The sequence below is a fragment of the Heteronotia binoei genome, chromosome 9 (assembly GCF_032191835.1).
Source record: "Heteronotia binoei isolate CCM8104 ecotype False Entrance Well chromosome 9, APGP_CSIRO_Hbin_v1, whole genome shotgun sequence".
Lineage (NCBI taxonomy): Eukaryota > Metazoa > Chordata > Lepidosauria > Squamata > Gekkonidae > Heteronotia > Heteronotia binoei.
Window position 1 is genome coordinate 111,763,530 of NC_083231.1, and position 71,558 is coordinate 111,835,087.

The 71,558-nt window shown below is 47.3% G+C and overlaps 1 protein-coding gene across 1 annotated transcript; it reads left to right on the forward strand.

The window, feature by feature from the left end:
• The first annotated feature begins 34,476 nt into the window (after positions 1–34,476).
• Positions 34,477–45,220, forward strand: NPFFR2 (neuropeptide FF receptor 2). Its single transcript, XM_060247182.1, has 3 exons — positions 34,477–34,804; positions 36,258–36,357; positions 43,518–45,220. Exons 1-3 carry the CDS (start codon positions 34,477–34,479, stop codon positions 44,362–44,364), a joined length of 1,275 nt encoding a protein of 424 aa, XP_060103165.1. The 3' UTR covers positions 44,365–45,220.
• Positions 45,221–71,558: the final 26,338 nt, after the last annotated feature.

The window sequence follows — 71,558 nt, forward strand, 5'->3', positions numbered from 1 at the left end:
ATTTATATGCAGAGTACACCATGCGGAATGCTGGCCTGGATGAAGCAGAAGCCGGAATTAAGATTGCCGGGAAAAACACCAACAACCTCAGATATGCAGATGACACTAATGGCAGAAAGTGAGGAGGACCAATAGAACCTCTTGTTGAGGGTGAAAGAGGAGAAGTAGGCTTGAAGCTCAACATCAAAAAAACTAAGATCATGGCATCTGGCCCCATCACACCTTGTCAAATAGAAGGGGAAGACATGGAAGTAGTGACAGACTTCACATTTCTGGGATCCGAGGTCACTGCAAATGGTGACTATAGCCATGAAATTAAAAGACGTTTGCTCCTTGTGAGGACAGCTATGGCGAACCTGGGCAGTATAATAAAAAGGAGAGACATCAGCCTGCCAACAAAAGTCCGTATAGTCAAAGCGATGGTATTCCCAGTAGTAATGTATGGCTGTGAGAGCTGGAGCATAACGAAGGCCGAGCACAGAAGAATAGATGCTTTTGAGATGTGGTGCTGGAGAAGAGTTCAGCTACCTGGGGTGCATCATCTCCTCAGATGCCAAGATCGACAAGGAGATTGACAACAGGCTGGCAAAGGCAAACCGTGCATTTGGCCGACTGCACAAAAGAGTGTGGAGCAACAAGCATCTGCAAAAAGGCACAAAGATCAATGTTTACAAAGCGGTTGTGATGACAACCCTCATCTACGGCTCCGAATCGTGGGTTTTATACCGTCATCACCTGCGACTCCTTGAGCGCTTTCATCAGCGCTGCCTTTGCACCATCCTCAACATCCACTCGAGTTACTTTGTGACCAACACTGAAGTCCTCAAGCGGGCGGAGGTTACCAGCATCGAGGCACTGCTGCTGAAGACGCAGCTGCGCTGGGCAGGGCATATTTCTAGGATGGAAAACCACCGCCTTCCCAAGATTGCCCTGTATGGCGAACTCTCCACCGGCCATCGAAATAGAGGGGCACCAAAGAAGAGGTACAAGGACTCCTTGAAGAAATCCCTTAGCACCTGTCACATCAACCATCACCAGTGGTCTGACCTAGCCTCAGATCGCAAAGCATGGAGGCACACCATCCACCAGGCTGTCTCTTCCTTTGAGAACGCACGCATAGCTGGTCTTGAGGACAAAAGGAGATTGAGGAAGAATCGCACTGCTACAGGACCAACCCTAAATCAGACTTTTCCCTGCAGCCGCTGTGGCCGGACCTGCCTTTCCCACATTGGTCTTGTCAGCCACCAGCGAGCCTGCAGCAAACGTGGACTATTGCACCCTTCTTAAATCTTCGTTCGCGAAGCCAAGCCGAGAGAGAGAGAGCTGGAGAAGACTCTTGAGAGTCCCTTGGACTGCAAGAAGATCAAATCAGTCAGCCCTAAGGGAAATCAACCCAGACTGTTCACTGGAAGGTCAGATGCTGAAGCTGAAGCTCAAATACTTTGGCCACCAAATGAGAAGGGAGCGCTCCCTGGAGAAGAACCTGATGCTGGGAAAGACAGAAGGCAAGAGAAGAAGGGGATGGCAAAAGATGAGATGGTTGGACAGTGTTTACTGATGTAACAAACACGAATTTGAGCAGACTTCGGAGGATGGCGGAAGACAGGAGGGCCTGGCGTGACTTTGTCCATGGGGTCGCAAAGAGTCGGACTCAACTTGCAACTGAACAACAACAAAGTGGCTCAGTTAGTAAAAGGAAAGAAAAACTGAGGGGAAATCTTGCCTCTGAGGGAGGGAAAGTAGCCGGGGCCTTCATAAGAGGTTAAAGGACTCGACTTCTCAGAGCAGAATTTAGACGCTCTTTACTTACTGCCACCTTCGGAGCCACTTAATTCTGACCTCCTTCAGAGGAGGGCAGATTCAGTTCTGTTATCTGTCTCAGATGTATACATTTTACAGAGCGCTTGTGACTTATAACTGGGCAGCTCGTACGTTAGGGCACATTATAGCCAACGCATGAAGCCCAACCCCAGTCTTCTCTACCATAAAGCATTCTCGCAAGCCCCTTCTGACTTTGTACAGAGGCTGCAGAGAACTTGGCGGCTGAATCATCGTAACAAATTGGATTGTGCCAAAAAGGGATTGGCCGGGAGTCTCTGCAGTGATTAGGCCCACGCTGGGCTCCTCGAAACAGTCACTGAGCAGCAGCATCTCTCCATCATGGGTCTTTTAAAACCTGTAAACTCCTAGCGCCATCCGATAATAAAAAGCCAGATGCAGCATCATTTTAGAGCGTAGGATATTCGTCCAGGCACAGAGAGAATCCGTGTCCTGGGTATGAGGTTCCTCATGCCGCTCTGACAGGATGGAGGAATGTATCCCTTGTGCTTCCCAAAAGCTCCCCTGTCGAATTTTATTTCGCCTTGGGTTGACAAATGCACTGGTTTCCAGAACAGCATAGTTGAGTGAGAATGTAGTGCTTGAGCATCTGGAACATGGATTATTTTTCCCTTTAGATAAATGTGCTAGGAAGCAATGAAATGCCCTGAAACTACACAGAGATATCTTATTTTGCTTGCCACTGTTTAGCACACTGCCTGCTATTAAACAGTGGGAAGAAGAAGAAGAAGAAGAAGAGGAAGAGGAAGAGGAAGAGGAAGAGGAGGAGGAGGAGGAGGAGGAGGAGGAATCTTCAAGTACTTGAAGGGCTGCCATATAGAGGATGGGGTGGAATTGTTTTCTGTGACCCCAGAAGGTAGGACCAAAACCAATGGGTTGAAATTAAATCAGAAGAGTTTCCGGCTCAACATTAGGAAGAACTTCCTGACCGCTGGAGCGATTCCTCAGTGGAACAGGCTTCCTCGGGAGGTGGTGGGCTCTCCTTCCTTGGAGGTTTTTAAACACAGGCTAGATGGCCATCTGACAGCAATGAAGATCCTGTGAATTTAGGGGGAGGGATTTGTGAATTTCCTGCATTGTGCAGGGGGTTGGACTAGATGACACTGAAGGTCTCTCCCAGCTCTATAATTTGAAGAAGAAGAAGTAGAGGAGGAGGAGGAGGAGGAGAAGAACAACAACAACAATTACTGAACAAGTTACACTATTAAAGATTTCAGGTTTTCACAGCTGGTAACATCATTAGGGTTTGTAGAATCTTTTGGGATCAAGTGCCGTGTTCTACTGGAGAAAGTTTTCCTTCCAGACGTTTCGTTCTCAGCTGCGGAGAACATCCTCAGTGGTGTTGCAGCCAGAGCAGGCGCTCTGACCTTCTTGGCTTCTGGAGGGGGTGTGGTGAGAGGGCAACTGGTTTGTGAATGTACCCATTGTTTGGTGGGTACAAACCCTCCAGCCTAGAAATAGCAGCTCTCCAGCAGCCCTGGCCTCACTCAATGCACAGCAGCCAAGAAGGTCAGAGCGCCTGCTCCGGCTGCAACGCCACTGAGGATGTTCTCCGCAGCTGAGAACGAAACGTCTGGAAGGAAAACTTTCTCCAGTAGAACACGGCACTTGATCCCGAAAGACTCTACAAACCCTAATGAAGTTACACTACTGTTTTGCAACAAGGAGGTTTTCCATTTGAGGACGTAGAACAAAGTACAGTAGCACCTGTAAGGCCAACAAAGCTTTATTCATAATGTAAGCTTTCATATGCATGCATACCTCATCAGATGAGGGAGTGGGGTACAGACTCCTCACCTGGATCTCTCTACATTTGAGGACGTGAGAGAATATATATGTATATACACAGAGAGAGTAGGCTTAGCAGAGGATCCCTCGATTTTGCAGGCTCGTCCTCACTGCTGGCCAGTTGGCCGTTGGGGGAGGAGGGAGGAAGCCGTGCCCCAACAACTGTGATGTGCCTTTAAATCTCGTCAGGACATTTTAGACGAAGCTTGCAAACTGTGTTTGGGAATGTGTGTGTGCCTTTAAATCTCAACAGGAGGAAAGTTGCAAAAAGGGGCAAGCAGGCATGGCTCTTCCCGGTAAGCATGGGAAGTGTGTGAGAGGAAGAGAGCACGGTCCCGCTGTTCATTTTGCATTTGATTCAGAAGCTGTGTGTATAGTAAAATGGATAGCAAAGAGTTAATTAACAGAACCTTACATTAAGTCAGACCATTGGTCCATCAAGTCCCTGTTGTCTAGTCCAGGGGTGCCCAAACTTGCTTAACATAACAGCCGCATAGAATAACCGTCAGATGTCTGAGAGCCACAAGACATGAATGTCAGATGTTTGAGAAAAGGAAGGAAGGAAGGAAGGAAGATGATAGATAGATAGATAGATAGATAGATAGATAGATACAGAGCTTTTTTACAGCAGGAATTCCTTTGCATATTAGGTCCCACACCCCTGATATAACCAATTCTCCAAGAGCTTACAGGACTCTTAGTGCGGAGCCTACTGTAAGCCTAATATGCAAAGGAGTTCCTGCAACAAAAAAAGCCCTGGATGGATGGATGGGTGGGTGGGTAGGTGGGTAGGTAGGTAGGTAGGTAGGTAGATAGGTAGATAGGTAGGTAGGTAGGTAGATAGATAGATAGATAGATAGATAGATAGATAGAGGAGGAGAGGTGGAAAGAAAGCAATTTTAAATGCATTCTCCAAGCCACCAGCTGGCTTGGCTTAGAGAAGTGCCTTCCCTAAGCTGGCCAATGAGGCAGTGGGGGCTTTGAGAGCCACACAATATGTGTGAACAAGCCACATGTGGCTCCCGAGCCACAGTTTGGCCACGCCTGGTCTAGTCTGACTGTCAGGTCAGTGTCATTTTCATCCCTTGCTGCCTGGTCCTTTTAACTGGAGGTGCCAAGAATTGAACCTGGGACTATCTGCATGCAAAGCAGAGGGTGGATTTGCCAGTGGCAGTTGCTAGGAAGCCACACCCTAAATCTTATATCGCCAGCTCTCGAAATCTTTTTGTACGTGGACATCTACTGAAGCAGTGTCCCTACCGCTAAGCCATGCTGATGTATCTCATTATTACCTCAACAAAACTGCTATGAACAAACTTGGGGCCTGTGAAGAAGCACAAGAGGCAGAAGGCAATTTGGAAATCCCGCCTCCCAACGTTTCCACCTAACCAATTCTTTAAACCAGGGGTCCCCAACCCCCGGCCCGCAGAGCGGTCCCAGTCCGTGGCCTGTTTCCAGGTGGGCTACGCAGCCGCCTGCCCAATCCCCCCCCCCGCGCAGCCTCGCCATCCCCCGTTTATACCACTTTAAGGCTGGGGAAGGTGCCATGAAGCACCGATCTCCCCCACACCCTGCTGATTAGCTGATCCAATCAGCGGGGAAACCCGTGGCAGCAGCGGCAAGCAACTGCTGAAACAGCCGCGCTGCTGTAGTTTTTCCGATTGGATCAGCTGGTGTGGGGGGAGGTCGGTCTGGAAGGTGCTTCACCTTCCCTGGCCTTAAAGTGGTAAAAACAAGAGGCGGTGAGGCTGTGTGGGGGTGGCCGGCAAGGCTGTGGGGGGCGGGGCAGAGGAGGGAGGAGGAAACAGGGGAGCAGGAGGCACCGCAGAGGGGCGGCTGCGGACTCTGGGGCCACGGTGGGCCAGCCAGCCCTGTGGTCGGTCCCTGGGATAAAAAAGGTTGGGGGCCTCTGCTTTAAACTCTCCAGAGCTTGAGCAGGCCAATTTCTGTCCCCTCCCCCTTTAACTTGACTGTTTTCAGCATTCCATCCATTGGGGCATATTTCATTGTCATCATTTTTTCTTAGAAAATTCGCCACCACCAAATTTACAAAGTTGTCTCTGCTGTAAGTTTCTCAGTTTGGAGAGCCAGTTTGGTATAGTGGTTAAGTGCGCGGACTCTTATCTGGGAGAACCGGGTTTGATTCCCTACTCCTGCACTTGCAGCTGCTGGAATGGCCTTGGGTCAGCTATAGCTCTCACAGAGGTTGTCCTTGAAAGGGCAGCTGCTGGGAGAGCTCTCTCAGCTTCACCTACCTCACAGGGTGTCTGTTGCAGGGGAGGAAGGTAATGGAGATTGTGAGCCGCTCTGAGACGCTGAGATTCAGAGTGGAGGGTGGAATAGAAATCCAATATCATCATCATCTTCTTCTTCTTCTTCATTGCTCATGAGATGAGCGTGACTAATGAGCCATTAGTACAGATGCAGCAGAGTTGATGAAGCTCACTTAGTAAGGGATTCCTCGTGTTCAGTTACCATCGATTTCACTGGGCCTTGTTTAGGAGAATGTCCCAGAGGTTCTCAGCTTTGGGTATGAATGAGAGCAGACATGAGTCTTTGGGATTTTGCAGTAGTATTGAGCAGCCAAGATTGAGACACCTCAGAGTAAATTCAATATACGGTGTTTCAGGGGTAAACACCTGCACGATGTTGTTCCATATGTCTGGTGACTTTGGGTGAAGCCCTCCGACATCCAGTAATAAAAGACAAATTCCAAACAAGAGAGTGAGGGACTGTATTCCCAGGATTCCTCACAGTTTCGTGTCCTCGTTTTCTCTCAAAAGTGTTACTTCTGGAGCCACAGTACATCTAATACAAACACAGATCAACGCATGTTAATTTCAGTCTCTGTTTCTTTTGAGAGAAAAGTCTGAGGAAGGACCGAGGATATGAAACCGTGAGGAATCCTGGGAATCCCTGGGATCCCTTACTCTCTAGTTTGGAGCATATATACACATGAATAGTGTGAAGGTATTATCGTTAACCGGTGATTATTTTCACTGGTTTTCTATTGACACCGGAACCTGTTCTGTGTTATTACACGATTGAGACACCATCTTATATTGGTGTCAGCCTATCTTGGGGGTCATCTAACAGCCCCAGAAACAGTGACAGCCTCTTTGTTTTCAGGCCTGGAGGAATTGGTGTCAGACATGTTGACACACACTGAATGCCTGGGCTAGAGTTGCCAGGCCTGGGGTGCCAATGCTGGAGCATTTGGGAATAGACCACAGATAGCACAAAAACCATAGAGTATGGAGACATTCCTAGAGGGTTTCAGGCAGAGCAACAAGAAGTGATGTCACTTTGTTTTACATTCAAACCACAATGGACAAGAAAATACCCATGAGATTGCAAGTGTGGTTTAGTTAGAGTTCCCCAACTTTTTTGAGCCTATGGACCACTTTAGAATGTTGAGAGGGCGTGGGGGTCCCCCCAAAATGGCTGTCATAGGAGGTGGCGCCAAACGCCAAATGGTTGCCTCAGGAGGCTGAGTCAAATCGAAATACTTCCCTCCTCACACCTCCTGAGAAGAATGAAGGAGGGAATGGGGGGAATGGGACCACAGGGGGAATGGGACCACAGAAGGACTAAGGAATGTCCAGATACATATCAGTCTTCCTCATCCTCCAGTGGAAAACCCGTTCTTGTGAATTAGGGCAGCCAATAGACTGAACTTCAGCAATATATTGATTTTGACAGAGAAAACTAAGAAAGCATCATGGCATGGTCTCTGTTAATTAGAACTCCACAATTAAGAAAGGTATATCTGCCCATCAATCTCCAATTTTGATATATTTATTCCCTCCACTATGTTTCCCCCTGGAAATAAACTCAAACAAGTGGTGACCATCCGACCTTTTTTGGAGAAAAAGCCCAGCAGGAACTCATTTGCATATTAGGCCAAACCCCTGACATCCCCATTGTTTTGTGCAGGGCTTTTTGTAGAAAAGAGAGCCCTGTGGCGCAGAGTGGTAGGCTGCAGTATTGTAGTCCAAACTCTGCTCATGATTTGAGTTCGATCTCGGAGGAAGCTGGCTTCAGGTAGCCGGCTCAAGGATGACTTAGCCTTCTGAGGTCGGTAAAAGGAGTACCCACCTTGCTGGGGGTAAAGTGTAGATGACTGGGGAAGGCAATGGCAAACCACCCCGTAAAAAAGTCTGCCATTAAAACGTCATGATGCGACATCACCCTGGAGTCGGAAACAACTGGTGCTTGCACAGGGGACTACCCTTACCTTTTTTTGTAGAAAAAGCCCAGCAAGGTCTCATTTGCAGATCAGGCCACACCCCCTGACACAAAGTCAGCTGGAACTGCGTTCTTGCTCAAAAAACCTCCTGTGGTGACCATATAAATGAAACTAGTTACTCCTGTTAAACATTTAAGTCACATCTGTTAAACATCTAACATATTTTTTGTAGCAGGAAGTATTTTACGTATTAAGCCACACACCCCTGATGTAGTCCATCCTCCTGGAGTTTATAGTAGGCCCTGTACTAAGAGCCCTGTAAGCTCTTGGAGGATTGGCTACATCAGGAGTGTGTGGTCTACTATGCAAAGGAGTTTCTGCTACAAAACAAAAGCCCTGAACATCTTCAGTATGCTGTATGCTAATTTGCTGCTCACTGTCTCCCTATATGTATGGGCTGGGAGCTTCAATTGCAGCGTATCTGAAGAAGTGTGCATGCACACAAAAGCTTATATCTTGAATAAAACTTTGTTGGTCTTAAGGGTGTTACCGGACTCAAAGTTTGTTCTGTTTCTTCAGAAAACTCTGCTCCCTAAACTAATCCTAAAAAGTCGTCGTTCCAGACAACATGACAAACGTTTAGCTCTCGTTGCCTTTCGGTTGTTTGAATCCGATTCTGAAATCGTTCGGCTGGAATGCTTTGAAGTTGGTCCTGAGAGAGATATTTCAAGAGAGGTATTCATGCAATCCTGTTGCCGTGAAAAATAGCTCTCTGACATTTTAAAGTGGGGCAGATTTCTATCTTGGCATAGACTTCTGTAGTCTGGAAGGTACTTCATCAGGCTTATATGGTGGGTTTGCCAAAATTTTAACAACGGGGGGTGGGGGAGGGGAGGAGAGATGTGAAATATGGCTGTGAAATATGGGCAATGCAGGGTAAAATGTAATCATGTACAATTTGAATGCAATCAGAAAGAAAGCTGTGGAGAGACCATTCACAATAGGGATAATCGGCAATCATATAATCTCCTTGGCATTACGAAACTGGATGACACCTTTAATGGCGGAAGAACCCTTGATCAACAGTATCTCTCATTCAGGATCATTTGCTGGTGAATGGTGAATTTTCGATGAATGAAAGTGTGTCCTAAGAAACTGAATTGGGTGCTTCAGTCCACTGTGCAAATGATTTGTAGCATTCAGTGAACCGTTGGGGAGGGGGGTACAGATGGGCCTAGATCTCGGTTCCAAAATTCTCTTTGCATTTTCAACGTGTTGTGTTTCCAGCAGTAAAGAGGCCCTGGCCTGCATGGGCCAGGCTAGCCTGATTTCAGAAGCTATATAGGATCAGCCCTGGTCAGTGTTTGGATGGGAGACCACCAAGGAAGACCAGGTTCACTATGCAGAGACAGGCAGTGGCCAACCACCTCCGTTCTGCACTTGCCTTCAAAACCCTACTTGAGTTGCCAGACGTTGGCTGCAAATTGAAGGTCACCAGCAATGTTCCCTCTAAGCTGTGGAGTCTTGTGAGCAAAAAATCTACTTTGTGAGCTGCTGGCATTAAAGCTGTGAGCGACTGCACAGATTCGTCCGCCCTGGGGCCATTTTTTCCTGAGCTAAGACAAAAATGTGTGAGCTGGAGGCTAGAAAATTGCGAACTAGCTCACACTAACTCAGCTTAGATGGAACGCTGGTCACCAGTTATCAACTCGGCTAGAGAATTTTAACTTTTGCTTTCAAAAAGCTGTGAGAACTCTGTGTGTGGGGGGAGAGAAGACGCCAGGTGTTGGTCTTTGAATATTAAACCCACCGGGTTTTAGGTGCCTATGGCCTGCATATAGGGCCGGCCTGCTTCTAGGGATGTGCAAAAAAATAAAAATCGGTATTGCACGGATTCTGAAGTATACGGGGGGGGGGGGGGATTTGGAATCCCCGTATACTGCTGAATACCGCATTCGGAATAGCCGCATATACGGTAGATGCGCGGCTATTTCCGAATATACGGCCCTATTATACCCTATGGGCCATTGAAATCAATGGCAAATAGGGTATATTTGAAGCCGCCTGGAGGGGAGGGGGTTTGAGGGAGAGCCCCCAAATTTGCAGGGGGCCTGCAGGGGACTCTCCCCTCCAACTCCGCCAAGTCCCAAAAAGATTGGGCCAGGGGATCCCATTCCAGGGGCACCCAAAGAGGGTGCCCCTATTCCATCATTATACCCTATGGGCCATTGAAATCAATGGCAACATAGGGCATAATTAGAGGCTACTGGGGGCCAGGGGGTTTGAGGGAGAGCCCCCAAAACAGCAGGGAACCCGCAGGGGACTCTCCCCTACAAAACCCCCAACTCCCAAAAAGATTGAGCCAGGAGGGCCCTGTCTTTGGGCTCCCCAAAAGGCCCATTGCCAACAATGATGGGGAAAGCCCAATTAGCCACTTCCTCCACTACAATTGCTGTGGGGAAAGTGGCTCTGGCCAGAGGGGGGTTTGATGGGGAGGCCCCAAAACTGCAGGGCAGCTTCAGGGGACTCCCCAGCATGGCCCAAAAAGACTTCACCCATCTGTGGGCACCCCAAAAGGAACACTGCTCCCAATGGTGAGAAAAAAACAATTAGAGCCACTTCCTCACTGTAATTGTCGTGGGAAAAGTGGCTCTGGGGAGCAGGTGGTTTTGAGGAGAGCCCCCCAAACTGCTGTGCAGCTTCAGGGCTCTGTCCCACACAAAACCCACAAGGCCAAAAAAAAATTGGACCAGGGGGTCCAATTCCTGGGGCACCCAAAGCCAAACCTAACTTCACACCAGAGAATCTCTATAGGACCCAAATGCACTACATCCCTCTATCTACTCTATGAACCCTGCAGGCCTGGAACCAATATAAACCCAGTTGCCAACGTCACTGCCACACAAAACACAATCTGCTCAAGGTATGCTCTGCAGACCTGGCTGCAGCAAACCCAGATGCCAGCTCTCCAGCCCCGCCCTAAACAACACGGGGAGAGATGGCCAACCACAACAAGCCTGCTGGTTCTGGGTCTCTCACCCAGGTGCCAGCTTCCCTGCCACAGAACACACAATCTACAGATGCCAGCTCTCCAGCCCTGCCCCAAACAACACGGGGAGAGCTGGCCAACCACAACAAGCCTGCTGGTTCTGGGTCTCTCACCCAGGTGCCAGCTTCCCTGCCACAGAACACACAATCTACTCTATAAAAACAAGAAAGTGACCCAGCCCACACACACCCTCGCCAACCCCCACACCAACCAGAGGTAATTAAAAAAAAAAAAAACAAAACCAGCAGAATCACAAAAGGCCAAGTGTCAAAAAAGTGGCCTTTTCACCAACAAGAAAGCTCAGGCCAAATAAGTCAACAACACCCCCACCCCCAGTCCCCCACCCCCAAACCAGGAAAAGGGACAACAGGAAAAAAGGCCAAGCAACTCAAGTGTTAAAAAAGTGGCCTTTCACCAATAAGAAAGCTCAGGCCAAATCAGTCAACAAGACCCCCTCTCTAAAACCAGAACCAGGAAAAGGGGGACAAAAGTGGCCTTTTAAACAATGAAAATTAGGCCAAACAGCACCCCCCACAAGAACCTGAAGAGAAAAGTAACAGCAGCAGCACAATACAGCAGCAACAAATCAAACACTGAATACTTTTTAAACAGTAAACAACTCAACTTTTAACAATACAGGAACTTTGCCACCCCCCCCCCCCAAAAAAAAAACCCTTCACCCTAACCCCAAGAAATCCAAGCCACCCAAATCAGGATAAGTAAAAGGACACTGCACTTTTAAAAGTCCTCTCACTAAATTAAGATATGGGCAAATTAGCAACCCCCACCCCACCCCAGCAGAACCTAACCCCAACCCCAAATAGGCTACCTACCCAGTACTCACCCACCCAAATCTGGATAAGTAAAGGGACGCTAGTCCTTTTACCAACAAAAACTAAAACAAGAACCCCAAAACTGTTTTACCTTGTCTTCTCTACTCCAGGGAAGTCTGGTAAGGCTGAGTGAGAGAGCAGCAGGCAGCAGCTGAAGCCAAGGGCCAGCCAGCAGCAGCACAATCTCTCACACCAACCAACATACACCAACACAGCAGCAATGGAGGAGTCCAGCCAGGAAGACTCCTTAAAAAGGTTTTCTGGCCCTACAGAGAGCAATTTCAAAAATAGCACTGCTCTCTGATTGGCCAGACAACAGTGCTTACTTGGATACCCAAGTAAGCAAAAGATCAAAATAACAACAATGTAGCTGATGGCTGGGCCGTCAGCTACACAGCAGCCCTGCAAAGCATGCATTTGCAATGCATTTTGCAAATGCATGCTTTGGATTGGCTGCTGGGGCTCCTCTTCCCCCTCCCCCCCTCCCTGATCCCAGGGAGGCTATGGGAGAGGTGGGAAGAGGCTACTAAAGGCGGGAAAGTAGGCAAGCAGCTCCTTTGAGGCTGCAGAAGCTACTTTCCTGCCTTTTGCATTGACAGCCATATACTTCTGAATAGCTATTCGGCAGTATACGGCGAGCCGTATTCGGCTGCCGCATAATTGGCCTCAATGGGAATCAGCTACAGCCGATTCCGTATACAGCCGAATCAGCGGTGATTCAGCTGTATATACGGTTTGGCTGAACCGAATGCACACCCCTACCTGCTACTAGGCAAACCAGGTGATTGCCTAGGGCGTTGGCCTTCTGGGAGCACCAAATTGGGTGCGCCCCATGTGATTCAGTGCAGAGAGGGGCACCAGAAGTTAGCCTTACCTAGGGTGCCAGACAGCCTATGTCTGGCTCTGCGCTGCGTAATTAACAATCTTTTGTAATCTATAAAAGTGTGACCTGTTCAGCATGGGTCAGTTTTAGCAAGACTTGTCTTTGCTGTTGGCATGCTCGTCGTTTAAATAAAACTTAATTTGATTGACATCAAAGAGGTGGATTTAATGACTGGTGCACAGAACTCGAGCAGAGTTGACAGGTCTGAGTTGGGAAATACCTGGAGATTTTTTTGCAGGGGGTGGGGAACCTGGGGAAAATGGGGCATGGGGCGGGGAGGGGAGTGACATTGGCAAGGTATCATGCTATAGAGCCCAGCTTCCAAAGCAGCCATTTCTCCAAACGGAACCGATCTTGGTCATCTGGAGGTCAATTATAATATCAGGCAGAGCTTTTTTTTGTCGTTACGGTATTGCCCGGGACCATGGAGGAGCTGCTAAACCACAACAAAGATAAAACTCTCTGTGTTAAAACACAATTCTGACTGTGTCATGAATATATAGTATCAAAATACAGAAAGAGTATCATCAATACAAAACATATCAGTCATGCAGAAAGTTAAAACCTCATTAGTTCTGCAATGCTACTACTGCCCTTATATGGCACAAAGCCGCTATATTATATTCCAGTGCTATATTTGAGATAAGGTCCAACGGAGAACCGGTCTGCTTATCGTTTCAGATCTCTAATTCTTCTTCTGAGGACCAATCTTGTATATTATGGGCGATTTTCTAGGTCCAGTAGTACCAGTTTGGTGTAGTGGTTAAGTGTGTGGACTCTTATCTGGGAGAACCGGGTTTGATTCCCCACTCCTCCACTTGCACCTGCTGGAATGGCCTTGGGTCAGCCATAGCTCTGGCAGAGGTTGTCCTTGAAAGGGCAGCTGCTGTGAGAGCCCTCTCAGCCCCACCCACTTCACAGGGTGTATGTTGTGGGGGAGGAAGGTAAAGGAGATTGTGAGTCGCTCTGAGACTCTTCGGAGTGGAGGGCGGGATATAAATCCAATATCTTCATCTTCTTCTTCAAAATTAAACAAATCATCATCCGTGTCAATCCAGAAATCCTAGCTTTCTCTAATTTTTACACATAAGAGCGGGAACGCCATAGTTAATACATTCCTTATCAGCAAAACAGGCGTGGTCTGCCTGACAGATATGTTTTGTATTGATGATACTCTTTTTGTATTTTGATACTATATATTGACTACAGTCAGAATTGTGTTTTAACCCAGAGAGTTTTATATTTGTTAGGGCTTTTTGTACAGCAGGAACTCCTTTGCATATTAGGCCACAGACCCCTGATATAACCAATCTTCCCAAGAGCTTACAGGGCCTGCTGTAAGCTTCAGGAGGATTGGCTACATCAGGGAGGCATGGCCTAATATGCAAAGGAGTCCCTGCTCCAAAAAAGGCCCTGATAGCAGGAGTTCTCCAGGTGACACCAGGAGATTGCCAACCCTAAATGAAGCAGTGGGTTTGCGTCGGCAGGAATTGTGAACTTCATTCTTCAAATTAATTTCCAACCCCTTGATCGCTTCCGCCTCCAGTCTCGCTTCATGACCGGCTCTGTGTTCTGGTCAGCTAACGGTGGAATTCCATGCATTCCCGTGGCGAGCACGTCTTGTAATGAAATTGAATCCCGCCCCCTCATTACCAGATTGTGAGTATTTCTTGCATGATTCCGTTTCCTTGCCAAGTACGGTTCTTATTTTCAACTTAATTAGCTCCATCCCAGCAAGCTGTTTAGACATGTGTAGCCAGGCAGAAGCAAAACAGTCGAATGGGGAGGGAGCGGTGGCGGAGGAGAGAGGAGACGACTCCAAAGGAAAATGTGTGACTGTAAAAGGTCTCAGGAAAAGAAGTTTTTTTTCTTTCTCCACAGACGGGGGGAAGGGGAAGAGCCTGTCCATTTGGTTCAGGGGCCTTAATCGGGGCGGCCTTAATCAGGGGTGAAATTCTAGCAGGAGCAACTTTGCATATTAGGCCACACTAGGGGTCCCAACCCTCCCGCTCTGGCGGGGGACCCCAGGATTTGCACCCTCTTCTCCCGCTCCCCCAAAAAATGGAAGCGGGGGGAGAAGGGGGAAACCCCAAGCCATTCCTCAGGAAACGGTGCGGGAGGGAGCCCCTCTCGCTCCTCCCGAGGAGACCCTACCGCCAGGCACAGGCTGTGCCTCGAGCGCAGCACGGCCCGGGCACCTGCTGGCTGGCTCCTCCCCCCCTCCGCGCCCTGCTGCGCTCCAAGGCCCCGCCGGTCACAAAGGGCAACCCCCCCCTTTCCTTCCCCCCAGGCCAGCCGGAGGGGCACTCAGGAGCCCGCTGGCCTCTCGATCAAGAAGGCCCCAAAAGGCAAGGAGGGAAGGGGACGGGAGGGAGGGAGCTGTCGGGGGTGGGGGGAAGGCGAAGGCGCCAGAGCTCGGGAGAAGCGCAACAGTCCCCGTCCTAGCGCGCTCCCAACCCCTTCCCTGGGCAGCCTCCCCCTCTCTCCTCCTGAGGAGACCCTACCGCCAGGCAGAGCCTGTTCCTTGGTGGCAGCACGGCTGGCTGGATCCTGACGCCCCCTCCCCAAGACTCCACCCCGAAGGTCTCCGATGGCCCGCCCTTGAATGTTGCCAAGCCCAGCCAGGCAGGTGATTGGCCCCGCTGCCCTTCGCCCGCTCCCTTCCCTTCCCTCCCTCCCCTGGAAACTAAACAATCTTTTCTGCCTCTTGAAAGACTCTTCTACATATTAAGAACGCCTGGATTTTCTTAGTGACCTTCCTTGGGGAGTCCAAAAGAAGGTTTTGTCCGTGGCTGCAAAGTTACCATGATAACACCAAATGCATAAAAAGAAAAACCATATTTAAAATGTAAGGTGATGAATATGGAAAGGGAGGGAAGGGAAGTGAGCAAAATGTTGCTAACTACAAGGCAAATCATAGAGAATTGATCCACGGGTATCTGGGGCTCGGGGGGGGCTGTTTTTTGAGGTAGAGGCACCAAATTTTCAGTATAGCATCTAGTGCCTCTCCCCAAAATAACCCCCAAGTTTTAAAAAGATTGGACCAGGGGGTCCAATTCTATGAGCCCCAAAAGAAGGTGCCCCTATCCTTCATTATTTCCTATGGAAGGGAGGAATTGAAAAAGTGTGCCGTCCCTTTAAATGCGAGGGCCAAAACTCCCTTTGGAGTTCAATTATGTTTGTCACAGCCTTGATCTTGGCTCCACCCCCAAAGTCTCCTGGCTCCACTCCCAAAGTCTCATGGCTCCACCCCCAAAGTCCCCAGATATTTCTTAAATTGGACTTGGCAACCCTAGGCCACACCCCTCCGATGTAGCGGATCCTTCAAGAGCTCACAAGGCTCTTTTTTGTAAGCTCTTGGAGGATGGGCTACATCAGGGGGCGTGGCCTAATATGCAAAGGCGCTCCTGCTAGAATTCCACCCCCACCCTTAATAACCAATCTGTCCCTGACTGACCTGGCATTGGCGAGAAGGCACCATTCATGAAAGCCTGCAAATTACACTGTTTATTTTGGAAGAGATCGAAATTGCTAATTCCTCTTCCATTTCAGACATTCAGGCTCTTCCAGTCAGTCCCTTTCTCCGATACTTTCTGGGCAGCAGCCGTTGCTAGCCTCCAGGTGGGTCCTGGAGATCTCCCTGAATTTCACCTGATCTCCAGATTACAAAGATCAGTTCCTCTGGAGAAAACGGCTGCTTTGGAGGGTGGACTTTATGGTATTATGCCTTGCTGAGGTCTTTCCCTTGCCTAAACCCTGCCCTCTCTCCCAAATCTCCAGGAATTTCCCAATCTGGAGTTGTCAACCATAGGCAGCAGCAGTCCGATCTGTTTTACATTTTTAACTCTCCCCGCGCTGAGGAGCTCAGAGTGGCGAACATAGAATTTTTCTGAATAAAACTTGGTTGGTCTTAAAGGTGAAACTTGACTCCTGCTTTGTTCAACTACTTCAGACCAACATGGCTGCCCTCTTGGATCTGTCTACATAGAACTCTTCTCTTATCATCCCTGCTGCTGTGCGTGCAGAAGGCCATGAGTTCAATCCCCAGCTTTTCCAGCTATGTGTCTGATGGGGACAGGACCTTTTCTGCGGTGGCACCTTTGTTATGATATTCTCATTGATAGCAACTTGATTCCCCTTCTGACACCCTTAAAACGACTGCATTTTTCCAAGCTGAGGTTTTTCTTGTGAGTGGTGTTTATAGAATTTGAGAGTGGTGTTCATAGAATTTGGTTGAATTGCTTTCTGTTCCCATGCCAAGATTCCTAGATGTTTTCCCAGTTGCTTGCAGCCTTGAACAGTTCAATACAGAAAGTTTTATGTTTTTGTACCCTATTGGAACGCCATAAGAATAATCTTTCCCAAGGTGGAGAATCCCTATTTAGTCTCCTACCTTCTCTTTCCTTTCCTAATAGGGCTGCCAAGGCCCCGGTCTGGGCGGGGATTTCCCCGCCCGGGAGGTTCCCAACCTGCCGGTTCACATTGCACCAGTGGGGGGAATCTCCCCCAACATCGCTGATGCAATGATGTCACCCGGAAGTGATGTCATCACACCAGCAACATCGCACGGTGTCTACTCTAGACATTTCTGAGAAAACGCTATGTTCCCAGACGGTCTAGCCATGTGGGTGGGAAAACTCTATGGTACAATAGGTACCATAAAGTTTTCCCCTCCCAAATGGCTGGAGCGTCTGGGAAAACCATAGAGTTTTCTCGGAAATGCCTAGAGTGGACGCCGCGCGACATTGCTGGCGCGATGATGTCACTTCCAGGTGACGTCATTGCGGTGTGCACGCATTGTGCATACGAAGATAGTCTCCTATCAGAAGCACAGAGGTAGTTGGCAACCCTATTTCCTAGAAACACACACACAGAGAGACTTTTAAGTGCATCTATTGACATTTAATAAGTCCCTGTGGTTTTTAATAATCTGCCGCTGTTGCATGTGATTTAATTTCTCTCTATCAGAATGGTCTCATTTGATCATTTGAACAGGTACTTTTGATAATATAACACTGGAAAACATGCTGACTTTCTCAATATAGCTGGTATGACAGCCATTATGTCTGTATCTTTGTTAATTGGGTTTCAGCATTTTGGTTGGGAACATGGAGCGTCAACAAATCTGTGATGAGCCTTTTGATACTTTAAAAATAGATTTGGAATTAATATCGTTCGGTGTGCTCCTTCTGTCTGGAGGGCTTGTGTTTTATATTAATTCCTTCTGTTAGGCACAAAAAATTGAGTTACTGTAAGGCTCGAATAAACTTCCGTCCAAACTTTTTTTTGGAGGAAAACCTTATTCTTGTTTCTTTTGCGTCTTTTCTCTCCCTGCTTTGAAAGAAGCAAAGGCTGCAGGGAAAGTGCCTCTTCTCACCACTGTTGGTGGGCTTGCAAAAGAATTTTATCAATTTTGGCAAAATATAATACAGGAGATTAACATATCGACAGGGTATGAAATCCCTATGGAATGTACTCTAATTCTCCTAAATTTATGGCCAAACTCCAGAATCCCTAAAATAAGACAGGAACTTTTCACGATACTATTAACTGCAGCAAAATTACTTATTACTTCAACTTGGAAATCCAGGGAAATCCCTACTATTGCACAATGGCGAGCTAAAATATGGACTTTCTTAGCAATGGATAAAGTAGCGGATGTGTTAAATAACATGGACTCTACCCTAGGTCTGTCAAATTTGTTGAATAAGTGGTATCCTATTCTAGAGCATGAATGGCAGATTTCTATCTTTAGACAATACTTACCTAGCCATTTATATCATTGTATATTTCTTTTTGTTTAATATCTAAAGCATTAAATGTATTTTTGTTATTGTCAAAGTATGAAACGATATAATTGTACAGTTAGAGCATATAGCTATAATTAACAAAATAAGATATTAGCTTTATGTATAACTGTTAAAAGTAATATGTGGGAGATCTTCCCCTCAATCAACCATTTATGTATTATCCTGATTATTTTGTCCATCCTGTAAATTGTTTTGGCAATTTGTTATTATATTTCAAACAATAAGGCTAGAAATTTTCAAAGAAAGAAAGAAGCAAACAGAAGACAAACACTTCTGTCAGATAAATGTGTCGCAAATCTCTCTCGGCTTGACTTTGCGAACGAAGATTTAAGAGGGGTGCAGTAGTCCACGTCTGCTGCAGGCTCGCTGGTGGCTGACAAGACCAATGCGGGACAGGCAGATCCGGCCACAGTGGCTGCAGGGAAAAGTCTGATTTGGGGTTGGTGCTGTAGCAGTGCGATTCTTCCTCAATCTCCTTTTGTCCTCAAGACCAGCTATGCGTGCGTTCTCAAAGGAAGAGACAGCCTGGTGGATGGTGTGCCTCCATGCTTTGCGCTCTGAGGCTAGGTCAGACCACTGGTGATGGTTGATGCGACAGGTGCCAAGGGATTTCTTCAAGGAGTCCTTGTACCTCTTCTTTGGTGCCCCTCTATTTCGATGGCCGGTGGAGAGTTCGCCATACAGGGCAATCTTGGGAAGGCGGTGGTTTTCCATCCTAGAAATATGCCCCGCCCAGCGCAGCTGCGTCTTCAACAGCAGTGCCTCGATGCTGGTAACCTCTGCCCGCTTGAGGACTTCAGTGTTGGTCACAAAGTCACTCCAGTGGATGTTGAGGATGGTGCGAAGGCAGCGCTGATGAAAGCGCTCAAGGAGTCGCAGGTGATGACGGTATAAAACCCACGATTCGGAGCCGTAGATGAGGGTTGTCATCACAACCACTTTGTAAACATTGATCTTTGTGCCTTTTTTCAGATGCTTGTTGCTCCACACTCTTTTGTGCAGTCGGCCAAATAGCAAATAGCGAGATACAAATCTCTTGCTTTTTCTATTTGTCCTCATTAATCTTTTCATTCCACCTCTTTTTCATCCCTGATAATCCTAATCTACAGGTTCCTTTTATATTGCTTACCTAACATTGAGATCAGAATACATGAAATGAGGGGAAAAAATTTAGCATGAGGAACTGGAAAGCAGTGTGAAATTCAGGGGTTCAGTTAGCACAAGGAGGAAACAAATTCGAAATGGGAATTTCCAAAGAAGTGGAGATAGATTTTTCAAAATAATCCTAATTATAAACAAAATTTTTATATCCACTTCCGTTCTGATATCTGAGGATCCATTGAAATATGATGTGGAAAAGGAAAGGTCCCCTGTGCAAGCACCAGTTGTTTCCGACTCTGGGGTGATGTTGCTTTCACGTTTTCACGGCAGACTTTTTACGGGGTGGTTTGCCATTGCCTTCCCCAGTCATCTACACTTTTCCTCCAGCAAGCTGGGTACTCATTTTTCCAACCTCGGAAGGATGGAAGGCAACCTTGGGCCGTCTACCTGAATCCAGCTTCCACCGGAATCGAACTCAGGTTGTGAGCAGAGAGTTCAGACCACAGTACTGCAGTACTGCTGCTTTACAATTCTGCGCCCTGGAGCTGCTTAATATGATGTGAGGGATCCACTATTAGAAGCTCTTAATGACTTCTATCCATCAAATCTTAATGCATATTCAACTTTTCTCCCTGGCTGGGAAATCAAAGTGACTTTTCACATTACCCTCCCCCTCCCTTTCACTTATTCCTCACAAATTGAAAGAACAACCGGTTTGGTTTAGATACCATTTGTTGTGAGGGTCGGTTAGGCTGAGAGATTGTGTCAAGCTCATGGTCTCTTGGTCAGCTTCCATGGTGAGTCCATGGTTAGAACCCAGGCATTGTGGGTCCAAGAATGACATTGTAACCCAGGGATGTTAATCACAGAGCTCAGGGGGGGGGGGGGGCAGATTTGCTTAACGTAAGAGCCTCATAGAATAAATGTGAGATGTTTGAGAGCTGCAAGACATGAACATCAGATGTTTTCAGAGAAGGAAGGAAGGGAGGGAGGGAAGGAAGGAAGGAAGGAAAATAGATGGGGGTGTAAAATACTGGGTTTGATGCACTGATATTCCAAACAGGAACATGCTTTATTGATAACACAGGAACAAGACAAGATGGGGCCACGACCTCAGTTATATGCATGCAAAAGAACCGCCCCCCCCCCCCCAGATCCCCATACGAAATCACAACAGTAGAGCTTCTCACCGAACGCACTTGTTTGCACCAAACCCATGCGCGCTCCCACCAAACACGAAACTCAGTACACCACCGGGAGGAAGGAGAGATGGAAAGAAAGCCACTTTAATTCTAAATGCATTCTCCAAGCTGCCGGCTTGGTGAAGTGCTTTAACGGGCCAACTGCCTTCTCCTAGCCAGCCGATGAGGTGGTGGGAGCTTCAAGAGCCACACAATATGTGCGAAAGAGCCACACGTGAATCCCGTGCCACCGTTTGGCCACCCTGATATAGCCTATGGGCCAAAAGTGGCCCGCCCAGGGTTCTTATCCATCCCACGAGCTATTGGTCATCACCCTTACTGCTAGATGTCAGAGGCTGGGCATGATGTCCCTGTTCACTGTCCCAGTGCTAAGGTGTAACGGGTGGTGGAAGAGGGAGGGTGGGCATTAGGGTGATACTTTGGGGAATTACTATGAGAATCTTATGTTTAAAGCAAGTTTGTCTTTTGAGTAAAAATAATAATATTGTTCATTGAGTTTGCCTGTGTCCTTCATGAAGTTGCTATATCTGGTGCCTGGCTTTACATTTTACGGCACGCATGGCCCCGCTCCTTTTCGAGAAACTGACATTTACGTCGCATCCAGTCCTTGTAACCAATGAGTTTGACAGTTAACATCGCAGCATCCCCATGTGACTGGCTTTGAAGATCAGCATGGCTTCTTTTCTTTTTTTTTTGTAGCGGGAGCTGCTTTGCATATTAAGGCACACCCTCCCCGATGTAGCCAATCCTCCTGGAGCTTATGGGAGCCCCTGCACTAAGAGCCCTGTAAGCTTTTGGAGGATTGGCTACATCAGGCGGGTGTGACCTCATCCCTGCTGCCCTGCTCCAATCACGAGCCCCCTGCTGGTTTGAATGATCCAATAACGTGCTTGCGTGGGAACCCTGAGTTGTGTATAGCTGGCCCTTTGGGCCCAGTTAGCCAGTCTTTAGAGGGCAGCACTATACTATGCTGTACCTAATAAGAGCTATAATCATGACCACCTTGCCTCTTCCTTGTGTTGAACCCACTATATTATACCTCCTTTGAAAATCCTGGTTATTTAAGGCATGTGTGGAAGAAAACAACTGACCCCACAATTGTGAAGAAGCAAATGGAGGGCAAAAGTGTGGCAGAACCTGGGCTTTTTTTGAGCAGGGACACTCAGGAACGCAGTTCCGGCTGGCTTGGCATCAGGGGCCTAGGACCTGCCTACCTTAGGGACCGTCTCTCCCCACATGTTCCCCAGAGAGTACTGAGATGGGGCTCTCAAAATCTGCTTGCTATCCCCGGTCCAAAGGAGGCCCGTCTGAAATCCACCAGGGACAGGGCCTTTTCTGCAATGGCTCCTTGCTGGTGGAACCAGCTGCCGGAAGAGGTGAGGGCCCTGCGGGATGTTGGCTAGTTTCGCAGGGCCGGTAAGACAGCCCTCTTCCGGCTGGCCTATAATTAACTGGCATTAGAAATTCGATAAAAGGTTCAGTGTAGTGTTTTGATAGATCGCTGTTTAAATGTTTTATTATTTTACTGTTTTAACTGTTGTAATTGATGTATTTTAAATTTAAAATTCTATGTTAGATTTTATATGTTGTGAGCCGCCCTGAGCCACTTCGGTGGGAAGGGCGGGATATAAATCGAAATAAACTTAAACTTAACTTAAGGGGGTGTGACCTAATATGCAAAGGAGTTCCTGTTGGGCTTTTTCTACAAAAAAAATGCCTGGGCAGAACTGTGCTCAAACTGATGCCAGGGCTTGTGGATCGACTGCCAAGAAAATCAGGAGTCAGTTGAATGTGCGGAGAAGCCCGTGGTGCCCTTCTTTGATGCAGACTGCCGTCGTCCATTTTTAATCTTCGTATCCGTTACAAGGCAAAGTATCTACTCTGTTGCAACCTGCATTTGAATGGCTTCATAAAGAAGCAGGCGGCTGTTAATCAACAAAACCTTTGCACTCAATCGGACAAAAGTGGCTGCAGAAGTGGCTCAGCCACAGTAGAAGGTGTTTGGATCTAGAACAGAGCTGCTGGTAAGGTGAGTGAGACTTGATTTGTTTTTCTAAAACTGCTGGGGAGCATTACCTAGGGTTGCTGTGGGAGGTAACTGTGTGAGTGCTTGGTGCCTGCTGGAGAGGGGTTTCTGATTGCTTTTGTGTGTCTTTTGTGTAGCTGTTGCTAAGTGAGGAGAGCTTGTTTGCCTGGGGGTAATTGCTGGCCTCACCCTCTGCTGTTGAGTCAGAGGTGGGTGGGGGCTTGAGCCTTTAATTTGCAAGGCTCATCCTTGCCAGAGGCAGAAGTGGCTCAGCTGCAGTAGAAGGTGTTTGGATCTAGAACAGAGCTGCTGGTAAGGTGAGTGAGACTTGATTTGCTTTTCTAAAACTGCTGGGGAGCATTACCTAGGGTTGCTATGGGAGGTTACTGTGTGAGTGCTTGGTGCCTGCTGGAGAGGGGTTTCTGATTGCTTTTGTGTAGCTGTTGCTGAGTGAGGAGAGCTTGTTTGCCTGGGGGTAATTGCTGGCCGCATCCTCTGCTGTTGCTCTGGCTGTTGAGTCAGAGGTGGGTGGGGGAATGAGCCTTTAATTTGCAAGGCTCATCCTTGCCAGAGGCATGAGCTGAAGGGCTCTTGGCCTGTGGCTCTTAGCCTGGGGGTTCTGTAGAAAGGTGGGTAGTTGCCCACAAGTAGTTTCAAGTGGCAATTGGTAGTAGGATTTAAAGAGAAGTGAAGATAAAGAAAATTTTGAAATGGATTGCAGCAGTATGGCTGGTGAGAGAGCAGAGGCAGTGACGTGTAAAGACTGTGGGATGTTTGTATTTCTACCTGAGACTAACACGAATTACACTTGCAGCAAGTGTAAGTTAGTGGCCCTGCTGGAGGAGAAGATACAGGGACTGGAGGCACGATTGTCCACACTGCAGTGTATAAAGGAAGGTCAGGATTTTCTTGACAAAACGCATGAGGCGCTCTTGAAAGGACAGGAGGAGGGAGAGGAAATGGTATCACAGCAATTAGAAGAGAATCCAACACAGGAGGAGGGTTCCTGGAAAAATGTAACCCAAAGGAGAAAGAAAATCAGAAGATGTTCTGAGCCCCTGCTGCTCAGCAATAGGTTTCAGGATCTCCCCACAGTAACTGATTCTGAACCATTGGAACAAGGGCTACTTCCCCAGCCTCCACGAAGCTTGAAGAAAGTTTCTCATGATCCTATGGATAAGAAGCCTGGAGCGTCTGCTCCCCAATATAGGAAGAGGAAGGTGGTGGTGATTGGAGACTCCTTGCTCAGAGGGGTGAAGCCCAAAGTGTGCGGACCGGACTTATCATCCCGAGAGGTCTGCTGTCTGCCGGGTGCACACATCCAGCACGTGACAGAAAGAATTGGAAGACTTATCAAGCCCACGGATAACTATTCTTTCTTGTTGATCCACGTGGGAACGAACGATACTGCCCGTCATAGCCCTGAATGTATTAGAAAAGACTATATGACTCTGGATCAGAAGGTGAAGGAGCTGGGCGCACAGGTTGTGCTCTCGTTAGTGCTTCCTGTTGAAGGCCATGGCTTAGGATGAGAAAGAAGAATACTTCAAATAAACGACTGGCTATGTCGATGGTGTCATCAGGAAAGATTCGGATTTTTGGACCATGGCTTACGCTTTCGAGATGGTGGTCTTTTATCGGGAGATGGTTTGCACCTTATGGTGGTAGGAAAAAGGGTGTTTGGTAACAGCCTTGCTAACCTAATAAGGAGGGCTTTAAACTAAATTGTATGGGGGAGCGAGACAATCATTCAAAGCCTCGTATGATGCCAGAAACTGGGGATAAGAACATTAAAGATTTGCAAAGAGTGGTGCATATGCTAGGTAATGTTATCTTGCAGGCTTGTACGGAAATGAAACCCTCGGGATGCATAAAATGTGGATTCCGACATCTCTACACTAATGCACAGAGTATGCGAAACAAACAGGAGGAACTGGAAGTCCTAATAAAGGAAGGAGACTATGACATAACAGGCCTTACTGAAACGTAGTGGGATGACACTCACAACTGGAATATTAGGATTCAGGGGTACAAATTATTTAAAAGGGACAGGCAAATGAGAAAGGGCGGAGGCAAAGCAGTATATGTGAAGGAGGAATATACTTGTGAGGAAATATGTGAATCAGAGCATGGCAGCTCAGTTGAGAGTCTCTGGGTAAAAATAAAAGGAGTAAGAAATAACAGTGATATTATTGTGGGGGTCTGCTATAGACCAGGCAGAGGACTTGGATGAGATGCTTCTACAGCATACTGCAAAGTTCTCCAAGAGAAGGGATACAGTGATCATGGGAGATTTCAATTACCCGGACATCTGTTGGAAGTCCAACTCTGCTAAAAATGAAAAATCAAATAGATTCCTGACTTGTCTTGCTGACAACTTCCTTTTCCAGAAAGTGAAGAAGGAAACAAGGGGATCTGCTATCTTGGATTTGATTCTCACCAACAAGGAAGGATTGATTGAAGAAGTGGAAATAGTGGGCACCCTGGGCAGTAGTGACCATGTGATTTTGGAATTGACAGTCTTAGGGAAGGGAAAAACTTTACGTAGTCAGACTTATAGGTTGAACTTCAGAAAGGCAAACTTTGATAAACTTAGAACTATGCTGGGTAAAATTGCTAGGAATCGGAAGGAGGGACTTATAACCCAGGATGAATTTAAACAAATCACCAGTGCTTGTAGAGAAAAAGTTTAAAAAAAGCTAAAGCTCAGTATGAGCTTAGGCTGGCCAAAGATGCTAAAAACAACAAAAAAGGATTCTTATGTTCAGAGTAAGAAAAAGGGCAAGGACATGGTAGGCCCACTGGGAGGGCAAGAAAGTGAAATTGTAACAGGTAATGAAGAGAGGGTGGAACTGCTCAATTCCTGCTTTTCCTCAGTCTTCTCTTCTGAGGAAAATGGTGCTCAACATGGCAAAAACAGAACATATAAGGAGGGTATGAAGTTCCAACCTAGGAGCATAGGGGTAGTACATAAACACCAAGTTTCTTTAAATGAAACCTAGGAGCATAGGGGTAGTACATAAACACCTAGTTTCTTTAAATGAAATTAAGTCCTCAGGGCCGATGAGTTGCATCCAAAAGTTCTAAAAGAGCTTGCAGATGTAATTTCTGAGCCTCTGGCTATTATTTTTGAGAATTCTTGGAGAACAGGAGAGGTGCTGGAAGATTGGAGGCGGGCGAATGTTGTCCCCATCCTCAAGAAGGGGAAGAAAGAGGATCCGGGTAACTTCCGACCCATCATCTTGACATCTATACCTGGAAAAGTTTTAGAACAAATCATCAGTCAGTCAGTCCTGGAACATTAAGAAAGAATGCATGTGATGACTAAGAGCCAGCTTGGTTTTCTCAAGAACAAGTCATGTCAGACTAACCTGATCTTTTCTTTTTTTGAGAAAATGACTACCCTGCTGGATCAGGGGAATGCTGTAGACATCGTTTATTTTGATTTTAGTAAGGCTTTTGATAAGATTCTACATACTATCCTTGTTGACAAGTTGGTAAAATGTGGTTTGGATCCTGTTATCATTAGGTGGATCTGTAACTGGCTGACAGATCGCACCCAAAGGGTGCTTGTGAATGGTTCCTCATCCTCTTGGAAAGGAGTGACAAGTGGAGTTCCTCAGGGATCGGTCCTGGGACCTGTTTTGTTCAACATCTTTATCAATGATTTGGATGAAGGAATAGAGGGAACGCTTATTAAATTTGCAGATGATACTAAATTGGGAGGGGTTGCAAATACAGTAGAAGACAGAAAGAGGATACAGGATGACCTTGACAGGCTGGAAAACTGGGCTAAAATCAATAAAATGAATTGTAACTGGGATAAATGTAAAGTTCTGCATTTAGGTAGGAAAAATCCAATGCATGGTTATAGGATGGGGGAGTCTTGTCTTAGCAATAGTATGTGCGAAAAGGATTTGGGGCTGTATCAACAGAAGTATAGTGTCCAGATCACGTGATGTGATGGTATTGCTTTACTCTGTTCTGGTAAGACCTCACCTGGAGTATTGTGTTCAGTTTTGGGCACCACATTTTAAGAAGGATATAGACAAGCTAGAATGAGTCCAGAGGAGGGCGACGAAGATGGTGAGGGGTCTGGAGACCAAAATCCTATGAGGAAAGGTTGAAGGAGCTGGGGATGTTTGGCCTGAAGAGGAGATGGCTGAGAGGTGATCTTCAAGTACTTGAAGGGCTGTCATATAGAGGATGGTGTGGAATTATTTTCTATGGCCCCGGAAGGTAGGACCAGAACCAATGGGTTGAAATTAAATCAAAAGAGTTTCTGGCTCAACATTAGGAAGAACTTCCTGACCGTTAGAGCGATTCCTCAGTGGAACAGGCTTCCTCAGGAGGTGGTGGGCTCTCCTTCCTTGGAGGTTTTTCAACAGAGGCTAGATGGCCATCTGACAGCGATGAAGATCTTGTGAATTTAGGGAGGAGGTGTTTGTGAGTTTCCTGCATTGTGCAGGGGGTTGGACTAGTTGATCCAGGAGGTCCCTTCCAACTCTATGATTCTATGAAAAGTCATTTCATGTGCTTGTATGTATCAAAATGTGATATGGCAGTACTTAATTGTAAGTGTAATTAAAAATTAATTACAATAACTTGAATCTCTTGGTTGTTAAATGTCAGCTGCTTCATGCAACATGGGAGCCAGTTTGGTGTAGTGGTTAAGTGCATGAACTCTTCTCAGGGAGAACTGGGTTTGATTCCCCACTCCTCCACTTGCAGCTACTGGAATGGTCTTGGGTCAGCCATAGCTCTCGCAGAGCTGTACTTGAAAGGGCAGCTGCTGTGTGAGCCTCTCAGCCCCACCTACCTCACAGGGTGTCTGTTGTGGGGAGGGGGAGGTTAAGGAGATTATAAATTCTGAGATTCAGAGAGGAGGACAGGGTATAAATCCAATACGTTCTTCTTCTTCTACAAGTGCAGCTTGGATTGCTTCAGCTTAGGAACAGGGGATCTGCATTTCATATGCCAGAGATTTCTGTGGTAAAATTATGCCAGTACATTAGAGGTTCCGATGTGGTGCCCGCTAACACCTTTCCTGGTGTCCACCAAGTTCTTTTAGAAAGTGGGCAGAGTCAAGTGGGTTTTTTGTCTGATCAGCCATTTATGACAGACCCCATCCCCTTCCAGTTTGGTGTAGTGGTTAAGTGTGCGGACTCTTATCTGGGAGAACCGGGTTGATTCCCCACTCCTCCACTTGCACCTGCTGGAATGGCCTTGGGTCAGCCATAGCTCTGGCAGAGGTTGTCCTTGAAAGGGCAGCTGCTGTGAGAGCCCTCTCAGCCCCACCCACCTCACAGGGTATCTGTTGTGGGGGAGGAAGGTAAAGGAGATTGTGAGCCGCTCTGTGAGACTCTTCGGAGTGGAGGGCGGGATATAAATCCAATATCTTCATCTACCTCACAGGGTGTCTGTTGTGGGGGAGGAAGGTAAAGGAGATTGTGAGCCGCTCTGAGACTCTTCGGAGTGGAGGGCGGGATATAAATCCAATATCTTCATCTACCTCACAGGGTGCCTGTTGTGGGGGAGGAAGGGAAAGGAGATTGTGAGCCGCTCTGAGACTCTTTGGAGTGGAGGGCGGGATATAAATCCAATATCTTCTTCTTCTTCCATCCCTTGGAGGGAAATTTTTCTTTTGTGTTCCTTCACTGACTGAGCATTCCTGATAGCATGTATACCTCTCTTTAAAGTAGATTTAGCAGCCCTACTCTGTCAGTAATATGTAATGGATATTTTCACAGCTCAGGACATGGGGGAAGAGTTAGGGCAGGGGTGTCAAACATGCAGCCCGGGGACCGAATCAGACCCCCCCAAGCGTTCCTATCAGGCCCCCGAGCAACTGACTGTCCTCTGCTTCCTTCTCCCTCTGTCTTGCTTCCTTCTGCATCACAGCTTCCTTTACAAGGCTTGCTCAGTCGCACAGGAGTGACAGAGCAAAACCTCTATTTTCTCCATTGGCTGAGGCTCCTCCCTTGGAGAAAAAGGGGGGAACGCAGAGCTTGCTTTTGCCAGGCTCTCTCAATCTCACAGCAGAGCTACTGAGCCAAGCCTCTCTTCCTTCTGTTGGCTGAGACTCCTCCCCCTCCTGGTCCTCTGGGGAAGGAAGGAAAGAACCAGAGCTTCCTTTGCTGAGTTTCCTGGATCCCATGGGAGAAATACAAAGAAAGCACCTTTAAGATCGAGTATTAATGTTTTAAGCATGTTTTAAGGGTTTTTAAAAAAATCTTTAATAGTGTTTGTGTCCTTTATGACGTTTACATTTCTATTACCTAATCTTAAATAGGTGCACACATGGCCCGGCCCAACATGGCCCGGCCTGACAAGGTCTCATTTATGTCAGATCCGGCCCTCATAACAAATGTGTTCAACACCCCCGAGCTGAGGTCTGCTTATTTATGACAGAAAATGCACCAAATTAGACCATTTTATTTGGTATGATGGAACACAACCAGATGGAACAATAAAATGCAGGATACTGATTTTATTAATTTTATTTTAAAAAAATGGATTGCGTATGTTTGCAGGAAATGTGGTTAAATGATGATCTTAGCATCGATGGATTTAATTCTTCCTCTCTTCCAGCTTATAGAGTTTTTTCGAAAGGTCATTGTAAAGCTGGTCTGGCTATATTGATAAAGCATAATTCCTTTAAGATAGAATTGTTTGAGAACTGTGCTTCTGTAGCTCAAGCTGTGTTATTATCTTCTTTTGTGTTAAGTCTTATCATGGTTAATGTTTTTCTCCCTCCTACCAATAATGACAATGACTTGGATATAACTTGGGCAAAACGTTCTAATTTTATTTTGGCAGTTTCTCAAAAGTATCCAATGGCCCAAGTTATTGGTGATCTAAAGAGAACCATTTTGGTGTAGAGAGCCAGTCTTGTGTAGTGGTTAAGTGTGCAGACTCTTATCTGAGAGAACCGGGTTTGATTCCCCACTCGTCCACTTGTACCTGCTGAATGGCCTTGGGTCGGCCATAGCTCTCTTAGGAGTTGTTCTTGAAAGGGCAGCTGCTGTTAGAGCTCTCTCAGCCCCACCTACCTCACAGGGTGTCTGTTGTGGGGAGCAGGGTGGGGGGGAAAGGTAAAGATTGTGACCGTTCTGAGACTCTGAGATTCAGAGTATAGGGTGGAATATACAGTATCTTCTTCTGCTTCTAAATGCTAGAATTGGGTCTGTTACTGAGGGTGGGTCATCTTCCATGGGACAGAAAATGGCACTTGAGATGCTTTTCAAATTAAAAAATAACAGAAAGTTTTATTTAATGTCAAGGAGAAAGGTCGGGTGAAGGCAGGGGCTGAGAACACTGAGGTGAAATAGATTTTGCCCAGTTTTTATGTACAGGCTAATGAGAGTGTCCAGGGCCGGCTCGTGGGAGTCGGCCAACTGGGCGGCTGTGTCCCCCACTGTGTCCGGCTACCTGCTGTCTCCTGGTTCTTGCCAAGGCTTTGCAAGCCTTGACAAGGACCGGGGGAGGGGGGAGAGCAGGGAGTGAGCGTGCTCAGAGCCAGTGGCTCTCAGCGTGCCCACTGTCTTCCAGTCCGGAGGGGGGCCCAGCTCTCTCCTGCTTCAAAGCGGGAGAGAGCAGAGAATAGGGGGGGGCCTGCCTGTGCAACCTGATGATGTCATCGTGACGTCGTTGGGCCACGTGCTCGTTAAAAGAAAAAGGTGGGGGGGGCGGGAAACAGATTTCGGCCTGGGGTCTGGGAACCTCAGCGCCAGGCCTGAGAGTGTCATAAGCTTTTTCACAGTTTCTTAAAAACTTTATATTGAGAGGCTTTTGTCCTAGAATTTTCCCAAATACTCCAGCACACATTCTTAGTATTTCTCTAATGGTTTGGGTTTCTAAGAAGGTCGGTACACCCTTGTCTGTACCCAAACCCCTTCTCTTGAAACACCTGTTTTTGACTGACTCTTTAGGCCTCTCCACACAGTTTTTAACTACACCAGACCAGGGATCTCTGTTCCCTTCACACTGTTCGACTGGGTAGGGAATCTTCCTCTCCCTAGAAGTTTTATCCCCTTTCCTTGGCTTGAATGGGGGTCTCAGTTTACTTCTCAAACCTCCTAGCCAACTTTCCCCCAGTTCTCCCATCTGTGTTGAACTGCTTTCAGCTAAGGCTGAAATTAGAGTCAGTCAAGACAGAATTCTGACTTTTGCACCGTTGCTGATATAATTGCCTGTGCAGTTTTTTTTTAAAGTCGCTTCATCAGCAGCTGTCACCATAGCACAACAATCTTACCTTTTGTCATGCAGTGTGTATGGAAGAAAACATTTTAAAAACAGTGTGTTAATTTCAAAAGGCATCTTGTTAAACCAAGCTTCTGCCTGAAGCATTGAAGAGTCATTATTAGAGTTATGCATGATCTTACTTGCTAACACTTTGTGGTTGGCTCCACCTCTTCTGACAGCCATTTTGTCATTGGCTCCACCTCCTGCAGCAACCATTTTGTGGTTGTGCCCACCCCCCTGTGTCAGAATTTCGATGGTGCCTACAGGCTTCAAAAAGTTGGGGGCTATGTAAGTATTTCATCAGAGTCAATACTGCATCAGCAAATAAGCCATTGCAAAAATACAATGATCTCATCAATATAAAACAAGATTTTTTTTTCCATTAAGGAAATTAAAGTAACATAGCGTTTAAAATATTTCAAGCTAAACCCATGGCAATACAAAATTGAGATTTATATGTAATTTATCAATTCTACGGCTGATGTCCCAGAACAGAGCAATTAAGCAGTTCCGCTTGTATCAATATGTTTCATTTTCATCTTCATTTTTATAATGGGGGCCACAATTCTTGCTATTCACAGAGAGACAATTTTTTCCTGCCTGCCAATAACAGTGCTTGTTTACCCTTCTTGAGGCATAAGAGATAATGGTTGTTAGAAATTAATCCCCACTTCCCATGATTCCCTGCTCCATAATCCCCTCTCCCCTACCCCTAAAAGCCAGTCTCTTTTTACTAACACCCTCAGTGCTTTTGTCTCACACGAACCCTTACTCCTCTTTCCTTCCAGTTCTAAGCTTCTATCTCCATTCATCCTCTGCTGAACTTCCTGCTTTTTGGTCCAGTTCTTCCCGTCCCTTTGCCTTCAGCTGCGTGGCCCGTTCACTACCTTATCTCCTTCACCCTATTCTAGTTCAGTTTTCCAGGCTTCAACCCTCTATTAATCAAGGACACCTACTGCCATGCCCTGTAACGGCAATGCTTTTGGGAAGAAGTAGCGGCTACAGTGAACTTAATACTTCAAACCAGGGGTGGAATTCTAGCAGGAGCGCCTTTGCATATGAGGCCACACACCCCTGATGTAGCCAATCCTCCAACAAAGATTTCAGGTTTTCACGGCTGGTAACATCATTAGGGTTTGTAGAATCTTTCGGGCTCAAGTGCCGTGTTCTACTGGAGAAAGTTTTCCTTCCAGACGTTTCGTTCTCAGCTGCGGAGAACATCCTCAGTGGCGTTGAAGCCGGAGCAGGCGCTCTGACCTTCTTGGCTGCTGTGCATTGAGTGAGGCCAGGGCTGCTGGAGAGCTGCTATTTCTAGGCTGGAGGGGGTGTGGTGAAAGGGCAATTGGTTTGTGGATGTGCCCATTGTTTGGTGGGGCTTCCTGGAAGAGTAGTGATAAGGAAACTGGCTGTTGAATGTGACCATTGTTCTGTGTTAATTGCTGGGAGGGTTGGAAGGGTTGGAATCCTCCAACAGCTTACAGGGCTCTTTTTTTGGTAAGCTCTTGGAGGATTGGCTACATCCGAGGGGTGTGGCCTCATATGCAAAGGAGCTCTTGCTAGAATTCCACCCCTGCTTCAAACTAACATGAGTTAAAGCCTTGAAGCAATGTTGCTGGACCTTTGGAAACTGAAACACGAAAGAAAGAAATAATTTCTATTTTAATGTCTGTGGCAAGATCTATGTTAACGAAAATGTGGAAAGACAGAAACAGGACCGGTTCTGCCGCTAAGCAAACTAGGCAATTGCCTAGGATGCCGGCCTTTTGGGGGTGCTGAATTGGGCACCCCCCCCCCCATGTGATTCAGTGATGTTATCAGTTGTAGGGAGGGGCACCAGAAGTTCGCCTTGCCTAGGGTGCCAGTCTAGGGCCAGCCCTGATCAGAAAGGTACCTTCAATCTATTGCTGGAAGGTGCAAATTTGGGATTATTTGATTTTACCAAAATTGCATATTCCGCTTGAAATGTTTCACCAAGAACTTATTAAAAAAAACAGTAGTGGCTCAATGGTTTCCTGTTATCACGTATTTGTCTCAAGAAGACATACTGCCAAGAAATGCCTTTTATGAATGCTTTACTTACTTCTAATGTTAATTTTATAATCTTTATATTCTGGCCTTGTTAATGCAGTGTATGGTCTTATTATGATAAGCAGGGCTTTTTCTGTGCAGGAACACACAGGAATGCAGTTCCGGCTGGCTTGGTGTCTGGGGGGTGTGGTCTAATATGCAAATGAAACCTTACTGGGCTTTTTCTACAAAAAAGCCCTGTGTGAAACAATGGTGATACCAGTGGGTGTGGCCTAATATGCAAATGAGTTCCTGGTGGGCTTTTTCTATCAAAAAAGCTACGATGATAAGTCTGTTCGCTTTATTGTTATGCCAGGCCTCGTAACAATATGCTGAAGCTCAAATACTTCGGCCACCAAACGAGAAGGGAGCACTCCCTGGAGAAGATCCTGATGCTAGGAAAGACAGAAGGCAAGAGAAGAAGGGGGACGGCAAAAGAGGAGACGGCTGGACAGCGTTACGGACGTAACAAACACAGATTTGAGCAGACTTCGGAGGATGGTGGAAGACAGGCGGGCCTGGCGTGACTTTGTCCATGGGGTCGCAGGGTCGGACTCGACTGTGCGACTGAACAACAACAGCGCCGCCTCATTTTGGGGCAGGAGCTCACAGGAGCAGAACTCCAGAACCTCTAAAGTTTATTGTGCTCTTTCTTTCTCCCCTCCTCCCATCCCGAAATACTTGCTTCTGGGCTCCGTTGTTCAATCTCCCTGTGAGAATTTTGCTGAACTCTAAGAACTGACAAACTTTCTAATATTTTCCCCCAACAAAAAAAGGAGGAAGTATCCAAAACATCTAAAGCAGACAGGTGGAAATCTTCATCATGCCTCTGTGACCACATAGGAGAAAGTCATTGGAAAAGTATGAGGGGAGGAAAGTTTTATTATGACAATTAGAGCTCACTAAGAATTTTAAGGTAGATGCTGAGCTGGTATAATTGAGCACATCTTCTGGTGATGTCAGGGGTGTGTGACATATGCAAATGAGTTGTGCTAATGAGCTCCGGCACCTCTTTTTCTATGAAATGACCCCTGTTGCTATGTCACGTTATTTTGTTTTATAAAACAATTTAAAAAAAAAAGAAAAAAGGACACCCACCTACTGGCATCCTTTAGCCTTTTATAGGACTTTTCTCCCTCACCAACCTGGGCTGTTATTCCCACCATGAAGGTTGTGCCATTTGCAGGTCCTTTACTCACCCGAAAGCTGTTGAAATCAAAATGTTCAGGCACGTCATGACCTCACAGTAACTCAGCCAATCAGAGAGGGGAGGAGGAACTTCAAGGAAGTCTGACTGGCAATACCTAGTTTTGAATCTGTTTCCATGGGGTTGGGCTAGATGACCCTGGGGTCCATTACAACTCTTATGATTCTGTGATATGTGATCTCATGCACCGTTCCCTCCAGTGACTCCTCTTTATTTCTGTTGCCAGGGGCAATTCAACATGGATGCCATCATGGACCCCGGTTCTGCAACCGGCTCACTGTCCCTGAGGAATTGCAGCAGGCAGAACCGCACTTGTAGCGTGGAGAGCCCCGTTGCCTACGTGGATTATTACCTGCACCAGCCTCTTGTCGCCGCAATCTTCATCATTTCCTACCTCCTCATCTTCCTCCTGTGCATGCTCGGCAACGGAGTGGTGTGTTTCATCGTGCTGCGGAGCAAGCACATGCGCACCGTCACCAACCTCTTCATCTTGAACCTTGCTGTCAGCGATCTGCTCGTGGGAATTTTTTGCATGCCCACCACTTTGCTGGATAATATCATCTCTGGTAAGTTTTTTTCTCTCTCTCTCAATCCTGGCCGGTAGTGGATCGGGTGAGTGCCAAAAACTAGGGTATTCCCTGGCCGGACTAGGAGTTTGGCAACCCTAGTCTCTTCCGGAGCTAGGAGTAGGTGACAGGATTTGACAAGATGCAGCTAGGAAGAGGGTAGAATTCAGTTCCTCTTACTCATGTTCCTGCTGATGTAGAAATCAAAAGGCCCTGCCCGTTCCTTTTCTTTTTACATGAATGCAACGATCGCTGCTGTCCTTCAAGCAGAGATGACGAGATTGCAGAGCTTGAGTTCAATCACTAATGCAGCATAATGGAGCCCCCACGGCTGAGAAGGGACACAGGATTTTTCTCTTTCTACAGATCCAAATTTTGTGCTCCCTGGGGTCTTTTTTTTTGTAGCAGGAACTCCTTTGCCTATTAGGCCACCCCCCCCCTCAATGTAGCCAATCTTCCAAGAGCTTACAGGGCTCTTCTTACAGGACCTATTGTAAGCTCTTAGAGGATTGGCTGCATCAGGGGTGTGTGGCCTAATATGCAAAGGAGTTCCTGCTACAAAAAACCCCCCTGCGTGCCCCCTTCACTGATCTAATCAGGCCAATTACCATGTGCACTGTACCTGGAGAGCCAGTATGGTGTAGTAGTTAAGTGTGCGGACTCTTATCTGGGAGAACCGGGTTTGATTCCCCACTCCTCCATTTGCACCTGCTAGCATGGCCTTGGGTCAGCCATAGCTCTAGCAGAGGTTGTCCTTGAAAGGGCAGCTACTGTGAGAGCCCTCTCCAGCCCCACCCACCTCACAGGGTGTCTGTTGTGGGGGAGGAAGATAAAGGAGATTGTGAGCCGTTTTGAGACTCTTTGGAGTGGAGGGCGGGATATAAATCCAATATCTTGAACATATATGAACATATGAAGCTGCCTTATACTGAATCAGACCTTTGGTCCATCAAAGTCAGTATTGTCTTCTCAGACTGGCATCTTCATCTACCTCACAGGGGTGTCTGTTGTGGGGGAGGAAGATAAAGGAGATTGTGAGCCGCTCTGAGACTCTTTGGAGTGGAGGGCGGGATATAAATCCAATATCTTCATCTACCTCACAGGGTGTCTGTTGTGGGGGAGGAAGGTAAAGGAGATTGTGAGCCGCTCTGAGACTCTTTGGAGTGGAGGGTGGGATATAAATCCAATATCTTCTTCTACTTCTTCTTCTTTGCATCCTGAGTCCCGTCTTCGCAACATCCCTTCTACCTTCTGACTGGAATGTAAAGACTCAGGGATCTCCATTTCAATCTGATGAAGGGATCTTTGACTTTTGAAAGTTTTGACTCCCCAGAAACCTTCTTGGTCCCGAAGATGTTGCTGGGGCTGGAAGCTGTCTTTTCTGCCCTTTACTGCTGAGTAGACTGAAATGCAGTTTTTCTATCGTCAGCTCAACCTTTTCTTTCTTCGCCAGGGTGGCCCTTTGGGAATACGGTCTGCAAGATGAACGGGATGATCCAAGGAATCTCCGTCTCGGCTTCTGTCTTCACCCTGGTCGCGATCGCAGTGGACAGGTAGGACTCTTATTAAAGCCTGGGAAACAGTGCCGAACACAATATACAGGACTGGCCCTTCCGATAGGCAAACTCGGTGATTGTCTAGGGTGCCAGCCTTCTGCGGGTGCCAAATTGGGTGACCCCCCCCCATGTGACCCAGTGACATTATCAGTGCAGGGGAGGGGGGTGCCAGAAGCTAGCCTAACCTGCGGTGCCTGACAGTCTAAGAACATAAGAAGAAGCCATGTTGGATCAGGCCAACGGCCCATCAAGTCCAACACTCTGTGTCACACAGTGGCAAAAATTTTTATATACACACATACACTGTGGCTAATAGCCACTGATGGACCTCTGCTCCATATTTTTATCTAAACCCCTCTTGAAGGTGGCTATACATACTTGTGGACGCCACCACCTCCTGTGGCAGTGAATTCCACATGTTAATCACCCTTTGGGTGAAGAAGTACTTCCTTTTATCCGTTTTAACCTTTCTGCTCAGCAATTTCATCGAATGCCCACGAGTTCTTGTATTGTGAGAAAGGGAGAAAAGTACTTCTTTCTCTACTTTCTCCATCCCATGCATTATCTTGTAAACCTCTATCATGTCACCCCGCAGTCGACGTTTCTCCAAGCTAAAGAGTCCCAAGCGTTTCAACCTTTCTTCATAGGGAAAGTGCTCCAGCCCTTTAATCATTCTAGTTGCCCTTCTCTGGACTTTCTCCAATGCTATAATATCCTTTTTGAGGTGCGGCGACCAGAACTGCACACAGTACTCCAAATGAGACCGCACCATCGATTTATACAGTGGCATTATGATACTGGCTGATTTGTTTTCAATTCCCTTCCTAATAGTTCCCAGCATGGCGTTGGCCTTTTTTATTGCAAACGCACACTGCCTTGACATTTTCAGTGAATTATCTACCACGACCCCAAGATCTCTCTCTTGGTCAGTCTCTGCCAGTTCACACCCCATCAACTTGTATTTGTAGCTGGGATTCTTGGCCCCAATGTGCATTACTTTGCACTTGGCCACATTGAACCGCATCTGCCACATTGACGCCCACTCACCCAGCCTCAACAGATCCCTTTGGAGTTCCTCACAATCCTCTCTGGTTCTCACCACCCTGAACAATTTAGTGTCATCCGCAAACTTGGCCACTTCACTGCTCACTCCCAACTCTAAATCATTTATGAACAAGTTAAAGAGGATGGGACCCAGTACCGAGCCCTGCGGCACCCCACTGCTTACCGTCCTCCACTGCGAAGACTGCCCATTTATACTGACTCTCTGCTTCCTATTACTAAGCCAGTTTTTGATCCACAAGAGGACCTGTCCTTTTACTCCATGACTCTCAAGTTTTCTAAGGAGCCTTTGATGAGGAACTTTATCAAAAGCTTTCTGGAAGTCAAGGTAAACAACATCTATCGGGTCGCCTTTGTCCACATGTTTGTTCACCCCCTCAAAGAAATGTAACAGGTTAGTGAGGCAAGATCTTCCCTTGCAGAACCCATGCTGAGTCTTCCTCAATAACCCGTGTTCATCAATGTGCCTACTCATTCTGTCCTTGATAATGGTTTCTACCAACTTTCCCGGTATTGAAGTCAGACTGACTGGCCTGTAATTTCCCGGATCTAGGGAATATATTGTCTAGGGCTGGTCCTGACAATATATAGTCCGTTACCTCCAAAATGGCTTTGGTTTCCAGGCTTTTTGAACATATGAACATGTGAAGCTGCCTTATACCGAATCAGACCCTTGGTCCATCAAAGTCAGTATTCTCAGACTGGCAGCGGCTCTCCAGGGTCTCAAGCTGAGGTTTTTCACACCTATTTGCCTGGATCCTTTTTTGGAGATGCCAGGATTGAACCTGGGACCTTCTGCTTACCAAGCAGATGCTCTACCACTGAGCCACCATCCCTTGGCTCTCTAGGGTCTCAAGCTGAGGTTTTTCACACCTATTTGCCTGGATCCTTTTTTGGAGATGCCGGGGATTGAACCTGGGACCTTCTGCTTTCCAAGCAGATGCTCTACCACTGAGCCACCATCCCTTGGCTCTCCAGGGTCTCAAGCTGAGGTTTTTCACACCTATTTGCCTGGATCCTTTTTTGGAGATGCCAGGGATTGAACCTGGGACCTTCTGCTTCCCAAGCAGATGCTCTACCACTGAGCCACCGTCCCTCCCCATTCTTTCAACATCAATACTCCATTTGAGCTGTGGAGTCTTGTGAGCAAAAAGTCTACTTGGTAAGCTACTGGCATGAATGTTGAGAGCGAGTGATCTGGCTGCTGCATAAATGAGTTTGCTCTGGGGCCCTTTTATTTTATTTATTAATTTTATTTCCTTTCCATTTATATCCCGCCCATTCCAAACGGACTCAGGGCGGCTAACAATCAAAATAACGCCAACATCTCAGTTTCCGATATAAAACGATAAGACATAATCATTTACAATTTAAAACAGTTTTTATTTCAAACAATTTTATTAGTAACATATGGTAATAAATTTCAGTTCCTTACATCATTAATAATTACTTTTTTATCTATCCCATATATTACTTTCTACCCCACTCCTCTTGTTACTTGACCCCCGCCAGTGTTGTATACTTAAAATCTTAATATTAAAGGTACCCTTAATTAATAAGAACCAAAATTAATATCCTCCTCCCTCTTGTACTTAGTCATTATCAAAAATTGTCCAATGTCCTTTTATTTTCCACTCTTTTTCTACATATCTTCTGAACTTTTTCCACTCCATCTTAAATACTTCTAAATCATAGTCTCTTAAGGTTCTTAAGGTTCTTAACAATTTAAAACGGTTTAAAACAAAATATTGGTGCTTTTCCTTGAGCTAAGACAAAAACATGTGAGCCAGAGGCTACCCCCCCCCCCCTATGAGCTAGCTTACGCCTACTCAGCTTAGAGGGAACATTGGCCATCATAGTTTTGTGCAGTAATCCCAAGAAGTCATGCATAGCCAGAAAAAGACTCTCACAGTTAATGCAATCTGAGAGCTTGTGGCTTGGTACAGGAACATTCTGTAAGGGGTCAGGTTGGAAAAGGGAGGAATGGATGGCTCAAGTAGAATAATAAGAAGATATTGGATTTATATCCCAGAGTCTCAGAGCGGCTCACAATCTCCTTTACCTTCCTCCCCACCTCCCACAACAGACACCCTGTGAGATAGATAAAGATATTGGATTTATATCCTGCCCTCTACTCTGAAGAGTCCTCAGAGCGGCTCACAATCTCCTTTACCTTCCCCCCCCCCCCACAACAGACACCCTGTGAGGTAGATGAAGATATTAGATTTATATCCCGTCCTCTACTCTGAAGAGTCTCAGAGCGGCTCACAATCTCCTTTACCTTCCTCCACCCCCCCCCCCCAACAGGCACCCTGTGAGGTAGATGAAGATATTGGATTTATATCCCGCCCTCTACTCTGAAGAGTCTCAGAGCGGCTCACAATCTCCTTTACCTCCCCCCCCCCCACAACAGACACCCTGTGAGGTAGATGAAGATATTGGATTTATATCCTGCCCTCTACTCTGAAGAGTCTCAGAGCGGCTCACAATCTCCTTTACCCTTCCTCCCCCACAACAGACACCCTGTGAGGTAGATGAAGATATTGGATTTATATCCCGCCCTCCACTCCGAAGAGTCTCAGAGCGGCTCACAATCTCCTTTACCTTCCCCCCCCCCCCACAACAGACACCCTGTGAGGTAGATGAAGATATTGGATTTATATCCTGCCCCCTACTCTGAAGAGTCTCAGAGCGGCTCACAATCTCCTTTACCTTCCCCCCCCCCCCAACAGGCACCCTGTGAGGTAGATGAAGATATTGGATTTATATCCTGCCCTCTACTCTGAAGAGTCTCAGAGCGGCTCACAATCTCCTTTACCTTCCCCCCCCCCCCAACAGACACCCTGTGAGATAGATAAAGATATTGGATTTATATCCTGCCCTCTACTCTGAAGAGTCTCAGAGCGGCTCACAATCTCCTTTACCTCCCCACCCCCCACAACAGACACCCTGTGAGGTAGATGAAGATATTGGATTTATATCCCGCCCTCCACTCCGAAGAGTCTCAGAGCGGCTCACAATCTCCTTTACCTTTCTCACCCCCCAACAGGCACCCTGTGAGGTAGATGAAGATATTGGATTTATATCCTGCCCCCTACTCTGAAGAGTCTCAGAGCGGCTCACAATCTCCTTTACCTCCCCCCCCCCAAACAGGCACCCTGTGAGGTAGATGAAGATATTGGATTTATATCCCGCCCTCCACTCCGGAGAGTCTCAGCGGCTCACAATCTCCTTTACCGTCCTCCCCCACAACAGGCACCCTGTGAGATGGGTGGGGCTGAGAGGGCAGACTTTACTGGAAAATCAAAAGATATTATTTTTTTATTATTAATTATTAATGTTATTGGATAGAGTCTGTTGACCTTTTTAGAGGACAAAACAGGCGTACAAGAACCCGTGCTCTTCATCAAAGGTTCTCTGTGGGAATCTGAGAACTGCAAAATCATATCAATACCACGGTGTTGATGTGTTACTTGGTTGGAGCTATATTGTTATACTCGGCACACGTCAGATGAGGCAAATATCCTGCGTGTCTGTCTCCATTCAATGAAGATCTTTCTTCCCTTTGTCTAAGAGAGCTATGAGAATATATAGCGGATGTGTTCGCCTCAGCGTGGCCAGCTCCTACGTAGGAAATACCTGACTATCTGGGCATGGAACATGCATGGGGAGGGTGAGGTTTAGGAAGGAGAGGGGCCTCAGAGGAGTCCAGCAGAAGAAATTAATAGGGTTCCATTGGGGGTTTCTAAGATGTAAGATGTTTTAGCTTGAATGGTTTTTTATCGGGTTTAAATGTATGTGTCTCCGGAGTGGTAAAGCTGCAGTACTGCAGTCGGAGCCCTCTGCTCATGACCTGAGTTCGATCCCAGCAGAAGCTGGTTCAGGTAGCCGGCTCCAGGTTAACTCAGCCTTCCATCCTTCCGAGGTCAGTAAAAGGAGTACCCAGCTTGCTGGGGGGAAAGTGTAGATGACTGGGGAAGGCAATGGCAAACCACCCCGTAAAAAAAGTCTGCTGTGAAAACGTTGTGAAAGCAACGTCACCCCAGAGTCGAAAATGACTGGTACTTGCACAGGGGGCTACCTTTACCTTTTTATCTCCACATTATTGATGTACATTGCCCAGAGCCCGGTGTTTAATGTTTGGGATGGCAGATGTTGAGGAAGCTGATTTCCAATGTATGGGAAGAAGAAGAAGATATTGGATTTATATCCCGCCCTCCACTCCGAAGAGTCTCAGAGCGGCTCACAATCTCCTTTACCTTCCTCCCCCTTAACAGACACCCTGTGAGGTGGGTGGGGCTGGAAAGGGCTCTGACAGCAGCTGCCCTTTCAAGGACAACCTCTGCCAGAGCTAAGGCCATTTCAGCAGGTGCAAGTGGAGGAGAGGGGAACAAAACCCGGGTCTCCCAGATAAGAGTCCGCACACTTAACCACTACACCAAACTGGCTCTCAAGAACCCTGTTACATGTTTGCATTAGGAGCCATGAGAATAAGTTCGCATACAGAAGGTCCAGGGTTGAGTCCCTGGCATCTGCCTAGGCCCATGGCTCAGTGGTAGAGCACTGCTTGCATGCGGAAGGTCTCAGGTTCAATCCCTGATGTCTCCAGTTTAAAAGATTGGGCAATAGGTGATATGAAGGACCTCAGTCTGAAACCCTGGAGAGCCACTGCCTGTCTGAGCAGACAGTGCTGGCCTTGATGGACCGAAGATATAATCTGGTATAAAGCAGCTTCACGTGTGTGTTCATGTGACATCTCCAGTTAAAAGGGTCAGGTGATGGGAAAGGACTCTGCCTGAGACCCTGGAGAGCTGCTGCCAGTCCGAGTAGACAACAGTGACCCTGAGGGACTGAGGACCTGACTCAGGAAGAAGGCACCTTTGAGATACGTAGTTATGGCATCAACACAACTTAAAAAGAGAACATTTCAAATGAATTCCCAATCCCTGTATCTCGAAAATTGCCTTTTTGCTGCTTTCCAGTACACTTGAGAGCCAGTTTGGTGTTGCAGGGGTTGGGGACAGTGGCTCTCCAGATGTTTTTTGCCTACAACTCCCATCAGCCCCAGCCATTGGCCATGCTGGCTGGGGCTGATGGGAGTTGTAGGCAAAAAAACATCTGGAGAGCCACTGTTCCCCACCCCTGGTGTAGTGGTTAAGTGTGCATACTCTTATCTGGGAGAACTGGGTTTGATTCCCCACTCCTCCACCTGCACCTGCTGGAATGGCCTTGGGTCAGCCATAGCTCTGACAGAGGTTGACAGCCATAGCTCTGACAGAGGTTGCTGTGAGAGCCCTCTCAGCCACACCCATCTCACAGGGTGTGTGTTGTTGGGGAGGAAGGTAAAGGAGATTGTGAGCTGCTCTGAGACTCTGGGATATAAATCCAGTATCTTGTTATTATTCTACTTGAGCCCTGATGTACAACAACCATATGTGAACGTAATCTGATTTTGGAGCTATACAAAGTCAGTCCTTATTACTAACTGAGAGAGGAGGCATAGATAATCTGTTTGGTGTTAGGAGCTGCTGATACATCCTTTTAAAGCAGCTCTCTGCTGAAAGGCAACTCCATTCCCTTCGTAGGAATAAATCTCCATTTGCCAGGATCCAAACAATGTGCTTATTCTATTTCAGAATATGAGTTTTTCCCTTATCTGGCTATAGACTATGTGGTCTAGAGTAAATTCAGGACAATATCTTCTTGTCTGATATTACAAGCTATTCATGTTGTGTCAGCTCATGTGCTACATTACTAAATTGAACATGCTGGGTTTTTTTAAAGCTTTTACTTATAAATATATATGAAATTACATTATACATTATATCCTCCTTCTTTATACATTATATCCTCCTTTTTCCTCTTCTTCTTTCTTCTTCTTCTCCTTCTTTCTTCTTCTTCTCCTTCTTCTCCTCCTTCTTCTTCTATGCAAAGGAGCTCCTTCTACAAAATAAGCCCTGCCTATTAGTATTGTGTTGCACCACCTGGAAGTTGTTGACTCTGCCTCTCGAACAAATTTCTTTGTACGGTGCTACCTTATGTCTTTTAATCACATCAAGATGGACACTGACCCGTGCGTTCTGTCTTCATTGCAGGTTCCGTTCCATCGTTTATCCCTTCAAGCAGAAGCTCACCATATCGACGGCCATCGTCATCATCGTGGTCATTTGGGTGCTGGCCATTGCCATCATGTGCCCATCCGCGGTGATGTTGAAGGTGGAGAAGGAGAAGCATTTCAGGGTCATCCTTGGTGATGGCAACAAAACCAACCCGATCTACTGGTGCCGGGAGGACTGGCCCAACCAGGACATGAGAAAGATCTACACGACCGTGCTCTTTGCCAACATCTACCTGGCTCCCCTTTCTCTCATTGTCATCATGTACGCTCGGATAGGGATCACGCTCTTCAACACTTCTGTCCCCAGCGCGGGAAAGCAGGGCCAAGAGCGTCACTCTGTCTACAAGAAGAAACAGAAGGTCATCAAGATGCTCATCGTCGTGGCGTTGCTTTTCATCCTCTCATGGCTGCCTTTGTGGACCTTGGCGATGCTCTCGGACTACGCCGACCTGACCGAAGAGCAGTTGCAGGTCATCAACATCTACATCTACCCTTTCGCTCACTGGTTGGCCTTCTTCAATAGCAGCATCAACCCCATCATCTATGGGTTCTTCAACGAGAACTTCCGGAGGGGTTTCCAGGCAGCCTTCAGATTTCAGCTTTGCTCCAGGGATGCGTTACCCCGGGAGATCTATTTCCAGCGGGGACAGAGCAATGCCATTTTACCAGCCGCCGTTCCCCAACCAACAGCCCAGCATCTTACATCTCCAGCTGCGGGGAGGCTGCCTCAGAAAGGGAACTGGATGGACAAGACACAAGTGCTTATGCTGGAAGATATCGAAAAGGGGGGAAATAACAACGGAGTTAAACAAGACTTGCTATAAACTACCTCTTCCTGTTAGTTCGGTGCCCGCTTTGACAGTTGTCTTGCTACTCAAGCCCACCCTGGCAAAAATGACAGCTCTTTTAGGACTTCGCTGCATGTCCCTTTTGTACAATAGTTGGTTGATTGCAAAATATAGGGCAGTCTGTTCCTGAATCAGGAGAGATTCTCTTGTAATTAAGATCATGTTTGGACTTTTTCCACTGTGGCAGCTTCAGAGTTGTGCATTCAGGTGGTCTTGGATTCTGGTCTAAGATGGTTGATCCCAAAACTTTATAATGTAAATATTTTTAAAAAAGCTTGAACAGCCTGTTGCAAGGTAGGTTTCATTGAGACAATAATGACTTTTCAGATTTGGAAATCCTTCTAGTAGAAAAGCATCCGACCCTATACTAGAAACGAAAATTTCTGAGCAGACGGAGTGAGCACCCAATATCCCTTGGCCCTTGTTCAGAGGAGAAAACTTTAAGTATTTTTAAAAGTTGTCTCCGCCCTTAGAAATAAATATGACCGGGGTGGAATTCTAGCAGGAGCTCCTTTGCATATTAGGCCACACACCCCTGATGTAGCCAATTCTCCAAGAGCTTACAAGGCTTTTTTTTGTAAGCTCTTGGAGGATTGGCTACATCGGGAGGGGGAGTGTCCTAATATGCAAAGGAACTCCTGCTAGAATTCCACCCCTGAATACGACCGTCATCAGAATCTTTTCATTGTGCGAATTCTGGGAATGGTCACCTGGTGTGAAATTCAACCATGTTCCTGACCTGACAAAGACAGATGACCAAATATTGAATGACACGATTTAGAACCTCTTTGTCTTACCTGTTACACAAATACAATCTTGTGTTTATGATGAAGTACATGTTTTATTTGTTGACGTCCTAGGACAGGTATCCCCAGCCTTTTTGAGCCTGTTGGAACCTTCGGAATTCTGATACAGGATGGGGGGGTGTAACCACAAAATGGCTACCAAAAGAGGAGGCGCCAACCATGAAATCACTGCTGCAAGATGTGCAGGAAATCATACAATGTCGGGGAGTGAAGTTATGCATAACTCTAAATTCAGGGCTTTTTTGTAGCAGGAACTTCTTTGCATATTACGCCACACCCTTCTTAGTACAGGGCCTACTGTAAGCTCCAGGAGGATTGGCTACATCGGGGGGGGGGGGGAGGGGTGGCCTAATATGCAAAGGAGCTCCTGCTACAAAGAAAGCCCTGACTCTGATAGTAACTCTTCAGCATTCCATGAAGAAGCTCTGTTTAACAGGTGGCCTTGTTAAATGAACATACTGTTTACAAATGCTTTCTTGCCTGCAGAAAGCTTACCTGCAGTCATGCAGTGAAGATCCTTTGGCTGTGGTAGCAGCAGCTGCTATCCAAGCAATGTGGTTTTTAAAATCTGACCAGCCAGTCAAATCTCTGGTGGCCAGTTGGAAGCCCTGCTGGGCAAAAGCCCCGCCTTCTTTCTAAAAAAAACCAAAACACTTAGGAGGTGTCCAAAAAGGTGCCATGGTTACCAAAGTGCCCACAGGCCCCCCTGAAGGGGACCCCTGCCATAGACAATGAGGATGTCCAAAAAACAGACCTTTTAAATATATATATATATATATATATATATATATATATATATATATATATATATATATATATATAATTAAGCAGCATTCAGTAAATTAAAGCACCCCATATTTGCTTATACCCAGGGCTTTTTGCATATTAGGCCCCACACCCCTGATGTAGCCAATCCTCCAAGAGCTTACAGGGCTCTTAGTACAGGGCCTACTGTAAGCTCCAGGAGGATTGGCTGCATCAGGGGTGTGTGGCCTAATATGCAAAGGAGTTCCTGCTACAAAAAAAGCCCTGCTTATACCTCATGAGTTGAAGATGGCCTAATGCTGCAGCCTTTAGATTGCCTTTGGAATCTCAAAACATTACTCTGGAAAGCTTATGCCCTCAAAATTTTGTTGGTTTCTGAGATACTACAGCGCTTGAATCTGAAATAAGGGCAGTATGTAGCTAAGGGTTTTGCTCTGGATGAAGAAAACACATGAGCAGAGAGGAAGCAAGATCATTCTTCCTGTGGCCATTTTGAACTCCTTTTCTTTGGCAGGGCTCCCATGACTGCAGGGAAGATGCCTGAGACCTCACTTGACACCAGTGTTCCCTCTAAGCTGAGCAAGTGTGAGCTAGCTCACAGTTTTTCAGCCTCTGGCTCACACATTTTTTGTCTTCGCTGAGGAAAAATGGCCCCAAAGGAAACTAAATTAGCTCACAACTTTAATGCCGGTAGCTCACAAAGTAGAATTTTCGCTCACAAGGCTCCACAGCTTAGAGGGAGTATTGCTTGGCACATTTATTTATTGGCTTAGAAAACTTACATGCTGCTCTCCAGAGACCCACCTGAGGTGGCTTACAGCTAGACCAAGAAATTAAACTGAAGAAGCCATACAAACAAGCCAGGGGACATTAAAAGAGCAAAAAACCAAGTTTCAGTGGCTTAATATGATAGCCAGAAAATCATCCTCAGGAAAGAAGTAGGCCATTTTAAAAAGCTGAGGAAAAATGGAACCTCTTCATTAAAAGCCAGTTGTGGGAACATTGGCCTGATCCAGCAGGGCTCTTGTAATTAGTTGTGAGGAAAGAGAAAAGGAGGCAGTAATAACACGAAGGGCGTTTTCGCACTGACCTTCAAGTGGCGCGACCACCCTCTTCACACCGGAGGATCTGCGCGGATTTCGCACAAGAAGCGCCGGAGCACCCAAAAGAGCCGGCGACTTCCGTCGCAAAAGCCGCTCAAACGTTTTCCTGCTTCTTGGCGGTTTCCGTTTGAGCGGGTTTCGCGACGGAAGTCGCCGGCTCTTTTGGGTGCTCCAGCGCTTCTTGTGCGAAATCCGCACAGATCCTCCGGTGTGAAGAGGGTGGTCGCGCCACTTGAAGGTCAGTGCGAAAACGCCCAAAGAGAAACTAGAGCTAAATGAGAGCCAGTTTAGTGTAGTGGTTAAGTCAAAAGTCTGCCGTGAAAACGTGAAAGCTACATCATTCCAGAGTCAAAAACGACTGGTACTTGCACAGGGGACCTTTCCTTTTCCTTAAGTGGTTGGACTCTTATCTGGGGGAACTGGATTTGATTCTCCACTCCTCCACATGCACCTGCTGATGTGACCTTGAGTCAGTCACAAGTTTCTTCTCAAGAATGGTTTTTGTCAGAGGTCTCTCAGATCCACCTACCTCACAGGGTGTCTGTTGTGGGGAAAGGAGACTGTAAGCCACTCTGAGACTCCTTCGATAATGAAGGGTGGGGTATAAATCCAACCTCTCTCTCTCATTGTTCTTATCAAGGGAAGGCCTTGGCCTCTATGCCCTGTGTTGAACCTCCAGAGGAACTGGCTGGCCACTGTGTGAAACAAGATGCTGGATTAGATGGACCTTCACTAGTCTGATCCAGCAGGGCTCTTCAGAATCATAGAGTTGGAAGGGACCTCCAGGGTCATCTAGTCCAACCCCCTGCACAATGCAGGAGACTCACAAATACCTCCTCCAAAATTCACAGGATCTTCATCGCTGTCAGATGGCCATCTAGCCTCTGTTTAAAAACCTCCAAGGAAGGAGAGCCCACCACCTCCTGAGGAAGCCTGTTCCACTGAGGAATCAATCTGTCAGGAAGTTCTTCCTCATGTTGAGCCAGAAACTCTTCTGATTTAATTTCATCCCATTGGTTCTGATCCTACCTTCCGGGGCCACAGAAAACAATTCCACACCATCCTCTATTCGGCAGCCCTTCAAATACTTGAAGATGGTGATCCTATCATCTCTCAGCCACCTCCTATCCAGGCTAAACATGCCCAGCTCCTTCAACCTTTCCTCATAGGATTTGGTTTCCAGACCCCTCACCATCTTCGTCGTCCTCCTCTGGACCCGTTTCAGCTTGTCTATATCCTTAAAATGTGGTGCCCAAAACTGAACACAATACTCTAGGTGAGGCCTTACCAGATCAGAGTAAAGTGATACCATCACATCACGTGATCTGGACACTATACTTCTGTTGATACAGCCCAAAATTGCATTTGCCTTTTTAGCCACCGCATCACACTGTTGGCTCATGTTCAGCGTATGATCCACTAAGACCCCTAGATCCTTTTCACACATACTACTGCTAAGACAAGTCTCCCTCATCCTATAACCATGCATTGGATTTTTCCTACCTAAATGCAGAACTTTACATTTATCCATGTTAAAATTCATTTTATTGATTTAAGCCCAGTTTTCCAGCCTGTCAAGGACATCCTGTATCCTGTTTCTGCTTCTACTGTAGAAGACAGAAGAGCCTCTTCCTATGTTCTTATGAATGCCTTGGCCTTTATGCCCTGTTCTTGGCCATCCAGAGGAACTGGCTGGCCACTGTGTAAGACAGGATGCTGGATCATTGGTCTGACCCAGCAACGCTGTTGTTATGTTCCTACACAAAATGAGTCAATACCATCAATGGGATGGCACATCCCATAAAGAATGCAGTAGGCTTAGGGATGTTGAACCAACCCAAAGTTTTAAAACAGATCTGAAACAAACCCAAGTATTAACTTGACACATTAAATGATGGAGAATTCCAAAGCAGGATCCTTGTTTCGGTAACCTATGCACACAGGTTTCGGTAACCTATGCACACACTGCCATTTATGACAGACCCCATCCCCTTCCAATTTGGTGTAGTGGTTAAGTGCGTGAACTCTTATCTGGGAGAACCAGGTTTGATTCCCCACTCCTCCACTTAACAACTGCTGGAATGGCCTTGGGTCAGCCATAGCTTTCACAGGAGTTGTCCTTAAAAGGGCAGCTGCTTTAAAAAGCTCTCTCAGCCCCACCTACCTCACAGGGTGTCTGTTGTGTGTGCGTGGTAGGGAAGGTAGACGAGATTGTGACCGCTCTGAGACTCTGAAATTCAGAGTATAGGGTGGGATATATATCCAATATCATCACCATCAATAGTTTAGACAATCATCTCTGATCATTTTTTTAAAAAAATTTATCAGATTTTTATTAACAGATTTTCAGTTTACGATAAAGGACACTGTTATCGGTCACCTCAAATAATGCAGCCTTAGTGAGGATATAATAAACAAATTTAAAAAAAACCCCAAGAAATTAAAAACAAACACGAATCTGATCATTTTTCTAAGTCACTTTGTGAATCATTTAGCGTGCTCTTACCGTTGTCAACCACTACAGCTGGGGAAAATGCATAACTTTAATGAAGAGAGAAAAGGAGGCCATAATAACACAAGCTAGAGCTGAATGAGAGCATTCCAAATGAGCCAGCTAGCTTTTGAAATTTGGCCTCCCCTCTAACCAGGTCAGAGGACGTGCTTTGCTTGTTTACCGTCTTCAGCTGCTGGCATATTACACCACTGGACTTATGGTAGCAGAGTTGACAAAGGTATCCATGGAGATCTGATCCTCCAGTAATATCACAGAAAGCTACTGCCTCATTCGCACATCATTCTTAGGCTATTGACAATACTTCCCCAGCAGGCAGCTAAAATTTGGTATACACATAGTTCAGTATCCTCTGATCATTATAGATGCTTCAAAATGGGACATTTGGCCTCTTTCCCTTGGAGTACATTCGCTCTGACTCCATGACAAGGAATGGGGAGGGACGGTGGCTCAGTGGTAGAGCATCCGCTTGGTAAGCAGAAGGTCCAAGGTTCAATCCCCGGCATCTCCAACTAAAAAGAGTCCAGGCAAAGAGGTGTGAAAAACCTCCGCTTGAGACCCTGGAGAGCCAAGGGATGGTGGCTCAGTGGTAGAGCATCCGCTTGGTAAGCAGAAGGTCCCAGGTTCAATCCCTGGCATCTCCAACTAAGGCAAGTAGGCACGAAAAACCTCAGCTGGAGACCCTGGAGAGCCGCTGCCAATCTGAGTAGACAAGACTGACTTTGATGGACCAAGGGTCTGATTCAGTATAAGGCCGCTTCATATGTCCATATGAGTAGGGCAGAACACAGCATGGTGAGCAGGTTGAATCATCAGCAGTTTGAGATTTGGAGGAGTTGACAGTGGGAGCAAAGGCTATAGTTAGGGTTGCCAGGCAACCAACAGGAGGGTTGTGGATTGGGGACAAGTTGTTGGAATCTCTACATCACTTCCTGGAAAAACCTGGAAGTGATGTGGGGTAGCTCTAGGAATCACCATGAACTCTGTGGTAAAACCATAGAGTCTCCATTAGTTCCTAGAGCTACTGTATGCCGCATCTGTTTTTTCCCCCCTGGGGGGTATTATAGCAATGCAGCTGACTTTGTTGGTTTTTTAAAAACATTTCCTGCTGAACAGTTGCGGGCAAAGAGGGATGCCAGCAGGAAGCCTGGATGACCTAGCTGTAATTCTGAAGATGGAACCAATCAATACATCCAGCTCCTCTTTCCAGCTGCTTTTACCAATCCTTGCATGGGAGATGGTGAATTAAGTGGTTTCTTGGTACACAGTGAGTGACTTTGTCAAGGAGTCTGAAGCAGAACCCTGTGGGTCCCCTGAGCCAGGGCTTTCTGTGTAGCAGGAACTCCTTTGCACGTTAGGCCACACCCTAATGTGGGTGATGTAGTCAATCCTCCTGGAGCTTATAGTAGGCCCTGTACTAAGAGCCCTGTAAGCTCTTGGAGGATTGACTACATCAGGGAAGTGTGACCTAATATACAAAGGAGTTAGGGTTGCCAAGTCCAATTCAAGAAATATCTGGGGACTTTGGGGGTGGAGCCAGGAGGCATTAGGGGTGGAGCCAAGATCAAGGCTGTGACAAGCATCATTGAACTCCAAAGGGAGTTCTGGCCATCACATTTAAAGGGACGGCACACCTTTTCAATTCCTTCCTTCCATAGGAAATAATGAAGGATAGGAGCACCTTCTTTTGGAGCTCATAGAATTGGACCCCCTGGTCCAATATTTTTGAAACTTGGGCAGATATTTTGGGGAGAGGCACTAGATGCTATACTGAAAATTTGGTGCCTCTACCCCCCAAAATAGCCCTCCCAGCGCCCCAGATACCCGCAGATCAATTCTCCATGATTTTCTATGGGAATAAATCTCCCTAGGGAATAATAGAGTTCCCAGCAGACATTTCCCTCCCCTCCCCTCGCTTTCTGACGATCCTGAAGTGGGGGGAGGGTCTCCAAACCGGGGGATCCCCTGCTGCCACCTGGGGATTGGCAACCCTAAAAGGAGTTCTTGCTACTAAAAAAGCCCTGCCAAGGCTGTTGCCCGCAAGGAGGAAAAAGGAAAGGTCCCTTGTGCAAGCACCAGTCGTTTCCGACTCTGGGGTGACGTTGCTTTCACAGCGTTTTCATGGCATTTTGCCATTGCCTTCGTGGTTTGCCATTGCCTTCCCCAGTCATCTACACCCCCCTCCAGCAATCTGGGTACTCATTTTACCGACCTTGGAAGGATGGAAAGCTGAGTCAAACTTGAGCCAGCGCAGAGTAAATGGTGCCCTATTATGCATACACAATTTACTGCAGATTTGCTGCAGCAAATCTTTAAACTTGCATTGGGATTAGATGGCAGAAACTGTGAGTCCAAGAATCAAAGGCCACAGCTGCTGCGTTCTCTATGTTGCTATCCAGGGGTGGAATTCTAGCAGGAGCTCCTTTGCGTGTTAGGCCACACACCTCTGATGTAGCCAATCCTCCAACAGCTTACAAAAAAGAGCCTTGTAAGCTCTGGGAGGATTGGCTACTGGCTACATCAGGGGTGTGTGGCCTAATATACAAAGGAGTTCCTGCTAGAATTCCACCCCTGTTGCTATATATTGCAATATATGCATGTTCACACGCCTTCAGTCCCTCAGAATCCAAACTAGCTGTCTTTTCCAAGTCCTTAGTTCAATTACAATTTTTTGGCCAAGTGGCATCAGGTGATGGCATCCAGTCAGCACACAGTCTTGCTGGAACCTTCTAGAAAATTACCTCATCACTTCTGGCCTCCACTCATCCTGTGGGCTGGAGGTTCTCGTGAGAAGCTAATCACCACTTTCTGTTCTGGCCTTGAAGATGAGAAGGGCTATGTAGGCCGACAGATCAATTAGTAACACCTGCAGGGTGGAACAAGCCCATTACCATTCACATCAAACCTTGAATGCGGTGTGTGTGTGGGGGGGGACACAGAGGTGCTTTGTCTCACAGGCTTGCCAAATGCAAACTCTGTATCTCTTTGACTAATAGACCGTTTTCGCAGACAACTTACCTCACAGTCACAATCCTGTTCCCTCCGCAGCGTCTGTCGGATTTCCCGCCATCTGCACCGGAGTTACAGGAAGCGCCGCGGCTTTTGCGTAGCAAACGTAAACTGGGGTTTAGCGGTTTACGTTTGCTACGCAAAAGCCACGGCACTTCCTGTAACTTCGGCGCAGATGGTGGGAAATCTGACCAGATGCTGCGGAGGGAACAGGATTGTGACTGCGAGGTAAGCTGTGTGCGAAAACAGTCATACATTCACCAGCTGGGCTTTTTTTGTAGCAGGAACTCCTTTGCATATTAGTCTACACTCCTCTGATGTAGCCAATCCTCCTGGACCTTACAGCAGGCCCTGCGCGAAGAGCCCTGTAAGGAATTCTAGCAGGACCTCCTTTGCATATTAGTCCACACTCCTCTGATGTAGCCAATCTTCCAAGAGCTTACAGTAGGCCCTGTAATAAAAGCCCTGTAAGCTCTTGGAAGAATGGCTACATCAAGGGGGTGTAGACCAATATGCAAAGCAGTTCCTGCTACAAAAAAAGCCCTGTATTAGAGACTGCTCTTAGGAAAACCTATATAACCAGTGCTTACTTTGCTCCGACCTTATGTAAGATTTGCAAGGTTTGTTTGAATGTCCCTTAAGCCCTTTTTGCTTATAATAGTGGTGCCGTCTTTTCATCTTTAAGTGTTCGCTTGTTATGTTATATCTTCTCTCTGGGATGAAATTTTGTTGAAAATTAAATTCAGAAACCTCACATTTCGATTTTGAAACTCAGTTGTGTGCCAACTGTATAAAGTGAACATTACCACCAAACCATGCCACTCTTTTTTTTCAAACATTGACCGCACAATCACTGCCACAGGAAGTGGTGGTGGCTGCAAGCCCTGTTTCAAGAGGGGACAGGATAAACATATGGAGCAGAGGAGAGCCAGTTTGGTGTAGTGGTTAAGTGTGTGGACTCTTATCTGGGAGAACCGGGTTTGATTCCCCCCTCCTCCACTTGCACCTGCTGGAATGGCCTTGGGTCAGCCATAATTTACCATTTTTAGGTAAAATCATCGAGAGGGCAGTGGCGTTGCAGCTACAGAGATTTCTAGATGACGCTTCTGTCCTAGACCCGTGCCAGTCTGGCTTCCGACCGGGCCACGGGACGGAGACGGTCTTGGTCGCCTTGGCAGATGACCTCCAACGGCAACTGGATCGAGGCGGTGTAGCAGTGCTGATGTTATTAGATCTGTCGGCTGCATTTGATACGGTCGACCATCGGCTACTGATCCACCGCCTCGCCGACATTGGGGTTAAGGGGTCTGCTTTACAATGGCTCTCCTCTTTCCTCATGGGTCGGGGACAAAGGGTGGCGATCGGGGGTGAACGATCCCAGAGGCACACACTAGATTGTGGGGTGCCTCAGGGAGCAGTCCTCTCCCCGATGTTATTTAACATCTATATGCGCCCCCTTGCCCAGATTGCCAGGAGGTTTGGGCTGGGCTGCCACCAATATGCAGATGACACCCAGCTCTATCTGCTAATGGACGGCCGGCCCGCCTCCCCCCCGGAAGACCTGGATCGGGCGTTACAGGCTATTGCAACGTGGCTTAGACTGAGTGGGCTGAAGCTGAATCCGGCAAAGACAGAGGTTCTCTGTGTGGGTCGCGGCGCTCCAGGGGGGGAAATATCCCTCCCGACCTTCGATGGTGTGCAGCTAAAGGCGGCGCAGCAGGTGAAGAGTCTGGGTGTTTTACTGGAGCCTTCATTATCAATGGAGGCCCAGATAACAGCCACTGCCAAGTCAGCTTTCTTCCATCTGAGGCGGGCAAAGCAGTTGGCCCCTTTCCTGGAGCGTCGGGACCTAGCAACGGTGATCCATGCGACGGTCACCTCACGATTGGACTACTGTAACGCCCTCTACATGGGGCTGCCTCTGTGCCGGACCCGGAAGTTACAGCTAGTGCAGAACGCGGCGGCCAGGCTGTTGCTTGGTCTCCCAAGATGGGAACATGTACGGCCGGGGCTACGCGAACTGCACTGGTTACCGATTGTATACCGGGTCCAGTACAAAGTGCTGGTTATCACCTTTAAAGCCCTATATGTCCGAGGACCAGCCTACCTGAAGGACCGTCTCTCCCCGTATGAACCCCAGAGAGCACTGAGGTCAGTAGGAAAGAACAGACTGACTACCCCTGGGCCAAGACAAATTAAACTACAGAACACTCGCTCTCGGGCCTTTTCGGCCGCAGCCCCACATCTCTGGAACCAACTCCCAGAGGAGGTGCGGGCCCTGCGGAACCTTGATCAGTTCCGCAGGGCCTGCAAGACCACCCTTTTTAAATTAGCTTATGAATAACTGGAAATCCGCCATCAGCATCAACTAGAAGAGTGTCAAGGATAGCGTTATAATATGTTTTAGTTAATTGTTTTAATTCAGGCTTTTAAGGTTAATTTAATGTTTAATTTAATGTTTTCAATGTAACTGTTTTATTGTTGGTGCACCATGGGGCACCGTATTGTTAGCCGCCCTGAGCCTGCTTCGGCAGGGGAGGGCGGGGTACAAATAAAATTTATTATTATTATTATTATTATTATTATTATTATTATTATTATTATTATTATTATTATTATTATTATTATTATTATTATTATTATTATTATTATTATAGCTCTGGCAGAGGTTGTCCTTGAAAGAGCAGCTGCTGTGAGAGCCCTCTCCAGCCCCACCCACCTCACAGGGTGTCTGTTGTGAGGGAGGAAGGTAAAGGAGATTGTAGGCCGCTCTGAGACTCTGTCCTTGAAAGGGCAGCTGCTGTGAGAGCCTTCTCAGCCCCATCCACCTCACAGGGTGTCTGTTGTGAGGGAGGAAGGGAAAGGAGATTGTAGGCTGCTCTGAGAGCCCTCTCAGCCCCACCCACCTCACAGGGTGTCTGTTGTGGGGGAGGAAGGGAAAGGAGATTGTAGGCTGCTCTGAGACTCTGTCCTTGAAAGGTCAGCTGCTGTGAGAGCCCTCTCCAGCCCCACCCACCTCACAGGGTGTCTGTTGTGGGGGAGGAAGGTAAAGGAGATTGTAGGCTGCTCTGAGACTCTGTCCTTGAAAGGTCAGCTGCTGTGAGAGCCCTCTCCAGCCCCACCCACCTCACAGGGTGTCTGTTGTGGGGGAGGAAGGTAAAGGAGATTGTAGGCCACTCTGAGACTCTGTCCTTGAAAGGGCAGCTGCTGTGAGAGCCCTCTCAGCCCCACCAGCCTCACAGGGTGTCTGTTGTGAGGGAGGAAGGTAAAGGAGATTGTAGGCTGCTCTGAGACTCTGTCCTTGAAAGGGCAGCTGCTGTGAGAGCCCTCTCAGCCCCACCAGCCTCACAGGGTGTCTGTTGTGGGGGAGGAAGGTAAAGGAGATTGTAGGCTGCTCTGAGACTCTGTCCTTGAAAGGGCAGCTGCTGTGAGAGCCCTCTCCAGCCCCACCCACCTCACAGGGTGTCTGTTGTGGGGGAGGAAGGTAAAGGAGACTGTGAGCCACTCTGAGTCTCTTCGGAGTGGAGGGCGGGATATAAATCCAATATCTTCTTCTTCATCATCAGTGGCTATAGCCACTGGAACACTATGGGGCAGTGATGCTTGACATTTTTGGTGCCTGGGGGGCAACTGTTGGAGGGCTCCTGGAGTTTTGGCCCTACTGGTGGACCTCCTGATCTCACCTGGTTTTGGCCACTGTGCGACATAGAGCGTTGGCTTCTCTCAAGTTCTTAAGAGCAGAGGTCTATGAGTGGCTGATAGCCATAAGGTATAGATGGAGCAGTCTGTCTGGGGCAGTGATGCTCTGTATTCTTGGTGCTCGGGGGCAACAGTGCGAGGTAGGGTTGCCAATCCCCAGGTGGGGGCAGGGGATCCCCCAGTTTGGAGCTCCTCCCCCCTCTTCAGGGTGATCAGAAAGCGGGGGAGGGGGAATGTCTGCTGGGCACTCTATTATTCCCTATGGAGACCGATTCTCAGAGAGTATAATGGAGAACTGATCTGTGGGTATCTGGGGCTCTTGGTGGGGGGGCTGTTTTTGAGTTGCTACAGAGACCACTCTCTGAAGCAGACATTTTTCTCCAGGAGAACTGATCTCTGTAATCTGGAGGTAGGGTTGCCAATCGCCAGGTGAGGGCAGGGGATTCCCCTAGTTTGGAGGCCCTCCCCCCCACTTCAGGGTCATCAGAAAGTGGGGGGGAGGGGAGGGAAATGTCTGCTGGGCACTCCATTATTCCCTATGAAGACGAATTCCCATAGGGGACAATGAAGAATTGATTTGCGATTATCTGGAGCTCTAGAGGAGCTGTTTTGTTGAGGTAAAGGCAACAAATTTGCAGCATAGCATCTGATGCCTCTCCTCAAAACACCCGCCAAGTTTCGAAATGATTGCACCAGGGGGTCCAATTCTATGAGCCCCAAAAGAAGGTGTCCCTATCTTTCATTATTTTCAACGAAGGGAAGGCATTTAAAAGGCGTGCAGTCCCTTTCAATGTGATGGCCAGAGAACTCCCTTTGGAGTTCAATTATGTTTGTCACACCCTTGCTCCACCCCCAAAGTCCCCAGATATTTCTTGAATTGGACTTGGCAACCCTAGTGGGAGGGCTTCTGAAGTTCTAGCCGCACTGATGGACCTCCTGATGGCACCTGGGTTTTTGGCCACAGTATGACACAGAGTGTTGGACTGGATAGGCCATTGGCTTGATCCAACATGGCTTCTATTATGTTCTTATGTGACACAGAGTGTTGGACTGGATGGGCCACTGGCCTGATCCAGCATGGCTTCTCTTATGTTATGTGACACAGAGTATTGGTCTGGATGGGCCATTGGCCTGATCCAGCATGAACATATGAACATATGAAACTGCCTTATACTGAATCAGACCCTGGATCCATCAAAGTCAATATTGTCTAAGACTGGCAGCAGCTCTCCAGGGTCTCAAGCTGAGGTTTTTCACACCTATTGGCCTGAACCCCTTTTAGTTGGAGATGCCGGGGATTGAACCTGGGACCTTCTGCTTGCCAAGCAGATGCTCTACCACTGAGCCACCGTCCCTCCCCTCCAAAAATAAAAAGCGTGGCTTTTTATTAGGTTCTAATCTGATGCCAGTTTGGCGTAGCGATTAAGTGCGTGGACTCTTATCTGGGAAGACCGGGTTTGATTCCCCGTCCTCCACTTGCACCTGCTGGAATAGTCTTAGGTCAGCCGTAGCTCTCGTTGGAGTTGTCCTTGAAAGGGCAGCTGCTGTGAGAGCCCTCTCAGCCCCACCCACCTCACAGGGTGTCTGTTGTGGGGGGGGGAAAGACGTAGGAGATTGTAAACCGCTCCGAGTCTCTGATTCAGGGAGAAGAACAGGGTATTAATCTGCAATTCATCTTCTTCTTCTGTTCCAATTCAATGGGGTTGTTTTTCTGTTTGCAGTGAAGCTATCAAGCCTGCAGCGTTAGCTGGCCACTTCTCTCAGAAAGGACGCTTTTGGCTCCACAGTCAGTTTGGTGTAGTGGTTAAGTGTGCAGAACCGGGTTTGATTCCCCAATCCTCCACTTGCACCTGCTAGCATGGCCTTGGGTCAGCCATAGCTCTGGCAGAGGTTGTCCTTGAAAGGGCAGCTGCTGTGAGAGCCCTCTCCAGCTCCATCCACCTCACTGGGTGTCTGTTGTTGGGGAGGAAGGTAAAGGAGATTGTGAGCCGCTCTCAGACTCTTCGGAGTGGAGGGCGGGATATAAATCCAATATCTTCATCTACCTCACAGGGTGACTGTTGTGGGGGAGGAAGATAAAGGAGATTGTGAGCCACTCTGAGACTCTTTGGAGTGGAAGGTGGGATATAAATCCAATATCTTCATCTTCCTCACAGGGTGTCTGTTGTGGGGGAGGAAGGGAAAGGAGATTGTGAGCTGCTCTGAGACTCTTGAGTGGAGGGCGGGATATAAATCCAATATCTTCATCTACCTCACAGGGTGTCTGTTGTGGGGGAGGAAGGTAAAGGAGATTGTGAGCCGCTCTGAGACTCTTCGGAGTGGAGGGCGGGATATAAATCCAATATCTTCATCTACCTCACAGGGTGTCTGTTGTGGGGGAGGAAGGTAAAGGAGATTGTGAGCCGCTCTGAGACTCTTCGGAGTGGAGGGCGGGATATAAATCCAATGTCTTCATCTACCTCACAGGGTGTCTGTTGTGGGAGGGGGGGGAGGTAAAGGAGATTGTGAGCCGCTCTGAGACTCTTTGGAGTGGAGGGCGGGATATAAATCCAATATCTTCTTCTTCTTCAGGGGTATTTAATCAACCGTGAGCCCATTATCTGTAAAGTAGCCCCTGAGGTGGACTTTCCTAATAGGCTTCATTCATGTCAGTCAAACAAAATGGGTCATTTGCATAGCCCTGGCTTCTGCTGGAATCCTTGTTTCTGCTGGCCCATTCCGTCAGCCTCGGGGTGCTTGAACCAGCAAGCAAGGAGGATTTTCAAAATCCCTAGGGTTATTTTTTTTTTTGATATATCAGTTCTCTTATCACTTTAGGCATCCGTCTCCCCTTCTTTTTGGCGCACCAAAGTGATCTTTCTGAATGCCTCTGTCCTATTGAGGTTTCCTTTTTTAAAGGACAGGTCGAAAAAAACAGGAGGAACACCTTTCATGTTTTGCTTTTGTCCGACAGATGTTGTCTTCGGAGAGAAAACTGTTCGGAAAAGAGCGGATGCTCGGCTAATGACGGGGTTGGCGACCCTGGTGCTCGGTTAGCAAATTCCCTGTACAGTTTGGTCTGCCCATATCAAAAAGGATGTCAGAGAGAGCTGCAAGAGTCTGAAAAGAGCAACTGGAATGATTAAGGGCTTGGAGCGCTTGAAAGCCAAACAGCTCAGGGCTTTTTAGTTTAGGGGGGGAAGAAACTGAGGATTCAATTACATGTTTTTTTTTCCTCCTATGCTTGTTTACAATAGCTTTTTTTAATCTGCAAATTCAGCCTTATCGAAGCGGAGAATGGAAGGGACAATTATTATTATCACTATTACTGTTGTTGTTACTAATACTGTTTTTATTACTATTACTGATAATCACACAGAAATATTTGACTGGCAGATTAAAAAAATAAGGTAAAGGTAGTCCCCTGAACCAGTCGTTTCCGATTCTGGGGTGACATCGCATCACAACGTTTTCACAGCAGACCTTTTACAGGGTGGTTTGCCATTGCCTTCCCCAGTCATCTACACTCCCCCTGCCCTAGCAAGCTGGGTACTCATTTTACTGACCTCGGAAGGACGGAAGGCTGAGTCAACCTTGAGCCGGCTACCTGAACCCAGCTTCTGCTGGGATCGAACCCAGATCCTGAGCAGGAGCAGAGAGCTTGAACTGCAGTACTGCAGCTTTACCACGCTGCACCACGGGTCTGTTTGACTGGCAGGTAGTGTTCTGCAACTTGAGATCTAGCCGAGTTCTTGGGAATTGCTGATGTATCTTTGCAGGATTCTCGTTGCGCCAAGCAATGGTGTCTTCTGGAGCTGACTTGATGTTATTTGTTCAAGGTCCAGGTGTAGACTTCTAGGTACCTCTAAGGGCTCCAATAACAACTGGCATGATGGTCTCCTTCTTCTCCCAGAGGCACTCTAACTCTGTTTGTAGGTCTTGGTGTTTGTTATCTTCTCCTGTTCTTTCTTTCCTATTCTTCTGTCTCCCAGGATTGCATTGCCAATGATCCAAACCCTATTTCTCATTCCCCACCCCCTACAGTTGTGATATCAGGGGTGTTATGATCTAGGTTCTGGTCACCTCACCTCAAAAAGATATTATAGCATTGAAAAAAGTCCAGAAAAGGGCAACTAGAATGATTAAAGGGTTGGAACACTTTCCTTATGAAGAAAGGTTAAAATGCTTGGGGCCCTTTAGCTTGGAGAAACGTCGACTGCAGGGTGACATGATAGAGGTTTACAAGATTATGCATGGGATAGAGAAGGAAGAGAAAGATGTACTTTTCTTTCTTTCTCACAGTATGAGAACTCATGGGCATTCAATGAAATTGCTGAGTGGTCGGGTCAGAAAGTATAAAAGTAAGTACTTCTTCACCCAAAGGGTGATTAATACATGGAATTCACTGCCACAGGAGGTGGTGGCAGCTACAAGCATAGCCAGCTTCAAGAGGGGACTGGATAAACATATGGAGCAGAGGTCCATCGGTGGCTATTAGCCATAGCGTATTGTTGGAACTCTCTGTCTGGGGCAGTGATGCTCTGCATTCTTGGTGTTTGGGGGGCGGGCAAAGTGGAGGGGCTTCTAGCCCCAGTTGTGAACCTCCTGATGGCACTTGGGTTTTTTTATTTGGCCACTGTGTGACACAGAGTGTTGGACTGGATGGGCCATTGGCCTGATCCAACATGGCTTCTCTTACGTTCTTAGGTGTTTATCATTTGTCTGGTTTGTGCTCCTGTGAATTTCTGGCTGATGGTAAGTCATAGTTCTTGCAAAGATTCCAGTGCAACATAGCTGCAACTCTCTTGTGGCATTCTTTATAGTCCAGTGGTGGCTAAACTTACTTAACGTAACAGCCGCAGAGAATACATGTCAGATGTTTAAGAGCCACAAGAGATAAATATCAGATGTTTGAGACCCACAAGGAAGGAAGGAAGGAAGGAAGGAAGGAAGGAAGGAAGGAAGGAAGGAAGGAAGGAAGGAAGGAAGGAAGGAAGGAAGGAAGGAAGGAAGGAAGGAAAGTAGATGGGGAGAGAGAGGTGGAAAGAAAGCAACTTTAACTTTAAGTGCATTCTCCAAGCTGATGGACCAGTTGGGGCTTTGAGAGCCACACAATTTGTGCGGAAGAGCCACATGTGGCTCCTGAGCTTCAGTTTGGCCATCCCTGTTGTAGTCAGTTTGTGGCTGACTTTGTTTTGCCACATTGACTTTTGCTATTCTCACTGATCTTCTGAATCTCGCCTTTCGCACTTTTCATTTCAAGCATCTGCTCTCACGGAGCTAGAACGAGCCCTTCCGTTTCTTTCTTCAAGTCCCCCTTTTGAACATATGAACATATGAAGCTGCCTTCTACTGAATCAGACCCTCGGTCCATCAAAGTCAGTATTGTCTTCTCAGACTGGCAGCAGCTCTCCGGGGTCTCAAGCGGAGGTTTTTCACACCTATTTGCCTGGACCCTTTTTTTGGAGATGCCAGGGATTGAACCTGGGGCCTTCTGCTTCCCAAGCAGATGCTCTGCCACTGAGCCACAGTCCCTCCCTTAAAGTTGCTTTAATTCCTGGTAAACAGGAAGCCACTTCCAGGTATTGAAGCCACTTCCAGGTATTCTCGCTATCAACATTGCTCTCTGTGTCTTTCAAATATTGCCCGTTCGAGTGCTTTTGTTTCCAGTGGTTAAAGTGAGTATTGATTTTCATTATTTATTTTTTTTGAAATTGTTGGTTTCTGTAAACTTGAATAAGTCTGCATTGTACCTTTCAACTAGAAGCTTCTCTTTGCTTTTCTTGGAGTAGCCATGCTGTGTTTGTTTTTCTTCTACAACGGAACACGTCTATGAAGCTGCCTTCTACTGGATCAGGTCTCGGGGTGTCGAACTCATGAGGGCCGGATCTGACATAAATGAGACCTTTTCAGGCTGGGCCATGGCAGGTTGGGCCAGGCCATGTGTGCACCTATTTAAGATTAAGTAGCAGAGCTATAAACTTTATAAAGGACACAGACGAACACAATAAAAGATATATTTTAAACCCCCCCCCCCCCAAAAAAAAAACATGCTTAAAACATGAGCACTCGTTGGTCTGAAAGGTGCTTTCTTTGTATTTCTCCCATGGGATCCAGGGAACTGGGCAAAGGAAGCTCTGGCTCGTTCCTTCCTTCCCCCAAGGGACCAGGAAGGGGAGGAGCCTCAACCAGTAGAAGGAAGAGAGGCTTGGCTCAGTAGCTCTGCTGTGCAACTGAAAGAGCCTTGCAAAGCAAGCTCAGCCTGCCATCCTTCCTCCAAGAGCTTACAAGGTTTTGTTTTTTTTTTGGAAACTCCAGAATTGGCTACATCAGAGGCGTGTAGCCTAATATGCAAAGGAGCTCCTGCAAGAATTCCACCCCTGGTTGTTGGTCCCCCTTTGTCACTGGGACTCAAGATGGATTGCAGGTATTACCACTCATCTTCAGAATGCAGTTAGAGTTCAGTGGCACCTTTAAGACCATCAAAGTTTTAGTCACGGTTTGAGCTTTTGCGTGCATGCATCCTTCTTCAGATATAACTGAATCTGGAGTTATATCTGAACTTAGAGCTGAAGAAGCGTGCATGCACACAAAAACGCATACCCTGAATAAAACTTTGTTGGTCTTGAAGGTGCCACTGGACTCGAACTGCATCCTGTTGCTTCAGACCAACATGGCTGCCCACCAGTATCCATCACTGGTTCTCAGATCTCAATTTCCCTGGAAAAAAAATGATTGCTCTGTTGAGGTCCTTCCCCTCCCCAAACCCCACCAACCCTGTCTCCACCCTCAAATAGCCAGACCCAGAGGTGACAATCATACCGAGTTGTAGCAGGAACTCCTTTGCATATTAGGCCACACACCGCTAGCGTTGCCAAGTCCAATTCAAGAAATATCTGGGGACTTTGGGGGTGGAGCCAGGAGACATTGGGGGTGGAGGAACAAGGGTGTGACAAGCATAATTGGGGGAACAAGGGTGTGGCAAGCATAACTGAAGTCCAAGGGAGTTCTGGCCATCACATTGAAAGGGACAGCACACCTTTTTATACACATTGAAAGGGACAGCACACCGTCACATTGAAAGGGACAGCACACCTTAGGAAATAATGAAGGATAGGAGCACCTTTTGGGGGGGCTCATAGAATTGGACCCCCTGGTCCAATCGTTTTGAAACTTGGGGGGGTATTTTGGGGAGAGGCACTAGATGCTATAATGAGAACTTGGTGCCTCTACCTCAAAAGACAGCTCCCCCAGAGCCCCCAATACCCGCAAATCAATTCCCCATTATTCGCTATGGGAATCGTTCTTCCTAATAGGCAACAGTACTATATGGGCCCTTTTGCATTCTACTTTTAGTTGCACGTTGTGGTTTCAGGGCACTGAGATGGCTGTTGCTATGTTCTTGGTTTGCAGTGCCATATAGTTAGAGCCATATAATCATACATCTGGACGGGGGCCATAGAGACCAAGGGTGTTGAACTCATTTGGCATGAGGGCCGAATCTGACATAAATGAGACCTTGTCGGTCTGGGCCATGTTGTGCTGGGTCATATGTGTACCTACCTTTTGGGGCCACAGAAAGCAATTCCAGCCCATCCTCTAGATGACAGCCCTTCAAGGACTCGAAGATGGTGATCCTATCACCTCTCAGCCTCCTCCTCTCCAGGCTAAACCTGCCCAGCTCCTTCAACCTTTCTTCATAAGACTTGGTCTCCGGACCCCTCACCATCTTCGTCGCCCTCCTCTGGACCCATTCCAGCTTGTCCATATCCTTCTTCAAGTGCAGTGCCCAAAACTTTTGATAAGGTCCCACATACTGTCCTTGTTGACAAGTTGGTAACATGTGGTTGGGATCCTGTTACTGTTAGGTGGATCTGTAACAGACTGACAGATCACACCCAAAGAGGGCTTGTGAATGGTTCCTCACCCTCTTGGAGAGGAGTGACAAATGGAGCGCCTCAAGGATCTGTCCTGGGACCTGCTTTGTTCGACATCTTTAGAAATGACTTGGATGAAGGAATAGAGGGAATGCTTATGAAATTTGCAGATATTAAATCGGGAGACAGTAGTAGACAGAAACAGGATACAGGATGATCTTGACAGGTTGGATAATACTGATGAAGATTCTGGAGGCTGGCAACCCTGTGTGAACCCTGCCTCACCAATCCACCGAAGCAGACATAGGTTTGTTGTTTCAGAGAGACGATCGAGTTGGAAGATGAGTTAACCTGTCTTCCAGGAAAGAGCACTTTCTTCATTTTAGTTTATTTGGGCCGGGGGCCATAACAAACACCTGGAAATTGAAGCCAATATTGAAAAACGTTAAGTAATAAAAACTATTTCTCCCACACAGAAAATCCTGAGTATATCTTCAGGGATGATCTGGATGACATTCTGGGACACAGAGTTGCATTAAATTTCTTCGGCGTTTGGACCCAAGTTAATGAAGATGTTGCGCTGGTGAAATATGTTTCCTGACATTAGCAAGTGTATCGATTCTTCCCCCCCCCCTCCACTTTTTGGGGTAACTTGGCTCTGTAAGCTTAATCTTGTAACAGTAGATGGAACTTTCCCCCAAAAAAACATGAACAGAGGAAGTAAAAAGATAAAAGTGAAATATCTGGTACATTATCGGGCCTGTGAGCACAAATCTTTAAATTAGAAGAAGTGACATTCTCCCTTGACAACAGCAGAACAATTTAGGAAAGATAAAGTGAGCTTCTTAAGGTATGGCTTATAACCAGGCCTCGAATTCAGCAGCAGCTCACAGGAGCACAGCTCCTGAACCTTTCTGACGGTTCCCCCTCTTCTTCCCCACCTACCTTGTCTATTGAATAGGAGGTGCAGCTGCAGAACAATCCCTGGATTAGGACAGTGGGCAGCCAGCCAGCCATCAGGATCTTTGCCAATCCCACAGCAGCCCTCATTAACCCCTGGAGAAGCCCACACCACTCTTTCTCCACTTCTTATGTGATTTGGGTAGCATGTGGCTTGCTGGCCTTTTGACTGGGGGCGGGGTGGCCCAGGAGAGCCCCAGATGAGCAAGGCCTGTTTGGGTTGGCTGGACCTCTAGCAGCCCATGCAGGCCTCACTCACCTGGGGCTCTCCTTTCTTGCGTCGGGTTGCTTTTGGCTGGTGGGGGGCAGGCAGCATATCTTAATGAGTTATGCTAATGAGATCCACCGCCTATTTTTCTACAAAAAGACCCCTGTGTATAAAACTGATCATTTAAAAAAAAAGTGTTGAAACGTTTCACTTTTAAATGTTCCGATTGCCCTTCTAAGCCATTCAAGGGAGTACACAATGACGTCCGCAGAACATTAGAAAATATTTAAATTGCTTTATATCCTTAACGCAGTTTCACCAGGCTTGTATGGCCTATGGTTCTGTCAGGCCTATGGTTGATCAACCTCTATGGTACCATAGAGTACCCCCCCCCCCCAAAAAAATTGCTAGAGCGTCCCTGTGCAAAACTATAGAGTTTTCTGCAATTTCCTAGAGCATCCTCACACAATGTGCCCGGTGAGATACGTCACTTCTGGCAGCTGGTGGGGACTTGGCAACCCTAGCTGAGGTCCCTACCCTCCCGAACCCCACCCCTCCTCAAGCTCCACCCTCAAGTCTCCAGCAATTTCCCCACCTGGAGTTGGCAAACCCTGTGGGAAGCAAATCATCGCATGGCATTACCAATTGTGGTTGATTCCCCTGCTTGAGAGCCAGTTTGGTGTCGTAGTTAAGTGCACGGACTCTTATCTAGGAGAACCGTGTTTGATTCCCCACTCCTCCACTTGCACCTGCTAGCATGGCCTTGGGTCAGCCATAGCTCTGGCAGCAGTTGTCCTTGAAAGGGCAGCTTCTAGGAGAGCTCTCTCAGCCCCACCCACCTCACAGGGTGTCTGTTGTGGAGGGAAAAGATATAGGACATTGTAAGCTGCTCTGAGTCTCTAATTCAGAGAGAAGGGTGGGGTATAAATCTGTAGTCTTCTCTTCTCCACTTGCATCTGCTGGAATGGCCTTGGGTCAGCCATAGCTCTCGCAGGAGTTGTCCTTGAAAGGGCAGCTGCTGTGAGAGCTCTCTCAGCCCCACCCACCTCACAGGGTGTCTGTTGTGGGAGGAGAAGATATAGGAGATTGTAAGCCGCTGAGTCTCTAATTCAGAGAGAAGGGTGGGGTATAAATCTGCAGTCTTCTTCTTCTTCTATAACATCCCCCCCCCCCAATGTAACTTTCTCCCTTTCTCTGGTAGGAGTCATCTTCTAACGGCTGCTCAGAGAATGTAAGTAGGATTTTAAAAGACCGCGGTGGTAGAGTCCTTGTGTGAATAAAGACTATTTTTGCGTCAGCTATGGGGAAGTAATATTCTTTTTATTGGCAGTGATAGGAGGTTCGCTTCCAGGAAGGCATCTCAGAATTTCTCGTGCCGATGGAAACCGACTGCGCAGCTAAAGAAAACTCAAGTCAACCGAGCTCTCTTCCTGTCATAAAGAATCGTGTTCCCTACCTACTAAGTGTCACATCCCTGCGTCTTCCTTTCAGGAGTGATGACTGAGTAGCCTAAATGTGTCAGAAAGGTTTACGAATGAACAAACCGCCTCCTTTCAGCGTTGACGTCTGCTGTACTTACTCTCCCTAATTATTCCCTTTGGGATTCAACTACGAGTACAAGCTGGGAAGCATCCTAAGAATGTAAGAGCACCTTTGCAGGTTCAGAGAATGGTACATCTAGCTCAGGGGTCCCCAAAGTGGTGCCTGTGCCCCCCCACAGAAAGAGCCTTTCACACCACCAAATTCCCCTCCCCATTATCTGTGGCTAGGGGACCAGAAGTTAACCTAGCACAGTCAATAGGGGACTGAACCATGGGCCACGTAGTCTTTGGTGCAGCATCTTGACTAAGCTACCGACTGAGTTCATGAAGTGTTTAAAAAATCAACAGGTCCAGGCGGCATACATTTGGATGCAGAATTGTTGATCTCCTAACCAAAAGAGGGGGAGAAATGCAACATCACTGAGGCTGGGTCTAGACAGGCCGGATCTAGAACTGATAAAAGGAAGTACTTCTGGAATTCACTGCCACAGGAGGTGGTGGCAGCTACAAGCATAGACAGGTTCATGAGGGGGTTGAATAAGCATATGGAGCAGAGGTCCATCAGTGGCTATCAGCCACAGCCTATTGTTGGATGCTCTGTATTCTTGGTGCTTGAGGGGGCACAGTGGGAGGGCTTCTAGCCCCAATGGTGGACCTCCTGATGGCACCTTGGTTTTTTAGCCACTGTGTGACACAGAGTGTTGGACTGGATGGGCCATTGGTCTAATCCAACATGGCTTCTCTTATGTTGAGGCAACAAAGGGACGGCCGCTAGATGGATTAAAAAATCAAGTCCAGACGCAAATCTCTGGAGACCATCTCACTCCCGTGCTCACCCCATCCTCCAGCGCCATTGCAGCAATTGATGAAGCTACTACTTTGGGGAGGGACGGTGGCTCAGTGGTAGAGCATCTGCTTGGTAAGCAGAAAGTCCCAGGTTCAATCCCCAGGTTCAATTCAGAAAGTCCCAGGTTCAATCCTCAGCATCTCCAACTAAAAAGGGTCCAGGCAAATAGGCGTGAAAAACCTCTGCTTGAGACCCTGGAGAGCCGCTGCCAGTCTGAGTAGACAATACTGACTTTGATGGACCGAGGGTCTGATTCAGTAGAAGGCAGCTTCATATGTTCATGTGTGCTTCTGAAGTGGTAGCAAATCTTCATGGCGCTTCCCTGCCGCCTTCCCCGGCTGTCTGGATGGTCGGGGAGTGCCTGTGAAGCGCCACTCAAGCACTTGAGTGGTCTGACCACTCCTCCAGCATGCATACAGCCCATCCCTGTCTGGCCTGAGGGCCACACACCATCTCACCACCCCGGGGGGACCTTCCTCCTCTGCCAGATTTTTTTCTGGGAAGGGAGGCTGCCGCCCCAAGCTGCTGGTCTGTACCCAGCCTGAGATTGGTATCCCTTCTAGATGATTAGATGATTCTCAGTCCATGGCTACTAACTGTGATGGCTAAAGGGAATTTCCACCTCCTCCGAATACCAAGGGCAGTAGGCAACTTCAAGGGAAGGTCTTGGCTTTCATGCCACTGTGTGGAACAGAATGTTGGACTAGGTGGACCACAGGTATGATCCAGCAGGGCTTTTATGCAGTGTTCCCTCTAAGTCAGGGGTGGCCAAACTTGCTTAATGAAAGAGCAATGTTTAGGCTGGAGAGGAGGCAGCTGAGAGGTGATATGATCACCATCTTCAAGTACTTGAAGGGCTATCATATAGAGCAGGGGTGACCAATGGTAGCTTTCTAGATGTTTTTTTGCCTACAACTCCCATCAGCCCCAGCCATTGGCCATGCTGGCTGGGGCTGATGGGAGTTGTAGGCAAAATAACATCTGGAGAGCTACCGTTGGCCATCCCTGATATAGAGGATGGGGTGGAATTGTTTCCTGTGGCCCCAGAAGGTAGGACCAGAACCAATAGGTTGAAATTAAATCAAAAGAGTTTCCAGCTCAACATTAGGAAGAACTTCCTGACCGTTAGAATGATTCCTCAGTGGAACAGGCTTCCTCGGGTGGTGGTGGGCTCTCCTTCCTTGGAGGTTTTTAAGTAGAGGCTAGATGGACATCTGTCAGCAATGAAGATCCGGGTTTGATTCCCCACTCCTCCACTTGCACCTGCTGAAATGGCCTTGGGTCAGCCAGAGCTCTGGCAGAGGTTGTCCTTGAAAGGGCAGCTGCTGTGAGAGCCCTCTCCAGCCCCACCCACCTCACATGGTGTCTGTTGTGGGGGAGGAAGGTAAAAGGAGATTGTGAGCCAGTTTGGTGCAGTGGTTAAGTGTGCGGACTCTTATCTGGGAGAACCGGGTTTGATTCCCCACTCCTCCACTTGCATCTGCTTAAATGGCCTTAGGTCAGCCAGAGCTCTGACAGAGGTTGTCCTTGAAAGGGCAGCTGCTGTGAGAGCCCTCTCCAGCCCCACCCACCTCACATGGTGTCTGTTGTGGGGGAGGAAGGTAAAAGAAGATTGTGAGCCAGTTTGGTGCAGTGGTTAAGTGTGCGGACTCTTATCTGGGAGAACTGGGTTTGATTCCCCACTCCTCCACTTGCACCTGCTGGCATGGCCTTGGGTCAGCCATAGCTCTGGCAGAGGTTGTCCTTGAAAGGGCAGCTGCTATAAGAGCTCTCTCAGCCCCACCCACCTCACAGGGTGTCTGTTGTGGGGGAGGAAGGTAAAAGGAGATTGTGAACCAGTTTGGTGTAGTGGTTAAGTGTGTGGACTCTTATCTGGGAGAACCGGGTTTGATTCCCCACTCCTTCACTTGCAGCTGCTGGAATGGCCTTGGGTCAGCCATAGCTCTTGCAGAGTTGTCCTTGAAAGGGCAGCTGCTGTAAGAACTTTCTCAACCCCACCCACCTCACAGGGTATCTGTTGTGGGGCAGGAAGATAAAGGAGATTGTGAGCTGCTCTGAGACTCTGTCTCAGAAAACAGAAGGGAGGAGGGGCATCAACCTGAAGAGAGAGAGAGAGGCAGAAATGGGAGGGCAATGGGTGGCTCTTAAATATCTGCAGAAACCGTTCTACTTTAGAAAGAAGAAGATATTGGACTTATATCCCACCCTTCACTCCGAATCTCAGTGCCTCAGAGTGGCCTACAATCTCCTTTACCTTCCTCCCCCACAACATACACCCTGTGAGGTGGGTGGGGCTGAGAGAGCTTTGACAGAACCTGCCCTTTCAAGGACAGCTCTGCCAGAGCTATAGCTGACCCAAGGCTATTCCAGCAGGTGCAAGTGGTGGAGTGGGGAATCAAACCCGGTTCTTCCAGATAAGAGTCCGCACACTTAACCACTACACCAAACTGGCTTCAAAAGCCAATGAGAACAAAGAACCACTGCAAAAGGAGTTTCACTTATCATGGGGCAGCAGAGTGCTAGAAACGGAGTGAACGCTGTATGATGGTCAACAAATGCAGGAGGGCGGCAAGACAGATGTGAAAGTGGAATACGGTGTAAGGTTTAAGGTTTATTGGATGTATATCCCGCCCTCCCCACCGCAGCAGGCTCGCAACCAAGTATAGAAGGGAAGAGATCCCAGGAGGCAGTCGGATTGGTCTGAAGCAATAGAGCAAAGCAGTAGACAAGTGTACCTTTAAGACCAACTACGTTTTATTCAGAATGTAAAGCTTCCGTATGCTCTTAAGCAGGCTTCGTCAGACAAGAAGGGAAGACTTGGATGCACTCAGAAACAAACGCAGAAAGGAGGGCTGGCAGGCCCGACTCAAGAAATATCTGGGGACTTTGGGGGTGGAGCTAAGAGACTTTGGGGGTGGAGTCAGGAGCAAAGATGTGACAAGCATGATGAATGAATGAACTTTTTATTACGGTCATAGACCAATATAAAAACTGTAACACATCATGTGAAAACCCTCCTAAACTACATAAAATACATACAACTTTTCCGCACCTATACAGGTCGGGGATAACTAAAATATAATTTAACCCATTTTAAAATCCAGAATCGGTTCAAATTAATAGAAAATCCTTTAAATCAGAATATATAAAATCGTTTATAACTTAAAATTCAAGCAGATCATACAAAACCCACAATTTCTTGTTTCTTAGTATGGAACTTCACAAGGTAACGGCAGAATTTAGCTATCTGTCTAGAGATAAATGGACTTGCATCCTCCAAAGGTTTCTCCAAACACGCCCTGTCCGCATCTGCTACTGGTTTGACTACAAACGGGGAAACAAACCTGTCCCTATATACTTGATGGAATGGGCATCGAAAAAACATACGAGTCATCGACTCCACCTCTCCCGTGGCACAAGAACAGCGTCGATCTTCGTACGGAACTTTTCTATATTTCCCTTCTAACACTTTTGAGGGCATGGCTGCGCATCGAGCCAATGCCAAGGCTCTTCCGTGAGCTGATACCTCCAAATAAGAAAAGTGCATGATTGAACTCCAAAGGGAGTTCCAGTCATCATATTTAAAGGGACCCATGCATCTTAAATGCCTTCCCTCCATTTGGAAATAATGAAGGAGAGGAGCACCTTCTTTTGAGGCTCACAGAATTGGACCCCCTAGTCCAATCTTTTTGAAACTTGGAAGGGCTTTTAAGGAGAGGCACCAGATGCTATGCTGAAAATCTGGTGCCTCCATCTCAAAAACAGGCTCCCCAGAGCCCCAGGTATCCACAGATTGATTCTCCATCATACCCTACTGTAATGCCCTCCATCATACCCTACTGTAATGCCCTCTACATGGGGCTG

Bases quoted from the DNA above. Each gene is read 5' to 3' on its own strand.
- NPFFR2 (XM_060247182.1), top strand. From the start codon at position 34,477: ATGGATGCCATCATGGACCCCGGTTCTGCAACCGGCTCACTGTCCCTG. The intron at 34,805-36,257 runs GTAAGTTTTTTT...TTTCTTCGCCAG, and splicing joins GCTGGATAATATCATCTCTG to GGTGGCCCTTTGGGAATACG. The intron at 36,358-43,517 runs GTAGGACTCTTA...TCTTCATTGCAG, and splicing joins GTCGCGATCGCAGTGGACAG to GTTCCGTTCCATCGTTTATC.